Source organism: Achroia grisella, unplaced genomic scaffold (genome assembly GCF_030625045.1).
Source record: "Achroia grisella isolate CSIRO2021 unplaced genomic scaffold, CSIRO_AGI_Agris_v1 utg544, whole genome shotgun sequence".
Classification (NCBI taxonomy): Eukaryota; Metazoa; Arthropoda; class Insecta; order Lepidoptera; family Pyralidae; genus Achroia; species Achroia grisella.
Window position 1 is genome coordinate 233,846 of NW_026712929.1, and position 72,089 is coordinate 305,934.

The 72,089-nt window shown below is 29.7% G+C and overlaps 1 protein-coding gene across 1 annotated transcript; it reads right to left on the bottom strand.

Moving 5' to 3' along the window:
• Positions 1–7,018: 7,018 nt before the first annotated feature.
• On the bottom strand, positions 7,019–41,448 carry LOC131847947 (lachesin-like). The gene is made up of 8 exons (XM_059197676.1): positions 41,261–41,448; positions 23,924–24,021; positions 21,060–21,267; positions 18,625–18,789; positions 17,935–18,063; positions 9,352–9,486; positions 8,857–9,009; positions 7,019–7,170 (listed from the first exon to the last, which is right to left on the bottom strand). The coding sequence occupies exons 1-8, from the start codon at positions 41,340–41,342 to the stop codon at positions 7,019–7,021; spliced, it is 1,122 nt and encodes a 373-aa protein (XP_059053659.1). The 5' UTR covers positions 41,343–41,448.
• Between the last annotated feature and the right edge of the window lie 30,641 nt (positions 41,449–72,089).

Sequence of the window (72,089 nt, forward strand, 5' to 3'; positions counted from 1 at the left end):
CAAACATAAATAATAGCGGTAACAATATATACGCTAAAGTATTATTAATTGTTATAGGAAGTTATTTAATTTAATTTCACTGTAGTGTTGCAAATATATTAATATAAAATTAGATTATTTTCTTCTTTTACATAGTGGGGTATAAAACTTACAATATTAGTAGAATTTATGTGAACCACCTACATACCTACATATTAACAAGTAAGCACCAGTTATTGAAATTAGTTTTTTTAACAGTTTCATCATTACTTATATTTGTTTACTTACAAATGTAGAGATATGTTAGGTAGCATAGATGTGTATATGACATGTTAGAATGATTACAGAGACAGCGTCCAATAACCAAATAATATAAACCGACGTTATACCTAGTAACGGACCTTCACATTTAACATGACAATGTATAGATCAGTTCTCAGAAATTTCAGTTTATGAAACCGAATATTACGTATTAACATCCGAACAAAGGACAATAAATAGAGCACAAAATTAGACCAACACGAGTAAAGCTAGAATCTATATTTAAATATTACACATATATGTAATGATTCATTTAAATCGAGAGACATGTACATGCAGAAGAGCATGACTTTCATTTTTTATAGTTATATTTATATAAAAATATACCTATTTTTTTTGTAATTGTCAGATAATTTGATGGCCCACCTAATGGTAAGCTATAACCGTTACATATAGATATGAATTGCATTGCGGATATCATGTTATAAGGTGACAGCCGTATACCGCTCATGCGTTGCCATCTCAGAGAACAGAGATGTTATGGCGCTTATCCTGTTAATATTGTAGTTCTTCTAGCAACTACAATATATTGAATAAAAACAAATATAATAAAATGTATTATAATATTGATTATGTAATTAGAAACAACAAACAAGCTCATGTCCTGCCTAATAAAGTGCTAACCGTCACCTAATTACATTGTCCTAGTGAAATGTATATCTAAGTACATATAATCTAATAAAATTTCTAATGCCGAATATAAAGCTTAAATGAATAAAGTCAAGACTTTCTAGTACCTACCAGTGCTGCTTACACTGATGAAATAAATTGTCATAGAACTCGTTGACACTTGACCTTCTCGTGACATAGAGATAAATATAGAACTTAACACAGGGTAAATATTTTAGGATATAAAATCTTGGTTCTTTTGTATTTACGTTTCGTTTGAATTGTATTTTAATAATATAAATTGCTAGAAATTAATAACGATGAATTACCCATAGGTGCAGATATTGATATTTATTCGGTTCTTTGACGAACACCTCGGTCTTACCCGTAGTAAAGCAGTGCTGTCTGTCAGTCTGAGCTTTACTTGTAGTAAGTGTAGTATACATGGGAAAGAGAAGAAGGAATTATGTCGTCTCTAGTGCACAATGCTGGCGTCATGAAGATATTACGCTGCCCGTGAGGCAATTATAGGAAATCAAACAGAACAGTAAGATTGATGACAGAACTGTAAAAATACGGTGATTATTTTTGTAATGTAAGGATTATACCCGTATTAGTCTCATCCTAATATTTTAATGGTTAGAACTTTGTTTTTTGCATACAGTAGGTATTATTAAATAAACAGAAAAACCCTAGAGTACCTATCTATTAAATCTACTCAGTGGTATCAGATAACGATATATATTTGATAACTAAAAAAATGCATTGCATTGCTATAACATTATTACATAGATGATTAATTGAATGCAAGACAGGTTACTGCAATTTGATCGTTTCTAATGTAACTAACCGCTGTTAACTTGATATTTCAGATCACGAACGTGATAATCCTGTATCTGATTCAAAGTGAATAGACGTGCTTGTGCGCGACTGAATGCATCCGGCCCCGTGGGATCGTGACAGAAGTAATACGGGTTACAGACTCGTTAAAATGTTACCACGGTATTCGTCGAGATTTTTCGAAGCGTTCCAATTTGGCACACGCGTGATTTGCTTTTTGATTCGTTCGCCCACTTGAAGTACAGATTTAAATGACGAAAGTAATTGAAAATTGGCCGTACGTATATATATAATGTAGCTCATTGAAAAGGTGTATTTGGTTTTTCCAATTTTTAAAGGAATTAATTAATTTTGATGTACATATTTATTTTAGTTGTAGCATGCACTGAAGTTATATCCGTACTCTTCACTATTTAGGTTGTAGTATGTAGCATGTACTTACTATTACTTCACCACTTACAGTCGATCCGTGATCAAGATGTTTGTGACACCGTCGAAACAATAAAGTAGGGCTCAAAAGAACTGGTATCCGGAGCCGTAAAATATAATATATAAAAAATGGAACTTCATAAATAATATTATCATAGTAAATATCCCCTTTACATAATTATTCGTGGCTTTTCAATTCGTGTAGAATTGAAAAGAGCCACGGAAAAATGTAAAGCTGTGTTTCCGTCAGTATAAATATATATATTTATTTATTTCATTTTATTTTTTGGTCAAAGTTTATTCATTGGATGGTAGTCTGGGTTAATTTGTTTATAAAATGCTTAATTTGATTAATCATTGAAACAAAATAAACTTCATAAGTGTGAGCACTTTTCAATAGTTTTATTTTAAATTCTACCAATCATTTTGAAAGCAGATTTAGCACCAAAATAATAAGAATAAGCAAGACTTACTCCTTGCTATTTTAGGCAAATGTTGTTCAAAATTTTCGTAGATTTTGTGTGAATACAAATTGTCATATAACAAAATTCTGAACAGTAAATAAATAGTTATTTGAGTAACAAAATACTTCAGTCATAGTTATCAGAGCAAGGCGATTTGCTAAACTGCTAGACCACCCGGTCCATCCTGTGTATGTATGTTAACAGTAATTTTCCGCGTGTGTCTATATAATCAATAACATTGATTAATTGTTATTATATGACAAGCTTCACAAATTTGATAAACAACAAGAACTAATTGCTCATGATTAATTTTTGTTATTACTAAAATTATATAACATGTCATAAAATATAATTAATCAATGTTATTTATCAAGAACGCTACTTAATGTTTTATACCTGGCCAAATATTATTGAAATCGCAAGACTGATGACTAGTACCTACTGATATTGGGTAATTATTTAACTAGTATTTTCTTTTAATATTTTTTATGTAGAAAGATGAATATTAAAAAATAGACTTCATATGGAGTTTTTGGATTTATTGCCAATTATTTATCCCTCTTTGAATATACTTAAGGTAAAGACAAATAACCTCAGGCTGAGATAAAAATACGTAGACCAGTATAGAGGAAATAAAGGTTTTCAAAACTGCATTAGTAACTTACCCACTTATAAAATAATATATTTATTTGTAAGTAACAAAAGTGTCTGGACAATCGGGATAATCCTCCCATACATTTCCACCACTGTTACTCGTATAAGCCAGGATCTAACAAAATAAAAGATATAAATAACATTCTGCGTGTTTTATTTAGACATTTTATTTACAAATAAGAGTATTTTTAACCTGCCTTGCTTTGAAGACACAGATGTTATTCAATGAATTTAAATTAAAATATAGATTATAATATAAATCTAATAATAATATGTTAGGTCCTCATAAAACGTAATAAATAACTAGGCCATATTTCGAATACGAAAATATAAAGACTTAAACATTAATTTCATGTATCATAAAAAAAAGTTTTGGCAAGGTAACGGTACAACACTGTTTATTAATATTTTCGTTTCGAATTAAAAATGCTTATCATTACATTTTTTTTTTCATAAAACATTTACACAACTTACGGGTATGCAATAATTGAGAGTATATTTTAAAATAATTCATATTTGAAACCTACTCTGCGATCCCGAAATAGCAATTTACTATATTTAATTTAATTTAAAAGTAATACTGAAATATTATATAGCTTAAATAATTAATTAAGAAGTATTTAAATATTTGTATCCATCTGTAACTGCTTATTTTAATATAATGATACGGTATTGTCTAATAAATATTGATGCTGTTAGGCTAAATATATAAATTAAGAGTCCTAGGTAAAGTCAATCCAAGCTCCGGTTTACGTCTAATTCTATATCACTTTTTTATGTTATAACATATATTAGAAACAGTTAATTTTTTTTTATTTTAATACGTTCCTCCAATGATGTTACATTATACATAAGTCATCATGTCAGTTTAGATGTGCTAAAACCCTAAATATAATTAAGGTAATTACCGTAAGTATAACCAATTTAATGGTTAAAATTGTAGAAAATTGTCATATCATTTCGTATTTCCATGAAAAGTATATTTATATTTCATCCCACAAATAAATGAATACATCACATACACTGATAAATGAACACAGAAATCACGTTTGATAGGGAAAAATGGTAAAGGAAAACATTTTGCATCGACCCCAAATAATGGTATGAGGTCAGGGTCATATTATACATTGAAAAATATTACATTGATAGATCTTTTTATTACATGCTTTGTAGTAAGAATTACAGAGTACATCTGAGATATAAACGGTTAGTCTGAAGTCATTTTTCAGTCTCTTCATATTTTTATGTACTCATTTGATATTCTGATACTCGAATACAGTTGCGAGTGATTGTTATTTTGTTTTTTCCTGTTTTATTTGACTTTGAATGAGAGCATGATACTGACTTATGGAAAGGTAATCGTTACATAATTAAAATATAGTCCTACATATTTTAATTATGTAACGATTACCTTTCCATAAGTCAGTGTATTTCACTGTAAGAGCCATGGTACTTTATAGCTTGACGCCTTGATTTTCGGGAGGACTAAGATATATATGTCTCAGCATGTAGTAATTTCACAAATATGTATATGTAACATATAATAGTGAAATTACTACAGGCTGAGACTATATATGATATATATAATCAATGATAAGTTACTTGGCATCCACTTAGAATTATGAATTTGCCATTTAACTATCTATATATTATTATTTATAATTTACCTGTACCATATAAATCTAGATCGATTTGGATGAAGTTTTGTGTGTATATTTCAGTGGATTTTTGAATGGTTTGAAAATACAATCGGATCCAGTAGGTGACGCTATTGTTCAGGGGAGTTCTCGGCAGACGTCTCTGCCTGGTCCTCTGTATAATAAACAAAGTAACTATAATCCAGCTACATTCTTATTAGATAACTTTGTCATATTACTTTGATATGTATCTACTAATAATAACATGATATAAATATTTTATGTGATCTAGCTGTCATTCATAACATAATATTACATTACTTACGTCTGCGAGATATCGCTCGTCACATGTCTGGACGTATCATGTGACGAATTAGCATTTCAACAAGTCCAACCACTTATAGTTGCGGTTGTTATTTTGTACTAAAAGGATGAGCATGTTAATGATTGGTTACTAATTCTACTGGAATCTGTGCTGAGTGCATAGAATTTAATAGTGAAATGTGTAATATTATCGAGACAATCATAACTGGTGCAATAAACAACGAAACTTATGCTGTAGCACAATGCCTACATGCTTCTAATATATCCGACAATGATATAAAGCTAGTTTTAATAGTAGTTTAAGTATCTGATATAAATTGTATACTAATACTATACAATACTTTTTTTATTATAAATTGTAACTAGGTATCTATTTTCTTTTGATGGTCTCGAGGGTCTAGTGATTAAGCATAACTTTTTACTTTAGGTGGTAGCAGGTTCAATTCCTTGCATGATGCAAGCATTTATATTTTTATGCATATTATACCAGGCGAGTACCTGTCCATAATACAAACTCCTCTTATCTTGGGAGTAGTTGGGGGTGTGTATTATGAATGAATTTATATGGATTGTGAATGAATTTATATTATTGGTTATATTATTATTTGTCTTCATAGAATTTATAGTATACTAGCTATATCCTACGACTTAGTTTGCAGGTTTTTTTGAGATAAAAGATAGCCTATGTCTGTTCTCACAATTTAATCTTGTTTAATATAAAATTTCATTCGTTTTCTTTCAACCGTTTAGTCATAGAAAGCTAAAGATCAAACAAACAGACAGACATATTTTCGTAAACCTTAATATTGGTATGGATATACAACTATACAATTTATTTATATTTTTATTACCTTATTATAATTTACCTACAACAATTTATTTATATTATTTACAAAACATCAATAGGCTAGCCATATTAAATAATAGTGTCCAGTCTTTATAAAAGTTTATCTACTGTATCCCTTGTCAATTAAAGCTATGAATGTTGTATAAATAAAACATTCTGTACGTAATCACTCACCATGTTCCTGTAGATCAACCGTTGCTTTGGGCGCAGGTGCCTAACTTCTTTGGACTGGTAAAAAAGGAATAGAGAATACAGGACACAATCACACGTATCTGATATTGCATAAGAATATATTTATGTAAACCATACTGTAAATATTCTATAATTCTCTATTTATTTTTTTCAATTTTGAACCAGTGTCTAAATTAAGAAGAAATTAATAATAGCATTAGAATTGATAATTTACCTAATATATGTAAAATATGGCAATTTGAGGTTTTTTGAGGAACTTCATTAATATATGCTGACCACAATCATAAGTAATATATTATGAGTCCTAGCAGTATCCTACCCCATGCTCGTGAGATCGAGAGTTCAAATCTAGCCGACAAACAAAAGCAAAAGCTATGAGTAGCTATAGTTCAACTGAAAACGACTAACAATAAACTGGCACTGTTGCTTTGCTCAACGGACTGTCAAGAGTTTCTTGTTACATTCAATAGGGTTTATTCCCGCCGGTTTCATATAAGTATCAGGTATAGTAGACAGGAAATGTCGGTTCGAAACAAAATATTAGTCTATGTTATATAGGTATGTTAAAATAATAATTATATTTTGCCTATGTACACCCATTTATTATTATTTTATATATAAAAAGTAACTATTATTACCTACTCTATGTATTCAGTTTAGGAGAATTATTAAAACAACATCGAAAAGATAATTGTAACAATATATTTTTGTACAAAGTAGCATTATAATGTGGCAATAGGCACCACTATGAGTGCGAGTGACAAACTCGTACGGAATGCTGCGCTGCGTTTTAGCGCCTCTAGTTCACTCACGTCAGGGGTTTCATCCGAGTCAATCTCGTTGTATTGCATCTCCTCGAATTTTCCCGACAATGCTGAAACAAGATACTCGTTGTGAAATGCTGGCAGTTACCCAGTAGGTATTGTCGAAAGTATCAAGTTACACGGTACAGCCATTAACTTGCTGCGTAAAAGGTCAGAAATAGGTATTCCTTATGTTTCGTTTTATAAACTCTCTTAACCATTTGCGAAATCCTACACCGGGAAACGGTTTCTGAATCGATTTTCTTCTATAGTTACTTCGAACACTACTTATTGCCTACACTAGTAAATTGTACATTGCTAAGGGTACTAAAATACCTACTTTATAACATTCTTGCAAATCGTAGACTCGTATGGTAAAGTAGAAAAAACGAATTAACTGGTTTACGCGTGTAATGCAATTTCATGATTTTGCATATTTATACCATTATAATCCAATAACGTATAATAACTAGATATGAGTCACTACTCATGAGCAGATCATAATGACCTACTATTATCATACTGGCCAAATGGCTTGGTATTGTTTTATTTCGAGTTTTCTATCTCGCACTGAGACACATTTTTCTATAGTTAATTTATATAAATATTTAAGTCTTTTTAATATTATCTACTTATTAAAGTTTGGGAGTACTTTCGGTTGTATAACTAGATCTGGATATAAATTTTAATATAAATATAAATTTTAAAATAACATGCACCTTTAGATGTACAATTTCAAAGATTCGAAATTATGTGATACCGACGTATGTTTTCATTATTCATCAAATATGTACCTGAATTTGAACATTAAAACTCTTCAAATGCATCGAGACAAAAATTATACATAATAAATAATTAAATATATATTAAGTTTTAATTAGATACGATTATATCCATTCAAATATTTTGCCCCTATTTTGCATACTGCTTCTTCCGTTGAAAAAGAAAGCAAATACTGAAACATTGAAAATAGGTAATATTTTACACGCCATTTACTTCAGTGCTAGCTTTTATTTTCCGTTTTCATGCTATAAGAGTAATTAGCAAAGTACCTGTACATTGTACGACAACATTTTTTATTATTTTTTTGAATTTATTTTTCAGAATTAATAAAAAGATAATTATGTTATAAGGACATTGTTTAATAGTTTCTGTAATATTTTAAAGGAAAAAGTGGTAAATTTGGTCAACATAATATATCGTTATCTAATATATTTATTGTTCTTGTCTTTTATCAGTAAGGAGTTGTGAAATTATACAGTCTTGGATTTAAGAACATTTAAATAAGTTATACAAAAAGCGGATTATTATTACATTAAATATTTATTAAATATAGACAATATTTTAGTTAATCATAAAAAAAAGTGTAGTTTGTACTGAACTAACAATTCAATACTGAAGTAACAATGTGTTTATAAATCGCATGCGCTTGCCTCAAAGCCTTTGATTAGTGTAAACCCAACAGTAGGGACAATTCAAATAAAACAATCCAGTGGTAAATAAAGCCTCCAAAAAATTTCTAACATTTCATTTTTCCGAATCAGATGAGCATTTATTGAGTTATATTATATACCTTGAGAACTAGAATAGTAAAAAATAGTTTAATAAATATTGTATAATCTAAGCTCGTCTTCTGCTGAATCGAATTCAAATTCCATTATTCGGAATTTTACATTAATTAATATTTAAAAAATTCTATAGAAATAAAAATGAAAAGAAAATCTATGCTTAAATTACTACTACTCTATAATACTTACAATACAATTTGATGGTACCATCGGTGTCACCGAGAGAATTTTTCGATATACAGCTGTAGGTGCCGAAAGTTGTTCGGCCAACTTTCTTTATTTTTAGCTTCATGTCTACTTCGTAACCCCTTTCAATAGCTGCTATCTCGAACCTTTTGTCCGCTACATGAAAAGAACATAATTAAATATAAAATGAATTTTATCTTCATCACTATTTAACAAGTTTATTTATATATATAAACTTATACTCCAATTTCTATAATAAATATACTTTGGGCTATCTGGATGCACGGCAATATTAAGAAACACAGCGTAGTTAAGGAAGTTGCATGACATATACATTTTGTTGTCGTCGAAGTTAGTAAAGGATACCAGTAATAAGGATTACTATGTTGGTACATATTGTATTTAATGATGCCAAAATATTTGAGGCATTAATTATCGTTTGCTTAGCAATAAATTGATTTGGAATTTGGAAACAATAAAAATATATGCGGAACTTACACTGTGATATGATTTGATCATTTATCGTCCAATAATTAATAGATCTAGGAAAAGCTTCAGAATGACAATCGAGATGCACGGTGTCGCCCTCTTTCGCCCCAACAAGTTGGTTCTGTATAGTCATTATTGGGGGAACTGGAACAAAGGAAATCGTGGTTGAATAACGGCAGGAGATTTAATGTAATACCTTTAATAATACAAGTTTCCCTTCATTAACATGTAGAGGGGAATTTATGTCAACGTTGAAGTGGTTTGTTTGTAAAATATAGATAATTAATTGTTTCAATATTTCAAAATAATACAAAACTATTTTTAATTTTCCTAAGTATAATAATGTAATGAACTATTAACACACCCCAGCGTCGCTCGGGTGTTCGTAAATTATGTATAGTTATAATAATAATATCCCTAAAAAATCATTTTGCGCCCTCTAGTCCCAAGTCAAGCAGAACTTCTGTTGTAACTAATATAGATAATTGATATAAATACTTATTTTTTTTTAAATACATAGCAAATACCCAAACTGATACAAACAATAACATACTATTTGCACCGTGCGAAGAATCGAACCCGTGACCGTCGGAAGTAATGCAGAAATAAATGGTTTCTTCGTCAATTAATTATGAAATAAAAATTATACAATAATAATATAATACAACAATAATTTCAGCCTAGACATGGTACGAAAAAGTATCTGGATATTTAATAGCATGTTCACAGTAGCTATGTGTCTTCCCTGCTTACTTTGTGATAGTATTTAGAGGCAAAGATAAGGTAGAGTGGAAAATACTCACTCATTTTGAATAAGCTGACACAAGGACGCAGAATAAATTGTTTTGTATTGTTTTTATAATTTTTCTTATTGAATTAAGCAAACAAAGGAAATTAATTTATGTTTCCTATATATTATGCAATACACATAGAATGTTTAGTATATATACCTACACATTTCTTATAGAAATTATAATAATTTAACCTTTATCTATTCGTTTTATATGTTTGACCTGTCTGGATATAAAAATAGTTTAAGTATCTAATCTGTATCAGGATTATTTTCAATTGATTTTCTCTGCGATAGATTCATATTAAGTTAATTATAATTATTTATGTATAGACATAATAAACGCCGAGATAAATTGATTTCTGAAATGAGTCAAAAATAATTGCAATGTACGTGAAATTTTATTGTACAGAAAACACTTGAACTACGTAATTGGACGATGGACAACAAAGGAAATAATTGGAGGCTCAAATGAATAAATTATTGAATATAATTGGTGTTAGATACATGTTATTATACAATGTCTAGTGTTGCTTAAAAATTAACTAAATATCTATGTATAGATGTCTGATCGTCATACGACGGCGTAACGACTATTATAATTAAGTTAGAACTATAGTGTAGAGGACTTTATATTCCAAAATAAATTAGTATATGGTTGAATACTCGTAACTACCTATACCATTATTTATTGGAGAGGCCCACAATATTTTTTAATATCGTAAAAATTATTCTAATGAAGTTATGTTACAAAAATTTTAAATTATATTGAATTGTAAATTCTTCTGTAAAGCAGGCATGAATTTAAAATTTTATCATCAATATCATCAAAATTCGACATGTAGGAGATAGTGTTATAAATTTTGCACAGCATTACTGGTAAAAATATGAATTAATGATTTTAATTCTGACTTTAACTTTGATATTGTGATAGAAAGAAAGAATTGTTAGAGAGAGATAAAGAATAAACAAGAATATATGTTTAGCTGGATGTAAAAAGATGTACAAGTGGAGTAAAATAGTTAACTAAGATAAACTTAATATGGGTCGGTGAATTCTTGATACAGTGTACAGCGTGGCTGTAGTGAACTACAAGAGCGCTGGCACTACGTTAGCCCCAATATCAGATGTTATAGTGTGTTTATGTTTCTTGTTAATGTTTCGAGTATATAATAACTAAATATCGTTAGTCTTAAAGCAAAACAAAGAAAGACAGGGATAATATTCATAAATAATACCAAAGAAGTAAATTACATAATTTTATCATATGTTTTAAGACCTTCATTAATTTAATGTCAAAATTTGAATAATATTTTAGAATTCAACTATGTTTCTTTGTGTATGTGGTTTAGTTTACTGAGTATCAGAATATCTGCTAAGTAGCCTTTTTATGATTAACACTACATTAATGTTACTTTTAATGTACCATAAAAAGATTTCGTACACGTTCAGTATTATAATATCATGACTTCTACGTCTTACTTTCTTAATACGAATTGAAGAGTTTTGGCCTGGATATAGAGTAGAAGCGAGGTACGCCGCAATCTCTGACTTAATTACATAGCTTCTCTTAGTCATGACACTAATCGTCAGGTGTTTGTTAATTAGTTTGGCCTTTTCATAAAAACTGAATTACTGTTTCAGCATAAACGACAAGAAGCATTTGAAACGTAAGACAGTTACCTAAAAGTAATTTATTTAAGTAAGATTTATACAGTTTCCGACCAGTTGAAACATTTGCAAGATAAACTTTGAAGATAAAAAAACTTTTCGTACTTGTAAGTAGCTTTTGGGTTTGTAACTGGATGGATGCCAGAGATGGATATTTCTATAATATATTAAGTGCATCATTTCCGAATAATTTGAAATAGTCATATACTTTAAATAGTCAGTATACTTTAAATTTTAAATTCACATTATTTACAACTGTTTACATAGATAATATTAGTTAAAACACAACTTTAATGCTTGAAACGTAGTTATAAATGTCATAATATGTTTTTAAAATAAAAGTCGATACTACGTATGGCAGGGTTTATTGTTGCCCTTAACAAACCTGCTAAGCAGTAAATATGAACAATGATCATTGCTATATATAATTTTTATAATTTTAATGGTAGTCGTAATTGCTTAAGTCTATAATTAATAATTTTGAAAATTCTAACTTACTTTAGACGAGATTTGAATATGTCAAGAATCTCTAAGGATTAAAAAACTCTACAATGCTACACAGAAAAAGTCTTCCGCCGTTATCGTTAGTTAAAAGTTAAGTCAAAATATCTCAGCAACTCCTAATAATTACATAAGATTCTATAATATAGATAAACAAATAGATACTAAAATAATAATTAAGTCTTTACGTTAAATCTCTTTGAAAAATGTGAATAACTTTATATTAAAATCTCATAGTAGGTTTCTAGTACAGGGTTAATAGTAATTGGACTAGAAATTCGAGATTTGAATTAGAGTTAGTAATTAATATAAATTTGTAATAACATTACACAGTTTGGAGAGACTGAGAAGTTTACTTTGTAGAACTTAGGTACTAAAACGGTATCAAATAGTTCCTATATACTTGTTATACCTCAAATTCTAACGGTCTTATTACAAAAAATCTATTAAAACTCGGACGAAACGTGGTCTAAATGGTCGAGGTTTAAACCATTCCTAAAGTTAATACTTGGAATAAACCTAACATTATTACGAATCCAGATCTAACAGAGGACTACTTAGTACTACAGTTAAATCGTTCATTATGTATTCCATACAGAAATCAGTCACTCATGTCTGTCAGCGTACAATTACGTTCCGTTTTACCAGAAAACTGAAAAGATCAAAAATAATATTACTTCAAAGAAAAATGTATAAACTAAAAATAAATTTATTTATATTTATCTATGTCTTCATTATAACTATTTCATTAATATATAATATTTATTAATGTACTATTAGGCTGAAAATCAGTTTTAAATTACAAGTAGGAGTCCTATACGGAGAAAAGGAACGGCGAGATATTTTTATTGGATCGATTCGAATGGTGACTATTTCAAAGTCAAATGAGTGAAAAAATAACAAATAACGTCTTTTATATATTTTTATTGTCGTAAAATTTGCTTTAAATATTTTTAGTTAATATATTTTTAATTTAGTTAAAATATTTTTCCAAAAACTACAACTTACAATAGAATTTGTAAAATGGAGTTTGACTTTTTGCATTTAGACCACTGTTAAACTAGGGGCATCGCAGGTCTAACTTTAGACCATAGACGAATCACGATTTAGAGATAAACTTCATTTTGTAATAAGGAATACATTGGTGAATGGTTTATTACTAGTGCTAAACCAGGTTTATCTTTTTGTAATAAGGCCGTAAGGGTTTACATTATAGTTTCAGTCATAACGTAGAAAGAAAAGAAATTTCTTATGAATGTATGAATGTATATACACATACATAGCAAGGTCTATAATGTCTGTAACGAACGAGACCGAAATTGAGATTAGTTAGAGTGTATTCTGTGGTGTGGTCAGTTTATTTTATTTTGTTTGTTCTGGCAAAAGATTATTTTAAACTTTTTGTACAAAACATTAATATATCGATTTCTACGCAATATACCTACGTAGCTGATACGATGAGGTATGAGGTGGCTACATTTATAATGCTGGATGACTTGTGAGATTAATTCTGAGAAGGATACTAATTACATGTATGTTTAATTTAGTAAGTAATTTCCACACAGTAGGTAAATGCAACAAGCAGTAAAGTAACTTCATAGCGCTTGGAGCAACACGAGCGGCTTCGGCACAGAGGACTACATATACACATGTATATTGAGCACTGCCTGATAAGCTTTTACTCTGTCTATATGTAATATACTGGGGTTCCGTGTTTGTCTGCGTAGGAACGGTTGAGCCTGTTGATTCAAACGATTGAGCAAATAAATTGAAATCGGCGTTTAGACTATAGTATAAAATCATAAAAAAAATATTACATAAGAAATTCTAAGGTCCATTCAGTAGTTAAGTACGTTAGTACTTTGTTTATTTATTTACTGTATTGGTACGTTCATATATTTTATATTACTAGTAATGTAAGAAGCTAATTATGTATTTAATCACAATACTGGATGTATTGTGTTTAAATGCATGTATTATAATCGTGTGCATGTATTACATATATTTAGTATGTATTATAACCCGTAATTTTAACTTGTTAAACAAACGTAATATATCTTGTAATGTAAATGTAAAACCGATATCCATGTCCATAGATGAAGGTAAGTATGAGACGACTTAGTATTGTATGAGTTCACGGGTGCCGAGTCCATCGTGTGGCAGAGAGAGTAACTCCGAGTAGTTCCCGGGTCTTATGACACTCGCTCGTTCTCTCTTTCTGCCCAGCGTATCTGATAGGAGCCTGCTCTAATGCAGCTTAGATACACCTTGTAGTATAAAACCCACTGCAGTTTACGAAGCTCTAGTTCATTTAACAGATTGTAGAGAGATTTCGCTGGTATACCTCTCGCTTCTACTTATCCCACTGGATGTAAATTATCCACATAGCCATTACTCATTAATTCGTTTATTAATTCGTAATATATATTTGCTTTTATTTCTTGGTCTTTAGGTATATTTATTTCCCATGGTATAGTGAGCTCTACCAGTATTACACATTTAGTTTTTTTAATATAGGAATATGTCTGGTGTGCATGATAAAACATCTACGTCCATTGGGATTTTATCATGCCTTTGATACGTACCTAGGATCGAGATTGACTTGTTTTGAGTAGAGCTGTATTTTATAAACTTAATTTGTCTTTTACTTGTCAATCCTATTTGGGCTCTAGGTACTGAAAAATAGCCTTTCTCGATTCTAGGTAGTATTATAATATATAAACTTAAATGAGGAAAATAAAAGAAAGCCTTTGTTACTGAAACTATGTAACTACTAAATAGTTGAAAAACTATCATATCCATCATTGATAACAACTGAAACCAATAAAAAGCAGAGCAGATTTCACTTTGTAAACTGAACCAATATTTGATGTGGAAATTGAACAAGCAACATTTGTATGCGAATATTTAGGTCCGGCTTATATAGGCATACATACTTAAAAATAGCTTCAAAAAAGGATAATACAAATCTAGTAGCGCTCAAATGTATAAATATCACATTACGACTATATGTTTTTAAACACGTGTTATATCGTAATTGAGTGCAATAAATGTTACCATACCAACAGAAATAACGAGAGAAAATAGAATTTCCTTATTTATTTACCAAGAAGCGTTAAACTTTTTAAATACATAAGTTACTTGAATGCACTTTAATTATTTCGAATTAAGTAATGATTAGTAAATTTACACATACAACAACTAGAATAATACATACATTCATTAAATATAGAAATAAAAATTATTGTTAATATAAAACAATTGTCTGGTAAACGTTTAATTTAGTTATGCATTATTCTGTAATCTATATTTTATTTATTGTCTTTGCATATACTTACTGCATGTTCTTTATATCTTTTAAAAAAATTGATATTAGGAAAAGCACTTTTAACTAATTGCAGTAGAGTTTTTATTAAAATATAGTAGTAAATAGCAATCGAGCGGTAATACTAAAAACCTTGCCATAACACATTTTCTATTAGCACGGGAGGTAAGTTTCTTGTTTTTACTATTGATTTGTTCAATATACCAAATTCTGATATATATATATATATATTTTAATGAATATATTTTATTATTTTATATTGTAGAGCTGTATTTCGTTTTGAAAGATGTGGTACGATAATGAAAATAAATTGACTCATGAGCGGCACAGCATCCGGTACGTTGTGTGATTTTTAATATAATTAAGAAGAATTTGTTGAAAGGTGTTCAATTCAATTCAGCCTTCGCCGACTCAGGTGTCAGCGAAGGCTTAATTGAGATACAATTGTTGTAAGTAACCATTAGGAACTGGAATATACCAACCAATCATAAATTTACCATCAAGAGAGGTAAATTTTCTTTGACAATCTCCACAAAAGAATGTTCTTAAGTACTGTAATAAATTTTGAATACTTCTGTATTCGCTCCATAAGATGTGGGCAGATACGGGTAGATGTACTTTGAAGTTCGGTTCACTAAACTTAGCATCTGAAATATTGCCTCAAGCAAGCTGCTTGAACTATGATACGACCAGAGCCGTTCCGGAATTGATTATTAGCGTAAAAGCTACCGGATAAAATACGTTGTCTAATCAAAGCGGAAAAAAGTTATTAAAATTAAATTTGGAAGAAAAGAAATTATGTATTATTTATTATGGTCTTAATGGCGGAAATACTGGATCGCTTGGAGTCTGTCAGCCTGGGGTTGGGCCTTACTATTAACAAAAGTAAGACCAAGCTTATGGTAATCGATCGTTTTTCATCAATCCAGCGCACTGACCTACTAGGAGACTATGACACCGTTGACCAATTCCAGTACCTTGGCTCCGTGATCACAAACCGAGGCGGCTGCGAAACTGAGATACGTCGACGAATCGCCATGGCTAAGACAGCAATGACCCAATTGAGCAAAGTATGGAGAAACAGAAACATTACTAACAAAACCAAAATACACCTGATAAGATCACTGGTTTTCTCCATCGCGCTATATGGTGCAGAGACATGGACCCTCAAAGCCGCTGATAGGCAAAGAGTTGATGCCTTTGAAATGTGGTGCTGGCGTCGACTATTGAGGATACCGTGGACAGCCCACCGTACAAACGTCTCTGTACTAATAGAGCTTAAATTGGAAGATACACAGCGGCTGTCTACTACTTGTCTGCAGCGCATTGTGCGATACTTCGGACACATCGCGCGGAGGGATGTAGACAATATGGAGAGACTGATGGTAACAGGGAAGATAGAAGGTAAAAGACCTCGAGGCCGAAGTCCCATCCGATGGTCAGATCAAATATCACGTCAACTGAACATTACTGTCAGCGCCGCAATACATCAGGCATCTGAGCGCAGCAGATGGCGCCGGCTAGTCGACAAGATAGTATAGAGTCACGATCCTCAGCAGTGAGGGAACGATTAAGAAGAAGATTATGGTCTTACATTAACATTGAATGTACTAAAAATATTTTATACTAGCTGTACCCGCGACTTCGTCCGCGTAAAATAGTGACCTTGACCAAAATATTTAATGACCTAACTCAATAAAACCCAAGTATTAATAAAAAAGTTTTATCGTTTTAGCTTCAAAAATGACGACACTTTCATACAATCTTTTATAACTCTTTCAACCCCTTATAAATCAATTTCGTAATATATATTTAAAAATTAGGCTAAACATTTAAATTCAAGCTTCTAGCTTCAAAAATAACGTTTCTTCCATACAATCTTTCATCCCCAATTTCAACCCCTTACAACCCTTTTTCGCTTTAAAAAGTAGCCTATGTCCCTTCTCAGGGTCTAGACTATTTGTGTACTAAATTTCATTTAAATCGGTTTAGTAGTTTTGGCATGAAAGCGAGACAGACAGACAGAGTTACTTTCGCATTTATAATATTAGTAAGGATTTCTATTGAAAAATATTACTTATTATAATTTGATCAATAAACATAAGTTATGCATTTTAATACATAATATTAGTAATATATATCATCGTCATCATTCATCATCAATATAATCCTATATAATTTGTATTCCGCGTAATTTTGTTTTTTGTTTTTGTCATTTATTTCCTTTCGCAGTTATCTCGCCATATTCATTCTTTTCTTGCTATATACATACATCATAATAACCAGGAATATTTTTTTTACTTACAATGCACGACAAGCATAACTCGTTTGCTGACCGAAGGTGGTACTCCATTGCTGGCTATGCAGAGATATGGCCCCATGTGTAATCGAGACACCTTCACTAAGTGTAATACAGCTCCATTTACTGATGAATCTATAAACAAAAAACTTAATACTTGACATTTTCTTATAATAGTTGACACTTAATTTCATGAAGGTCGAACATTTTAAAAATGTTGTCTGTGCGATAATGTTCTGTAAAAGTGGACTTGTCAATTTCACCGAGCGCCTAAGTATATTCGGATTCAACTTTGCAAGTAGCAATACACAAGCCAATTCTCAGATTATCTTTATGAGGAGAGTTTGTCGGAGCTTTTATATTAAAAAGATCTGATTTCGAAGCTACATTCTTTGAGCTAAAACACTTCTTAATTTAGAGTTATAACAAGATATGGTGTCCTAATGACCTCACTATGGGCATCATATAAACCTATTTCTATTACCACTAGGTGACATTGCGATTCTGCGATTCCGACAATAGGCGCTTCGTCGAGATAGTGATAGAGTTTTTAGTGCGTAGGAGTATCATAGTACCCGCTTGTCTCCCCCGGGGCGGACGGCTCTCCATTACGGATTTTCTCCAAGTAAATAAATTGTCTTATGGACAGAAAGAATGGCTATAATGATAAAGAATTATATATATAAAGCGTCTTACTATGAGTATCGCTAAAATTGGTGGTAGGGAGTATATCCCCAAACTCCTTGCGCCACACCACAGAAGGCGTGGGAACACCATGCGCGGCACACCGCAACGTTACATTGGCACCTTCACGAGCCACCTGGTCACTACTCGTCGGGTAGTCCAGAATGTCTGGTGGCACTAACAAACAGAAATTATTTTTCACAGTTACAGTTAAAGTATATTTATGGTGTATGATAAGAATAATGAGTAGTTTTTTTAAATTGATTATGGCAAGCAATATGATATTCTATCTGATGTAGGATCAACTATAGTCTAGACGTTCGTAGCACCGCTTATACATTACTATCCGAGTAGACTTAAGTGTCATGGCTCAATACCCTATAAATTAATTGCCCTATTTCAGCCTTCTAATAAAAGCATAGCTTGTATTGATAACTGTAGCAGCAGCAGTCATGCTCAAAATATAATCTATGGCCTGAGCATGTTTGCTGCTTTCTACAGTTACAGATTAGATTTAGGGTATAGATACAAATAATGAACAACTTTTGGCCTCAAAAGACATGATACTTATAACATTGGAAATTAGGAATAGGTACTTGCTATTAAATAGCGTTTTGAAAGCAGCAGTTTTAATGCAGCGAGTACACGCTAAAATCCGTTCTACTAAGTCGCCAAAGTGCAGTACTAGGTCGTGGCCACCATTGAAGCGAACGATTTCAAAATTGCTAGTCGCCTATACTAAAAGCATTGCACATGCTTAGGAGCTTGTGTAAAATTCAAGTCCTTCTACGTACTTATAGGTTTAAAAAGTGGTGAAAATTTAAATGTCTACTAAATAGTTCCTTTGTTTTCTTATTTCAATAGATATGTACTGATATATTTTCAAATTTCAATATAAGTAATCACAGTCACATTTGTAACCAAAATGCTAATGAAGAGGTAGTTCTGTGGTTACAAACATTTTGTTGATATTAATTGCTTAACAAGCAGAACGTTACTGATTGGATTTAAATTATTCGTCGTTGTCTCAAAGCCAAGACCCTTTCATAATTATATTGAAATCGGAATTAACTTATGACTACAGTACCCTTGAAAATAGAATTGAATTTGATTACGTAAATATAATTTGGGTACTGAGAGTTTAGACAAACAACTATGAAACAACGTCCAAATAAGCAAACGTAATTAAAAATTATGCTTTGTTCAAAAAATAGGTAGCACGCAGAACAAATTTAAAATATACCCCATTCGGAGTAATGAATTGATTATGAAAATTACAAACGGTAAATGTACGGTTTGGTGCACAAATTAGTTAAACTACACGCTCGAGTTGGTAGGTATAGCATACCTACTCACGTAGTTAATAAACTAACAAAGTGAATGTAATTGAACTGAAGGCTTTCAGCGTCTTCATCTGTGTTGATTTCCACGAAACACCCTCTTGTTTATAGCCATATTAGGTATGGCTATAGAACTAAGATTCGGTTCACAGAGCGGTTACTTAGATACTGAAATAAAATATTAAATCTTGGTAATAATTATTGTTTTAATAATATTTAAATGTGATAAATTCTATTTGTATGAATAATAATAATGTCGCGATATTTTGTTTAATTTTTATAGTTCAATCTATTACAGGTACATTTGAATTGATGTCCATATAGTTACACGTATTAAATAAACTAATATTGCAATAGGCATGTCAGAATGACAGATTTAAGTTTTCATAAAGGTGTTGAAAACTTATGTACGTGACAATTCTGTGTTTATCAGAGTGTAGTAACAGTAACAGCCTATTGTTATCAGTTACAAATAAATTCTAATATTACCTATCTACAATTCTATACAGCTTAAAATCAACATATTCTATTTTGAGAAAGGTTTACCTGTGACGGCTCTAAGAATATCTAATATTATAAATGTGAAACTTATAATATTTGTATGTGTATATTTTTAGATGTGTTGATGACTACTCTCAATACAGATTATATGGTTGATATTTGTACACATATGAAACATATCTTGGTCAATATAAATAAATTGCTTTGAGTAATTCACACATCTTTATTTATTCTCGGAGGAAGGTGGACTGTGAATTGGGTGAACTACAACACAATAAGTACCATATAACTGAGAGACGCATTTATAGATCATTATTTGCTATATTTTTTATGATTTCCACAATCTTTTTTATATATATTATCATAATAGTTTGCATATATTTTTTTATCTTTATTGTTCTTCAAATAGTAAAAAAAATAACAAAGTACCCTATTATACACTTATAGTTCAGTCAGTTTTAATATTTGGTTTTAGACATATTGATACATGATATTTTTATATCATTTAACATGGACAAAGTTTTCAGACACATGTTAATATTGGGATAATAGCAGCATAATATCAATATCGAGCTATTTCTATATTATACTTGTATGAGCACAAACCTACGACATCTAAATATGCTGTCTGACTCTTCATGGGGTCAGTGTTCAGCTGGCACATGTACCAGCCACGATCCGACTGCCTGACATCGTGTATGTGTAGAAACCACACACGTCTGTCACTGTGATTCACAGCAATGCGGTGATTCTTCGTTATCACGTGGGTTGCAATTGTCAGGATAGTCTGCGTGTCCACACGTAGCCACGCCACCTATGGGTAAACGAAAAAATATGGCTATAAATCAAATTCAATTTAAACATATTTTATAATTAAAATGATTAATTTTTCATATAGTTCCAAGAAAGACAGAGTTTGTGTCCCATATGACTTACACTGTGCTTTATTTGGCACTATATGACGTTACAAGAGAATAGAATAGAATAGAAATAATCCTTATTCATATAAACTTAATATAAGCACTTTTGAATAGTCACATTTTGTTTATTTTACCACTCATACGGAACATAGCTTCATCACAAGAAGAATGATAAGGAACTTGCGTTGCTCTTTTAAATAATTATTGTTTTAAGTAGTCCAGCACCTCTTGATGGAATGTCATAGGAAACGAGTAAAGAGGGAACTATTTATTAAAAATTTTAAAATCAACAAATTTGATGTGGGTACTATTCAGAGCATACTACATGGTCCTACTATTGATTTTGCTCTGTGTTTGTGTGCGCTGATAAAAGCAATTTAATAAATAGAGCCCTCGCAGTTGGTAATTATTTGATTGTTTATTATTTTTAAGAATTGTTCCGATTAGTTTGTAATAATGGGGTTAACATGTTTGAAAACAAAAACCCCAAAATGAATTAATATTAAAAAAAAAGTAGATTTACATTAACAAGGATTAGGCATGAAATATATTAGATTATTGTTTAATAATATCATATAATATCATATTCATAGAAATACCTAGACTACTATAAAGAAGTCTCCACAGTTTATGGATGAGCTTTTACAATACATTCTACACTTTTTAAAATTTTTAAAGTTATTTATATAATTGTATAAATTACAGTACAAAGTTGTTATAAAAATATAAGTGACTAAGTCGCTAGTATAAATACCTACGTTATTATTTATTAGGTCAAGGTTTCGATCGACTTACGAGACAGTAAGTGAAAAACAAACATTAGACATGGATGGATTTATCGTGATTTAATCTTTGATAGCTTGTCATGGAGTCGAATTAAGTAAGAAAATCAATTGAATCAGTTGCTTTAGGAAAATAAAACTAAAATTATTCATGAAATGGAGGATTAAATCGCGGCCTTTGTTAGTAATAGTAGAATCTTATCTACAACAAAATCTTAATTTGGGCATAGTAACATTTAAACCTATACCTTGAGTTGTTACCATACGTGATTCAGAACATAATAAATGATATGTATAATTGTATATACCTAAAAAATATATGTATATGATATATAAGTTTAACTCTATATAGAATTTACATGTTACTTAGTAACTACCCGCTAAAGTAGTATATACTATACATGTTATAAGTATTTGTCTTTATTTATTAACATTTGAAGGAGAAACAAACAAAGTCAGAGATCGTAAAAACTTGTAACTAATATCAGTTATCTGTGCTAATATTAAGAAGATAATTATAAGTATTAAGAGATTCTGGATTAAAATCTTAGCGACGAATCTTACATCACACAGTTTTAAATATATAAACATTTTTATTGTTGTCTAAAACATACAATATACCGTTACGACTGTTATTATACTAGGGATAGTCACAGAGTACTGCTGTTAAATAAAACAATGACTCTTATTTTCACTGAAATGGCAATTTAATAGAAGGTCATCACAAGATACATTGGGATTTTATTACTATTACTCGTAAAGATATGGTTTAGATTGGATAATAGGTAGGTTGGAAAATCGGTATATTTTATTTCACAAAAACAGTGTACCAATCTATATTTTTTATAGACTCTTCTATCCCCATCAATTGAACTTCGGTCTCATTTAACGGGCAATTGAAATCACAACTGGTTGAGCCGAGGTTTGAACTCCTAGCAGTGCCCTCAGACTGAAGTAATATCCATCAGGTCTAAAGTTGCTATTCAGTTCATAAGTTGTTTTCAGTTTCATAAAGATTGCAGTATACAGCCCTTGTATATAAAGTGTAGTAGTGTAGTATTGTAATTAATAATATAAAAATATATGAAATAAATAAAAAAATATGCATGGGAGGGAATCCAAGTAAAAAAAAGTATCGTCAAAATCAGTTCAATATAATTTCACGTACAACAATACAGTAAAGTTCCACCGAATTCAGAATTTGCTTCTTCTGGCAGTTAGTTAATATAAATCTATTATTTAAGTCGAGCTGTTGTATGATCGATTTAGTACGAAAGGTTAAAATTTATTATTTCAAGAAATATCGCTTGGAGAGCGTTGAGTCAGTACAGTCACAAATTATTTAATTGAGATTATTGTAATTTATCCTTCTTTAACTAAGTTTTTCTAACAAAAATAAAAGACATGGCTATTCTAATATATTGAACTTAAGGAAAGTAAGCCTTATTATAAAGTAAAATGGTATTTTGTCCATAATTATGAAATATTAATTTTATTCAACCAGTTTTCATTAAACAAATGTTTTTCTTGTATACATATATTATAAAATTATTTTTGTATCTGTATAAAAGTAATTTATGTAATTAGGCTATTTAAATTCTTATAAATCATATTACAAATTATATGTTATAATAGCATATAAGAAAATCTATTTTGTTTCATCCAAATTATTGTTATAAAAATACATATACATATGTTATGATATTATTTAATTATTAAATTATCAACTTGACTAACTTTGATGTAATATAAATAATAATATACTAACCCTGTAAGAGCCGAGGTCATTGACGACGCAAGTGAAGACTGCTTCCCTCCCCAATGAGACTGTTAAGTTGTTCAGGCTATCTTCAAAACGTGGAACTTCTGGAACAATCATCATATTTTATGCCACGGTCTGTATAAGTTAATTTGAATATTATGAATATTTTTTGCTAGAGTTAGAATTCTCAATTTTATGAGTCATAATATTACAAAGGGCTGTCCGTTGATATAATAAGGTCCTTATTATTTAGAGTGTTCATTGCGGTTCTACTCCTAAGTATAAAGTAACATTATCTGTGGGGTAAGTACTAAATAGAAAGACACTGAATTTTATTATTCAATAATGAAAATATATTTTACAACAGACTATACGTTTGTTGATTTATATTCACACGTTTAGACTTAAAAATGAAAAGTAACAACGATTATTTCAAAGAATAAGATGAGCGGATACGTTTCCCAGGCACGGCACCTACTAAGTTTACAAAGTTTTATCGCAACATCAACAAAGAATCGACATAGAGACATTTTTTTCTATATACTATATATATTCATGAAAGACTTGCAAATTTTGATACAATAAATCTATATCTATATATATATATCTATACGTAATGTTGATCGTAGTTACTGTATTGTGAAAGTAAACAAACTTGCGATTTGTTATTGATGTACTAATTAGGAACCGACGGCAGAGGTTTACATTGCATTGAAGTTTTATTTTGTTCCATCGTAGTTGTTATATTGAGGCGCAGCAAATTGTTACTATTAACATAACATATTACATTGAATAAAATGAAATTTATTATTAATAGAAGTGATAAATAGTCGATGGTTATCTTATTTAAGTTATATAGCACTTACTTTTAGTCTAACACTCGTACGTATGTTATTGATGAATTATTTTATTTCTATTCTTTATATAATTTAATAATATATTTACGAGGCGCCATAGGGCATAGGAATATCATATAAGAATCTATACCAAGCTACCTGGCCAACATAATAATAAAATACATTTTCCATGTGGTGACACCTACATACACTTAGCAGTGCGTAATGAAGTGTTGTCTTGGAATGTTTGGTAAAGTAACTGTAGGTTTTTAATGAGAAAAATTGTTGTTAGAATAGAATGGAATAGAAAATTATTTATTCAAATAAACTTACATTGAAGTACTTTTGAATATTGCTTATTTTTTTTATTTATCGCTAATTCAGACAGTTGTGTCGTTAAAAAAAGAACAAGAAACATGCGTGTTGCACTTTTTGATAATAAAGAATATTAAGTGTGATCACTAGTTAACATCCCCAGGATGCTATAAGAGGTGATCAGGGTCAAAACACAATACAAATACAATTGTGTGAAAAAGGAAAATGGTTATATATTTTACATATTTACGATGTAACAGTAGCATGCTTAGTTGTCTTCCTGTCATTATAATAATAGATTTTATTTATCACTTGAAGGAACCATGCCAAACCAACCAACCAACTTACATGGAAGTTGTGAGGTGGCAATGGTTTATCATGAGAATGATTATAATAATATATGTATACTTATTAGATTTTAGATAACTAAAATATTAATCTGGAACTTGTGTTGGTAGGAGTCAACGATTTGTCGTACGTTGGTATGTTTAAATTCAATATGTCAAGTCGGTTTGTAGACCATTAGAGAGTTAGTCGAAAATGTGAACCGATACACAAACATCTCGGCATTAATGACCATTGGGGCCTTAAGAGTCGGCCATAGCAGTTAACTACTAATATAGTCTAGTCTAGTATCGTACTAAAGCAAGTATTATGGCCTATAGTTGCCCATAGTGTTTTCATTAGCGGGAATGAACTATTGTTATTACTATTATATTTGTTATTTTCAAAGACACATTAACAGAAACTTGAAAGTGACTTAGTGATTTCTTTTGGACTTAATAATGGTATTATTGCATTTATTCTAAATAATATATTTACAATTTGAAAGGTACATTAGGTACAGACCAGACCCAGTCAGGATAGCACACTAGTGAAAATATTAATATCTATTACTAACATTTCTGTTATATACGCCATCATGGAATAAAATAAAAAAGGAAAGTTCATTCGTTGGCATGTAGCCATAACTCACGAAACTTTATTAAGAAAGTTTTGATTCACTTAATACACTTTATATATTGAAAGTTTACTTTATTACTCACGTTACACATTTAATAATGGGAACTGTATCAATTTTATTAGTAGGTTCTATTTCTAATGTTAGCCAATAAATGTTATCGTAGCCGAGGCGGATGTTCGCACGTATCGTTCCTGCATTTATTGTGCCTAGAGCAAATTTGCTTGTGGGTCGCAATATCCAAGAGAGCGGGCCCAGGGGATCAATCGTGTTTTATTTGCGCACCAGAGTCGATAATGAACGTTTTTTTCTGTGTATCCACTCGTACAATATACTGAAGTGTAATAAAGGCTAACGTCTTAGTAGACCCGTTCTGGCCTCAACTTGCCACTGAAATTTTATTGTCGCATAATGTAATGAAATCGTGCATGTACACTGTCCTTGGTTGCAGTAAAGTCAATCTACTTCCATAGATTTAAGGTTCACATTTCAGAGTTTGTAAATAAATACGGATTAGGAAAAATAAACAATAGATAAAGATATTGATTGCCAATAAAATGTTAGGAAATTTTATGATAGTAGCCGTGAGGTTACTTACACATACAAACTTATATAAAGAAGTATGTACAATAGAACACTCGTATGACTGACGATAGATACTATCTCTATCTATATCCTTGAATATACGTCACCATCAAACGTTTGAAGTATATCACTTAATATCTTTTTTATAGAATATATAAAACATTTTTGACTGAGAACAAAACGGATGTTTAAAAAAAATAATTCATACACATATTTCTTCATTCTTAAAAATTGATTTGATTTTTGATTTGACTTAATGAAAGTACGTAGAGTATATTTTTTTACTTCTCATTTGAGCATTATTAGTCCTATTTATATATACCAAGCTCACTAATTAGATTTTAGATATTACCTACTGATTATAATTTTATACATAGACCTTTTCATTGGTCGTCACTCTATGTTCCATTAATCCGCCATTAAATTCAAAATCTTCAGCTCTTTGCTAAAAATATATCTATCACGTCATAAATATATAAAATACAAACTACAATTTAATATACCAAATATAAACTTTAAACATGGTTCTAACTACTATTTATCTATAAAAGTCGAGAGAATATTATGAAATATTCATGGTAAATGTTATCTACGTTTAACTTCTTCAAAATACTACATTTTCTATAGATAATAAAGTAGTCAAGTAGATATTTAGATATGCATACAGTAATCGGATTGTATAAATATTATTATATTTATAATGTACATTACAAAGGATTCTTAAAGATTTTACATTTAACTCTGAAAATGACAGCGAGTTTGTTTGAAGCCTACCTACAAAGTTCTCATTCGCATAACTTCCCATTTAACATAATTCAAAACAAACCTTAAAATCAGCATGATAATGAGTGAATTGTTAAACATGAACACCTAAAGGTTTGCTGGAGAAGCAACAAAAGATGATCCTTATCGTTTTATGGCTTGAATAGCGAGTAAGCTCTCCGGAGAATTTATGTCACGGTATACCCTCTTCTGAGAGACTCTAAAAGAAAGTTTTAAATGCTTTTATGCCGGCACTTGTATGTGCCGCGGACATAATTTCTTTAATGCGATATTTTTGTTATACCATCATTTTGTTATCGGTCGTATGAACTTCAAATACCATTATATTTATTACCCGCAGTTTGCAACTTTGTAGGTCGGCATCATTATTATTGACATTTACGATTTATGCCTATATGAAACGTTAGTCACTTATATTAGAGATAGAATAAAAACATATTTAATTTTGAGATAACTGGTAGCGATATTTTTTTTTAATATGTAATACTAATATATATATTATAATTGCGAAGGTGTGTCTATCATCAGACAATAAATATACATATTTATTGCTTTTACAGGATTAAACAGGTAAACGGATTTCAATGAAATTTAACAAGAATATTGATTATCTAAAAAAGAAAATACGCTATTTTTTATTTTAAAAAATGCAGACAATAAATGGTGTTATAAATACGAGTAGTGTTATAAATACCTACATTTACCTACTAACTAATGAAACTAACCAAAATAACTAAATTACGAAAGATTTAAGGACTTTTAAAAGTAGAACAATATATCGTCTAAATTTTTACATAATATAATTTAATTTTGCATATACAACTACTTCCAGATGGTTTAAGATTTTCTTTCACAAAAATTGCTGATATCAATTGTAACAGTGGTTACAATTAATATCAACAATTTTGAAGAAGATAATTCTATAATACAAAGTTTTCAAAGTCGATATTAGTTAGGTATTACTTAACGTAACATGCATTTAAAATATTCTTATATAAAACATCGTAATTTATGAGTGGATTGAAAAGTAATACATGACATCGTATACTCGTTATATTAGCTGAAATCGCACTTGACAGGTTTCTTTTAACCATAATATTGTTCTTAACTCAAAAGTCGGACTTGATATAATAATAAAATTATGTATAATATTTAAACAATATCATTTCCTTACTGACAATTCTAAGCAAAAAACTATAATAACATACAACTGAATTTTACACAATACATTACGAGTAAGGTCAAGTCATCATAAAAAGGGACATTTATTTCAATTAAGAATATTTTTGCTATACTCTATTTACAGTTAGAATTAGTGGCATCCTTCTAATTATTCCTAAAATATGTGGATTGATATTTCCATACCCTTGTCATCTCTACAAAAAAAGGATTAGATATTAATAGAAAATAATTTCTCCATTCCACGTACGTAATGTATAGTTTTATAGCGAGTTACCCCACATATAATTATTTCTCCACAAAATTAGTAATTATATAAATTACGGGGCCTGTAGTAAAATTAGATCGCACTTTCAAATTTGATTCACTTCGCTAACCACATCGTGATTAGATGCAACAAGCAAAGCAACGAATCGCGTGACAAGACGGAAAATACTCGCCGACTTGACTTACCTACAAAACATGAATAATTATTGTACGACTGATGATTTCAGTCAGCACTATGGAATTCTTCAATCCCGATTAAGGATATTCATAAAGCAAAATGATATTGTTTGAAAGTAAATAAATGCTTTAAGTAACTAATTATTGGATACGATATATATCTTCTGAGACTTTCTCTACCTTTTTTTAAAGACAATATAAGTATATCCTAAATCCGTTCTCGTGACTTTACAATTTCAATCTTTACGCTAAAGAATAGAATAGAATAGAATAGAATAGAAAATCATTTATTCAAATAAACTTAATTTAAGCACTTTTGAATAGTCAACATTTTTTTAAATCTACCGCTTATTCGGAAAGCTGTCTCATCACAAGAAGAATAAGCAAGAAACTTGTGTGTTGCTCTTTTAAACAATCCTTGTAAGTTCACATTTTACAAGTCGAAACGTGTGAATACAAAACTACCAACCAGCACTAATTTATTTAGGCTCAAATATAAAAACACAATAAGATTAAATCAGTCGTAGTGATAAGAGCAGACCAGTCCCTACAAGCAGGACTCGTTCACGAGTATGACGGATGAGCCAGCCATCACTGCGCTCGACCATATTTTAGGGAGCCCAATGACCCGGCCCAACTCTAAATTTAACTATGATCCATTTAGTAATGAAAAGATAATAAAATAGATAGACACACTTTCGCGTTTATAATATTAGTATAGATTTATTTACTTTTTTTAACGACCGACTGTTTAGGAAAATATGATATAAATTATACGATACTATATAAAACGACGCTAAAAGAATTCAAGTTATGAAGTAATTTCTATAAATAGAAATGGGATAAGTTTCTCTAAAGTCGACTCGAAGACGAAGCGGTGTCTATATAGTTTAGAAATGATGTCGGATTTGACTTGGTTTTGCCGCAGTACCGTAATATGCAGATTCTCTTATCAGACAAGAAGATTTATTCATAAAATAGCTAATTAATTTCAGATTCGTTGAATTTCTTATTCAGTACTATTCAAATTCTTCACTAAGATATCAATACATTTAAGCTAATCGTGAATTTGCATGCAAGAGGATTAAGCTGTCTTATATTGATCGCGTTGGTCTACATAATTTGCGTTTTTATGTTTGTTTTAAACTCTTATTATGTGCCAAAGTAAACTCATTTGATTGTTGTTCGGTGTAAGATTGACGGGCAAGATTATTTTTCGAGAATAACACTAAATTATATTGTACAGAGTTACACTGTGCCTATTTAGTTATTTGTTGGCACCATTATAATCGCAGTAAATTTTAAAGCACCCTATCTTCCATATTTAAATAATTGTATATTATTATTATACCAACATTGACGTACACTAACAAATGTGTTAAAAAGAACAGCAATAAATTATGTCTCGAATACAATGCCTCACTTAATCTCAATTTAGGTGATTGTCCCCATCGAAGCGTGCAATGCAATTCGCACAATTTATTTTGTGGTGGCACCCTCTGTAAATCAAATCGGCGGGCAATATTTTCTTTTTACAATAGAGGAGTACAAGACAACGCTTTCAGGCGATGACTTGTGCCATGGTGTATAGGTATAAATATTTGCGTATCGCACCAGTTTGCGCGCCGCCTCGCCTGGCTCTTCCAAAAGTCGTCACGCGACCTCCGGGCTCGATATAAGAAGTTTATTCCGCTTTAAATACCCTTCGTACGATCGATGCTTTTTCTGCAAATTAAGGGTATACAATGCCCCAGATACAATGTATAATTTGGTACGATAAAATTGGACGGAATCTACTGAAAGTCAAAGAAAACTCATTTACTCGATGTGTGTAAATCGCTTGATTTAAATTGAATACTATGCTATTATTATATTATACCTGATAAATAGGCAATAGTTGTGTATTGAAATCACAGTTTTTCTTATTTAATTTATTTATTCCCCTATTGACAGAAATATTGTTTATATAAAAAGTTTCAATTACTAATGTTTGCAGGAATTACTGCGAATTTCTACAGAATATATTGTTAAATATGAGTCAATATGTATGTCATGGCAGTGTGTTAAATATGAGTAAGTCAATATAGAAAAAAACTTTTGAGAAAAAATACGCCTCAAAGGGGGCAATAATATATATATATATATATTTTAATTTAAATAACCCAGTTACAAATCAATTAATTGACACATTAATCGGATAAGAGCCGTGTCTTATCCGCCCTATTGAGTGTTTTCATTTGACACCAAAAATAGATGGCGACATATCTATACTATATATACCAAGTCGCCGGCACTACTAGTTTATCATCTATTCTTTGAAATCAAAATATTAGATGGATAAAATTATAAGTGTTGAGGAGTTTAGTATAGGCAATAGCCTATATTTTATTTGTATACATATGTGTACATCAACTTCAACACAGATGAAAAATTGTATATAAAATGCTTTGATATGTTAACTCTAGATATATTTCGCAAGATGTATAAAATAGTTATCAACGATAAAATAGACCTTTTTCTATATATAAAAATTTCTCCAGAACGTGTTTGTAAATACGTGACAGTTTGTTCCCATTTTACATGATAAATGGAGTAAACACACAAACTAACTGTCAGGTAATATGAAGGCGCTGCAGAAAGTAGCAAATTTAATTTTCGTATCTGTCGTCATGATTTCTTTTCCCGCGAAAATGTGAGAAAATTATTTGTCACCTCCTTTTTATCACATCACGACTATAACAAAACCAATATAAGGATAATTATACACTGTTGTATATATGGACTATGTTATATATGGTTTTTTTTTATTAAAAATATAGTAAAACTGTAATTAGAAGTTTAATATATGTACATAAATAAAATAATATTATAACCATGAAATCGTGGTATCTGCATTCCTGTGTTTATCTCTACGTAGAGGGATTAACAGTATTTATAGATACTGTATTGTGGTACATGTACCACAATACAGTAACCCTACTCGTAATGTAGTATTAATAAGACATCTTAATCAAAATGACTGCAGTATCTAAGGGTATATAGAATGAATAAAATATAGACGACAACCCTTCGCAAGCTTTATGTCCATAGTAGTTTAGCATTTTAGAGAGTTTATGTGGCTAAAATAGGCAAGACTATAGGTAAAAAAAGACAGGCACGTTATAGTACTCGTAATAAAAATATAAATGCAAAAGGTAAGAGTATCTATTTGTGTATTATCTTTATTAAGTTAAACCTCGATGTTATACGACGATAGACGATATCCCTAAAATTCCTATAGGTATTCTATAGGAATTTTAGGAAAATTATTAATTAACCGACAAAGCCGCATTACACAAATAATAGCTAATTATATACACCATTAAAAAGGAGTATTTAATATTATATATTAAATTAAAGGAGTTTAATATTTCCACTTTATTCTTGTCTTTTACAAATAAAGGAAAAGTTTGTCAATAAGTTTATATTAGGCTATTCAGATTAAAAGACGAGAAAATTGGAATTAATCGTGTTGAGAAAACAAGAATGAAAACCGCATCAAGTTACCATTAAAATGCTATCAGTGTAATAGCTAAAGCCGCATAAAACTTTCCCAGATAAGAAGTGACGCAAAGATTATTTTAAATATTGGGCGAGTAACAAATTCTCGCGATCGCCGTGATTCGACAAGTTCACTGAAGTTAGCGATAAGTTCTTTGAAGTTACGTAGCAGCCGTGTTTCTGAACCTTATCGTCTGAGAAGTAACAAGCCGAGATAAATGAAGTTTAGTTGCTCTTAATTTAATGGCTGGCCGGAAGTTTGGGCGACGTGACCGGACGGAGGGGCATCTAGTTCCGGACAATATTGTACCATAATTATTAATATTGACTTGTTACATTGCTAATTTTTATTATTACCTATATTAAAGGTTTAAATGCTATTATTATTATAATAAAAGATATTTTTTAAATTTCACGTTCGTAAGTTTGATTCTGTAAACTTACTAGAGACTAGGGTCGGAAAACTATGTCAATTGGTACCAATTACTTTAGTCTATAAAGCTAGGTTCTTGAAAAATTTGAATATAATTATACCAACAAATATTCACTGAAAACGTGATATAGAAAGTATCTATTATTAACAGTTAATTGATATCTCTGCTAATGCCAAAACAGGGGTTTAAAATTCTATAATCCTATCTATATATATAATAAAATTGTAAACAACTAACGTCTGTATTTTAAGTACGCTTTAAAAGGAAATATTAAATAAACGATACAAACAAAATATTATAGCCTATTGTTATTACGAAAACCACGAGTATGATCTGGCTCAGTTAGTAATTCTAGCCATCTCACAGGTCCATGTAGTCCTAAACTAAGCTAAATTTGTATTATATACACCTACTAGATAAACTTTTACTTAGACGTATTTAAGTATATTTTATCTAATAATATATAGACAAACAGCCAAACAAAAACAAAAAACATATTCATGAATATATTTTTTGTTTATAAAGGTTTGTATTATGTAAGAACGAAATCGAAAAAGTATGGAAAAGTACACCAGTGTGCTAAAATATCTTACAAAAGAAATTTAATCAGACATTATTACTGTGCCGTGTGTGAACATAAATAAGACTAAATAATTATGTCTTAATTAATAGACGTCTAAGGCGTAGTATAGTATATATATATATGTCTCTCTATAGCAGTGTTAATTCCAATAATTGTTTTTTATAATGTATTATCTGTGGTTGACACTGTTAATTTAGTTGCATTATTACTATTTAGTTTATTTAACATTTTTATGTTCTAAACATAAAAATAATAATAAACTGCAGAACTGTCCGTAAATTCCTAGAAATAGATGATGACATAACACCTGTCACATAAATAACAAGTCTTACAATAAGTAGATATATGTGTGTGTGTGATATGTGTGTATGAGTATGTTATATACATATATAACATACTCTCACACACACACACACACACTTACTTTGTTTCGGCCCGTAATTGTGGTATACGCCAAAAAAGCGTCAATAACCAGCAAACGCAGAGACAACAGTGAAAATAATAATAAAAAATACCTACTGTTATTAATTGACAAAAAACTAATATTCATTTACCATACAATTACTTTAACAACAGATGTATTTAGACTCTGCTCTGTAAGTAAATATCCTGTTACCTAATATTACCGTCTGTAAACTGATCTCAGAGCGAAGTTTCATCAACATTTTGTTTTTATAATTGACTTTGTTAAATTTTGTATCGGGAAGTTTGTAGTATCTCTTAATTGGAATCAAATCAATATTATTATTTACAAATAACAATTTATCGTATAAATAAACTTACAAATGAAACGAGTTTAGTTCACCCACAGTTTAACTCATTGGACTCATTCCACAGAAACAATTTCCAAAGTAAACAATTGTAATAAACAAGTTGGAGGTAACAAGATAAAATTAGAAATAAATAAATAACTTCAGATATTCTCCCTTAGAAAATGGTATTTAATTATGACATCATTACAAAAAGAATAAACTAAATGAGTAAATAGCTATGCAAATAGAACTAAATTGAAAATGTATAGCTTCTGTAAACGTTTAAAAAAAGTAACAACGTCTATTTATTTACGTCCCACTACAATGTACGGCGGAAACAACATCCATTCCATTTAAAAGAACCGCACATACAGTTAATATAATGACAGGATACCTTTTGATCGAATCGGGATCAAATTAAAATTGAGTCCAATAACATATAATTATTAGTATTTCTATATTGTGTCACTATCAATGTATATTTCAAAATATATTGTTTAGTAACATTGCTTTTAATTGTCATTTCATTTGTTTAATTCATTGATGTAAAATTTGATATGAATTTAGTGGTCATTAAGATATATCATGTGAAAAAAATTAAAAAGTTTAAAAAATTTAGGCTTTAAATTAAATTTCGATTGAGTAACTATCCGTACTGTTATTTACCTTACCTATGTATTTAATCCATCAGTTAACAGATTATACAAAAATGTACATATAATATATATGATAATAATGCGCATATGCGCGCACCTAAACAAAGAACAATAAGTACAGTAAAAGAATAGAATAGAACAAGTATAAGGAAAAAAATGTTTTAAAGAAGGCGGTCTTATCGCTATTAGCCATCTCTTACAAACAACCTACATAGTGTTGACAGAGAGCATTTACAGGTAGGAGACGCACTAGGCACTACATATTATACACTTATAAATAAACATACATTTCATAAGCATAACTAAAAAACTTATACATATTACATAAAAACATATACTATGTACATAATACACGAGAACAATTTAGATAAAATTCAATTATAGGGAGAGATAATGAGATTTTAGTAAATTTTGAAAGATGTCAAATGGAATGGAATGGAAAATAGCACAGAGTTTCGAATAGAGACGAATAGCTTCTACAGTGAAAGAATCGGTGTAATATTTAGAAGAATGAAGTGGGAAGATTAAACAGAGGTTTGTTGTGCTACGTAATTCAGGACCCAGATTTTTGATATGGAATATTTATCACAGCACACAGTAACAAAAGAACCAGCAGCGCACGTTCACGCTCGTAACAGTACACGTTTTTCACTTATTTCATATAGCCATCTACTGTTCGCACTGGTTTCATTGAAAATCAGCGTTTGGGCATTACAGGCTATACACAAAGCTGAGCTGAAACCAAATTGATCGCAGCTATATTTATTAAATCATTAATTATAAAACTGCATTTATAACAATTAATACCTCATATACTTATATATTCGGATGTTTGCTTTATAGATTATTTTTAGTTTCTTAATTTCTTAGTTACTTTATTTATACTCTTTATTACATGGTATAATGAAAATAATAAATTTACATAACCTGATACGAAATACAGTTTTATCGCTAAGCAATTTATTTCACAATACCTTTGATTGGAGAAATTGATTATCCGAAAAATGTAGGTAGCGTACATAATGAATATAATATAGAATAAAATAACAACATAGATATACATATTTTTAATAGTGCACATATCTTTAGAAATAATGAAGAGGAAGGGTCCACGATACATACATAAATGAATCCATTCAAAACCAATATACAAAATAATATAAAAAATATTAAAAAAAAAATTAACTCAGACACTTATCTGTTTGTTTATTACGGGGATACACTATAGAAATAAAATAATCTGTACAAAAAAATATATCACAGAAACGACAAAGAGAATACAAAAGATACATATATAATGGAATAATGAGATATTACTGGATTCTATCTGTCTGCAATAATTTTTACCTATTCAGCTCTTTGCGTGATTAAATAAATATAAAAAAGCCATCTCCACAAGCTTTCACATTTATATCACAAAACTCTTGACAGCGACTGACGGACAACGTACCTACAGGTAAAACTAATAAATGTAGGAGTACGAAATTACGCATAAAAGTTATTTTTGTGTAATATAATGTACCTATGTATATAGATACATGGATTTTAAGAATAGCTTAAAATCCATTATTTCATAATTGAATGTCATCAAACTTTTATAAGACTGTAGCAGGCGGCATATAGAATAGATATAAAGAATAAAGTTGTCCCAGAACTACTAAGTTTTACCTACCACATCATCCATTTGATGTGCTTTATATATTATTATATAAATAAATGGAAATGAAGTACTGATACATATATGTGGAAATGATGTTTGGGGATTGAAGGTATGGCGATATTATATACTATGTCTAAATGAAAGAAAGACAGTAAGCCTCTCATCTGTCAAGTAATAGTCATAAAACTGTAGTGTGGTAAGGGATACATGTACTAGCGAAATAACGTAGATATTTGGATAGGATTACACTGATAAGTATATCTTTGTCTATGACATATAAACTTGCAAATGGAAAGAATGTCGGGTGAAAGAATGATGAAAACATATATAAAATGGGAAAAAAGTATTCTGGTATTGGAGCAGGATAAGATCAGTATATTACCAGATAGATTGTACACTGTCTCAGTCATAAGTCAAGAGTCTTCAAACATTATAAGCTTCAATTAGACAAGTTATTAAATTGAAGAGGCGAGAGATGTAAGAATTCAAGAAATAATTTGATAAGAAATTAAAAAAAAAATAGCTTATTTATGAGAACGTTACTTTAGCGTTTGATTAATCGAGAATAGGAAATCATAACGCATTTGAAAACGTAACATATAATTTTTATAATAAGTATGTTTTATATTTGTTTTCACGCAATAAAATTTGTATACACCAATCCTGAACTACTATTACGGAAATTTATTTAAATATCATTACTTTGTTTATTAGTATTATTGATATCGGCAATTATATTAAATAGAATTATTGATGCTACGCCATTACTTCAAAGGTGTAAATTTGTGCTCACTTTGGTTTTTAAAACTAAAGAATAAATAAAATAAATATATTTATAAATGGCATTTCTTTTATGCTATTTTTTACAATCTTCTACTTGCCATAAATGTCATTTTTATTTCTTTAAACTGTCAAACTAGTTAATAATGTGGGCATGATAATTGGTATACATTACTGTATATATATTAAAAAAAACGGGAAATATATTGTTTTGTGGCTTGTTATGAAATGATATCTAAATATAATTCGATTTCTGAGTAGATGTATTGTAAAAAATATGTATATTACGGTTCTGGTATTCAATATGTCTTAATACATACCATATCATATTTCTGTATGTCATCGCTTTGTAGGTTATTGAATCAGCGAATGTAACATGCGATATGATATAAAATCATAATACCTATACGTAGTTATACTATATCATGAAAAGTATTTACCTTTATGTTACTTTCTGAATGCTCCATTTCAAAAACAGATATACTCTATTACAGTTTGTTAGTAACTCAGATTCAGTTAGTTTTCCTTTTTAATTTTAGCAAAATAAAAAATGTTATGCTCTCTAGTACAATATATTGAATGAGTTTATATTTAAACGACCTTGGTAGTCTTGTAGTTTAGTAAACTTCAGATGTTTTTTTCAAGTGGTACCTAAAAAAAAGTGTGTTCGATTTCAGTACAGTAGAAAACATTGTATTTATAAGTACATTGCTACTATTATTACTTTTGCTCCTTTTGCTTGTATTAGTCTAGATTTTTTCTATGTATATTATGTAAATATTTAAATAATATGTATTTCAGAATAGTAGTATAAAAACAAGTTTCTTGCTGTGTCAGATAGCCAGGGTTATATGTGTATTATTTGATTATTTATGAAGACAAGTATTTGGAAACTATGATCAACGTTAAAGTACTTAACGTAAGGTGAGAGCTGTGCATCAAATGGGATGTTGTTAATCCGGCTTACTCGGGTCCTGCAACAACAACCCGCTCGGATGGCGGTATAACAACTTGTACATACGGCTGTTCGACGTTTCCACTAAGTACACATTCCATATGGATGTTTGTAGTTTAAATAACACTTTTATTAATCCTTATTAAGTAAGATAATTCATGCAAAGGGAAGTTAAACAACGAATGTTGTTAGAGAGAAAATTGATTGAGTGTTAATTAAATTTATGGTTTTAATCTGGGAATGAGTTAGGTAAGCGTGTTTTAGGTAACATGTTTGACAATCAGGTAGTTGAATATCCTCATATAAATAATCCATTCACCAATAAATTATATTAGATCGAAACATGTATTATATTACAATAAGTTGCCATTGATTTTTTTTCTAAACTAGATTAATGAAAATTTTGATTCAGTGATCCTAGACAATAGGCCTACAAAAAAATTATTGCATGAGAGGATTTGAATTAAATTATACTTAGTTTTGATAGCAAAGTAAGTATTTACATTGTCAAAGTAAATACTTAATGTGTTTTTCATATAAATTCATACATAATTATATTGTGTATTTATTTAATGCTATAATATCTAAATAGAAATTTCATTCTACGAATTTAACATCTCGCCATGAGAGTTCTGGACGGAAAATACATATGTACGCATATAAGTTTTTAAACAATATTTATACAATTTCTCAGAAACATGATAAGCAAAAATAAAAGTAAATATTAAAACTTCTGACAATGTTAACGAAGTATATTAGGTACGAATAGAAGTTCCCATATTTTATTATTTAACCTTGTGTTAAATTGGCCACGCGAGTATACTAAGCTATAAAGGAACGAAACTACTTATCAATTAGTTTAGTAACTTAGTGAGCTATTTCCGTCAATTTCGAAGTTTCGTCTTTAAGAATAGAAATTTAGAAAATCTCTTAATATTATTAGAATAAAAACGGTACTGCTTTTGGAATTAAGTTTTCATTTTAATTTATTGTATAACAATGTTTAAGTTATTAAACTGTGTAGATAAGTAATTTTACTAATACATATGTATATAATATGTGTGATTTCTTGTTACTTTTTTGTGTTAATTTTAATTAAGTACAATATTCGTATAATTCCGTTTAATTATTAGACCTAATAATATTGCGGTGTCTTTTAACATTTTCATATTTGAACTTTGGATACATTAGAGCCAATTTTTATATAATGGGTGCTGAACAACACAAAGGCTATTCAAACAACATAATGCGTACGTTCCAAGGATTTGAATAACATACGCCAACGTAACCCCGTATTCAAGTCGCTGCTTACTTCATAACGGTAACTAAGTAAACCATCAGTACTGTATACTTTGCTTTTTGTATTTTTGAATGTATTTAAACGTATCGTATTGCAGAATACGTAATGTAATTTGTTCTGCTATCTAATTCTTGGAAATGGCAATGGCCCGGAACTGTATGGTAAAATTCTTTGTGTTGGCGATGTAGTCGTCCCAATTTATTTAAATAAAAATTAAAGTCTATTCTATATTTAAAAGTAAAAGGATTCATTAACAAATAAAAAATAGTTACAAAATACGTGTAAATATTCACAAGATATTAAGTATGCCATACAGAAGACGCAATTTAGTTAAATACAATAGGTCATATGCTAATTCAATGATGGATATGTCAACCATCATACTCGAATATCTATTACATACTTGAAACTATTGACTATAACCTATTTTAATATTATAACTATTAGATAAAACCGCATCGAGTATTTGTTGATAATAAAATGTTACAATTGTAATCATTCAAATTTTGTTTGAAAAGAGTAACTAGTTTTTGTGACTTCATTTTATATGTATACTCGTGTATTCTTTTATATGAATAAATGACTTTTTAATTGTCTTGATTGATTAGTTGACAATACATAGCAATTATGATGATGGACAAATTAGGAGAAGACAATTCGGAACACATTTAGTAATTAAAATAATTATGTTTTGGCTATTAATTATATGCAGAACTAAAATTAAAATTTCTTTGTATAAATAATATGTTATAGTTTGTTAAATTAGCTTGTAAGAAACCAAACCATGAAGATCTAGCAAAGACAAAGTCTATTTTATGGAAACAAGAATCAAAATAAAATCACCAGGTCAATAACAGATATTGTCCTATTCTATATTTAATAGACTATTTTTCTTTCTCAATGTTTTATCATTTCAGAATATTTTATGATTTTTCGTAAAAGCCCTTTAAATGTTTGTTTGGTACTTCAAAACAAATCGCATTACGTTAGTACATTTTTAGGTTTCTTTATTTAAAAATTTACTTCGAAACCAGAAAAACTTTCCTTGGACTACAACAATCTCGCAAATAAATTTAAATAAATTAATCTTTCATCATAATATATGACTGATGGGTTGACCGATATGAACTTACTTCATTCTTAATCTGACGGGTGTATGAAAATATACAAAATAAATAGATTACAATCAAAATGAAAGAAAAAAAATCACATAATTATTTTAAAAAATATCTTTATTTCTTACATTGCTAATAACTTTTGTATTTTTAGTTCCCAAAATCCTGTTTCCGGACTATAGAGAAAATTGAAATAAATAGTGAAATGAATTTAATTTATATCAATTTTATTTATTTTTATGCATAGGAAAATATTATTGACTGTAACTCTGTTATTCATAAAATGTAATGCTCTCTAATATAAAAAACAAAGAAAAACATTTTGATATAAAAATTATACTAACAACACACGATGAAAGTTAAATTATTTATGAAATGTGTACATTATTTCCTTTTTCCTTATAAAACAATCTTCCTTATTACAAATGGTTGTGTACTAATTAAAATTTATCTCAATTATCTTACCCACAGTGTCCTTAAAACAAATCACAACATGGAAGACAAGTCCGAAGTGTACATAGAACAAAAGTTTTCCCAACGACATCATTCAAGTCACATCGCAACGTCACCGAAACTTCACAGACGCGGCATATTACGCCGAGAACTTCGTAGCTCGGCCGAGTCTACGTGCTACGTCGCGTAGCCGCCGCGGCCCAAACGGTACTGGTTACGCGCGATGGCAATTTCACAGCTACGCTACAACCCGCCGCTTCGTTGCACATGCGCTCACATTTATGCTTTATTCTATTATAGTGGAATGATTCCTTTTACGATAAATATTTGCAGAGAAAAGTAGCTTTCGAGGAACAGACTTCAAGTATTATAAGGTTATTAGCTATGCCCGCAGTTTTATCCGCGTGAAATTTATAGCATATGTGTTATAATGATGTATAAGCCATATTATTGTAGTTTTATTAAAATATATATTCAGAATTTTTTGCCTTAAAGAGTAACAAAGATTCACCTATCCATCTATCTACATTTATATGTTTATAATATTAGTAAGATTTCGATTGTATGTATGCAATAAATTTACCGATTAAGTATGAAGAATTAAACTTCTTTGTTTAGAGGAGTTTCATGGAGTTTAAGAAAAATTAATAACATTAATAGTAATTATAATAACATTAATAGAGAAAAAAAATATATAAATAATATTACATTATGGTCAATTGGTCAAACAAATTCTTTATTTAATGGATTTTTTAATGGATGATAATGGAATGCCGCACTGGACTGCGCTAACACTGCTGTAGACAATTGTATTAGTGTCCGAGTAATAACATAATTAGCTCAAAGTAAGTTATTAACATTATTAATATACTTTCTATTTAGTATGACGTATGTGTGAGTATATAGATAAGTATTAAAATTAACTCCATTTATCACGTAAACACGTAATCAGATTTTTATTATAAACGTTTTTAAATTATTATTCGTGACTTTATAAAGTAAGCTGTACATGTAATGACTGATGTAATGACTATTATTAACAGTAAATTGACAGATTTCAAATATGAAATGAAATAGATGGAATAACACTGTTTTTCCATCGAAATAAAAAAAATATGTTGGTAAATATTACATGTTTCACGACGATAACAAATGTTGCGACATTTACACAGAAGTACATAAATAATATAAATTTTAAATTTTTCTTCGGACTTCGATCCCAAAGGCCGGGAATTCAAATCAGGCTGACAAAAATAATATTATCATCATCGTCAACGACCATTCTTTTTCATCCACGCCAAGTGGCGGCTAGGGTATCAAAGTACAATATGTGTATAGTGTGAATATAAAAAGTAAAAAAAATACAAAATTAAAATAATATCTATACCGATCTTACTACAGTTATAGTAGTAGGATTGTTTTTTCTTATGTAGATATACTTGACTATCCATCAGTAGGGTTGTATGTTTTTATGAAGTATAATGGAAATGCGGGCACCAGTGGAGGACTAGGATATTACATTTCTGGCAGTAGAACCTTTAGTTCCTCTTAGTAACAATTTGCTTCCACCAGAGAAAGGAACAAATAGATATATAAATACACATTCATCTTTTCTCTTACATTTATAACTAACGTAAGCAGGATTAAGGTTAGTTTTCTTTTAACTTATATTCTTATATTAGTAAAAGATAGATTTGTTATATATATTTTCCTTATGGGAGAACTACGTGAACCGTCAACATATAACTCGCTTCTAAACTTCCAATAACCGTTACGTAAATAGAAACTAATAAGTCAGATTAAAGATAAATGTTGTTGGGATAAGCGTGCGGCCGAATTGTTTGTACTTCGGATGTAATTAATTAAAGATTATACATACATATCATGTTAAGGTAACGATGTGTTCATGTAATTGGAATGGTAAACAGCTAACGACACCATCACATTGAACTAAGAAGTCATCCTTTTTATTTTGCAATGTCATTGTCTAATTGTATCCAATAATCGAAAAATAATTGCTTCGCGGCTGAAATACGTAGAATTGCCTGATTGCCACCTATTTAGCAGCACGCAGACTACTTTTTACAGTCTTCCTCTGGTAAAGCTATTGAATTTGTTTGCAAGTATAACCAAACACATCTTTTATATTGTTCACATTCTGCAAAATTTGGTACTAAGTAATGTTATTATGTAATATTATTATATAAACATTCTAAATTGTAATATTAAAATGTTTAAAGTCTGTTTATTTAGAAAATAACTACACTACATTCGGCAACCTAACCGCTTGCAAACGGTATTGCTTAATTGTAATTTAGGAACAGACATATCTGTATAAATTTAACTACCATAATATTAGTTATTGTTTAATGTCCTATATCAAGGAGTATTTTATTATAATATCTTTAATTTTATTTTATTTACTGAAACATTACATTTATGGACAGCAACGCCCCTGTTTGAATAACTTATATTTCAGGTGGATCGCCGAACTACATATAGTATATGTCGCTATGAAATGTTAAATTATATTTATCTAATTGCGCTTGTAGGTCTAAATGAGGATACAAATATAACATGCTGTGCTTTGCGTTTGAATTTTGTTCAGTTAAACTTTGTTAGAAACAGCTGCAGGGATCATTCGAAACGTGCTGACTAGTAGTACGAGTTATACAAGACAGTGTCCACCCTCTCTATGTTCCACATACTATTATTTATTTCGCTCTCATTTAGTACTTGCTCCAATGCATAATATATCTTATTAAACCTTGAATGTTTATTTTGTTTATAGAAACAGCATGGCATTTCATATTTTAATCTTAATTTAATAAACAAACTCTATCAGCTAACCATATCGTCTATAAGTGGTATTATACAAAAAACCTAACATCATCATGTTAATATTGAGAATAAGTGGGTACTTACTAAATTATTGCATTTTGAATCATGAGAATAATTATAAGTGCACCTGTTCATTACCGGTTACATATATGTAGTTTCAAATATAAATATAATGTTTTTTACTAATGTAAGAATATGATATGATACAATTTTATGTCATAATAATGATAACAAAATCATCAATGCCTTGCATTTATCCCATTATTTGTGGCGGTGCAGTATATCATCTTCCAGCGGCCCCATTTTATCAGCTCTCATATATGAGTTTAGTCTACTTTTATGTATATCATCTTTCATACAGTCTATCTATTGTTCCCACTTTCATATAAAATTATTTAAGTCATGGTATATTTAAATAATAACAATAATGACATGGTTGAAATGATTACATTCTCAATGATATCTTAAAAAACAAAATGAACTGAAATACATTTGTATAAGGCAGGGAGGATGTTTACTCTGTATATACATTATTGTATATCTTTTGTGTATCCGAAAACAAACTAAGTCCTTTGTCTGTGTAGCAGCGGCCTACGGCGGTTTTCTTATCAGGTCGTCCCTTTAGCGTTATATCTACTTATGGGAATAAAGGGTAAATATTGTAAAAAAATGATAATATTTTTTTAACTTTAAATGAACACTGATAAAACTCTCTGTTTCTATGTAGAAATATCTAATTTTACATTTAAATTTCATCATCTCATAGGAACTTTTTTCGAATATAATTCCGTAGCAATATGGTACGTAGGTACTCTTTACCCAACGCTTATCTTTGTACTCATATTCAATGCAATCTGCAGTATGAAATTCATTGCGGAGCACTTCAATTCCGTTGAGCACTAGAAATCTGAAAGTTAAAAATAAAACGATAGCTAGTTGAAAACGAGTTTATTTATCTGCCAATATAGCTACTACTTATCACCCTCACCCTTTCAAGAGTGTGGTCCTAAAATAGATCTCCGAAATCATATTTGAAAATATTTTTATGGTATGCCATTCTTTTTACGGAACAAGGGGTCTAATATAAATAAAAACTTAAATAAGTCTATTGTTGAACATTGGAATTTCCTTTTGGATATTGTAAGCTATTAATAGAATACATATAAATACCAAGAATAATTACGAATTTATGTATATCATCATATATCAGGTTATACTGCTGAACATACAGGCGTCGTCGCCCATTACAGATAAAACCTAACCTTATTACTTTTGTTGCCATTTGTGAACTTATTTAAGAAATATTAAAACATCACGTTTCGATGTATACTCGTGTGTGTTTTCATATGTGTTTATCGTCATCCTGTTACATAGTCTGCGGTATAGAAGAAGTTGAACATCGGACTAAAGACGAGGTAGTAGTTACTAACTCTACATGCTTCCACTTAATTTACACTTTTTCTAAGAAGATACAAAGTTTGTTTTCTATTTCACTTCTTCTTTATGTATTTATATAGCACTTTATAGTACTAACACATAAAGCATATGAACAAAGTTGAATTATTAGAAAAAAATACAAAAGGCAGTCTTATCGCTAATGGAATCTCTTCTAGACAATCTTTGGAAAGAGAGTATGTAAAAAACATAAAATATGTGGCACATGAGTGTGATCTTCTATATTAGCTTATTACAAAATCACCAGTTATTATGATATAAATGCATATGAATTATACAACATAATAAATATATTATGATTTTACTTTTTCTTAAAACATATAATATATGTTTTACGAAAAAATAAGATTATATCATTTCAATTTTGAAGATTGAATAATAACAAAGTATTTAGTTAAGTTAACGTCTGTTTCATTAAGATATTCAAATTTAGATACTTGAGACTGATATATCGAAATATCATTGTAATGAATATTAATAAAGTTTATCAGGTATCACATAAATAAGTATATTTTGACGCACGTCAATGATACTTTAAAGAGACAATATTAATTGAATATAAACAAAATAATAGTAACAGTTTTATATTAATATAGTATTGTAAAATAAAAATATTTTTTAATAGGATCTGTAAATTCATATAAAATTTCACGATTCCGCATTATGTATATTTTAGTTTATTATTGTGTAATGCCAGGTAAATATAATTATAAAACAGATATTCGCCCACATCAAAATTATTTTCATAACATTCAACTATTATTTATTTTATGAGTAAGTGAAAATACCAAATGTAAACTGAAATTACTTTAAACTTCATATATGATAATGTTTTTGAATTTTATAGATTTAAATAACTACAGAGTCATTTATAAAAAAAAGAAGTTTTTATTTAGTTTTCCATATCATTATGATTTTATCTACAGCAAAGAGGGAAGGATTTCGATTTATCTAATAATTTTATATACGATCATTACATTGTTATATATATATATTATTATCTTAAGTACAAAGAGGGACAATACAGTTGTTATATTTAGAACAAATTTGTTCATACATAGAATCTAGTAATTTCGACATACTTCAAATATTTTATTAATCTTTGTATCGCCTTAATATCTATTATAACTTTCAGAGTGTGATTTATTCTTTTAAACCATCATATAGAGTAAAACAACATACAACCTTAATCATAATAATATTTTAAACGCGAATTTTTTTTAAATTATGACGTTTGTTACTTTTTCACGCAAAAACTACCGAACGGATTTTAGAAACTATCTTTATTATATTTAGTAATTGATATTTATATATTGAAATTTAGTAATCTAGTAACAAATAAAAATTACAATATCGTTATATCTGCCGATGTATTTATCAAAATATAATAACAAAGATCTTCGGCTCCATAATCTTCGCCAATCAATATCTGTCAACTACCTACTCATCAAGACAAGTAAAACTAGCACAAACTCCATGGAATTACATTGTTTTAAAATGAAATTTATGTCCACCTTCCGGTTCCTTTATCAGACCACAAATCCGTGGTAATATAATATTGTCAAAGTTACATAATGTATACCAAATGTCAGCTCAATCGATTGGAGAAATTGGCCTAGTATAACTTTATTAGGGCAATTTCTTCTACCAATTCAAATTTTGTCTAATCTTAGAATTAGTACGTACATTCTATCTATACATCTGAAATATTTAACTAGATACCTCCTATATTATAGGGCCGTTCCCTATGATAGCACCTCCATGGTACTTATTGTATTATGTCCATAATACACAATAGCAAACATTAACTATTCCAGGTACATAGGTAATTGTTAGTAACAATTATTTGTATCATTTGCATGGAATTCAAGGCATAAGTATTTAACATATGCTATCTTTTATCAAAATAAGCAAACAAAGAAGTAGGACGAATAATTTAAGGGTTTTCAATGTATGTAATTGAAAATTTTAGTTCGTTATTCCGTTATTTACCTTCTACAACGTTCCATTTTAATTACATCGTCAGAAGATTTTGGTGCAGTAATATCTAATAAGAACCGAGTGACTGCAAGTGGTAACAATATGCTGTTAGCGTTTATGATAACGGATGCCAAATATTAATTTAATTATGTGACGGCGCGGCGGACCGCTGTAATTACAGAAATGTGTTTTCCGAGAATAGAACTAGATTTCGAAATATGACAGATTGTCGTTACTAATGAAATGTTTTAGATTTTTTTCTTTTTCCCGTTTATATTCACCTTTTTTGTTTTTGTATTCAAGTCATTGATCAATCGTACACATGTGAGAAATGACATTCAAACTCATTTTAAACGTTTAACCGTAAATCTTTGATAATTATAAACTACTAAATCAAAGAAATGTCTTTAATTAGTACAGTTACCGAATCATTTATAATAAATATGTTTCAATTTAATATTTTGTTTCTTTTTCAAATCCGCTGCTTTTTCCCAGGTTAGAACAGTAAAGTAAAGTACTTGGGTATTCTATAACTAATCGCATGGTTAAGTAAATAATTGAAAATGTTTAAATTATTACTGGACTGTGACTATAACTATAATAATGTTCAAATTTAGATTCCACGAATTCAGATTCTCTATTTTGTTATATATTTATTAGGTATGGTACCAATAAGGTAATGAAAAATATAAGATTTTTGTATTTCATAAATAAACCGTTAAAATATTTTTACAGTATAAAGGTATACTACAGATAAAATCTAATAAGCGAAATAGATTTTAGGTCAGAGCAGATATCGAAAATAAACTTGACTATCTCGCCCGACAGTGGACACGGCAGTTTTGTTTGCGTTTAATTATTCTGTGTGATGGAAACTCCAACACAACCCGCACACTTCGATTCCTATTATATGTATGTTATATAGATACCTGCGTACATAGTTATAATGAAATATTTGTGCTGTTGAGAATTTCTCATAATCGGCACGTATATTAAACACATGTACTACTTAAAATATACTACTCACATTTGAAACGTTTAGCGAATTGATGAAAACAACATTAAAGAGGCAATATAGTGCTATACATTATATCAAAAAATATGTGTAGTTTAGAAGCCATATAGATACCTGAACAAAATCCACGTTTACTTGATGCAAATAAAATGCAGTTCAATGAAATATTTCATTTTTTTGAAACGTTATATAGTGCAATATTTTTTGTGATATTGGAAGTGATATTCAATATTCATCGAAAATGTGAATGTGTATGCAAAATGTGAAAATATCTGAAGTAGTAATAAGTTTGTATTGTTGTAGGTGAATATACAATTTAGATGCCCAGATATGCCGAATGATAATTGATCTGTTATTGGTGTTTATCCTAATACTATGGTAAGTTAGAAATTTAAATTACAAAAACACAATATATTTAATAACGGCAACATTTGATCTGATGATCTTTCTTTATATGTAAGTCACAGGAATTACACACATATATACATTACATTATGTAATATGAAACAAGATATTAAATAAGAATTTATAGGTAAGTGTCTACATATTTTAGTTTTAGGGACGAATCCAACTTCAACTTAGGCCGATGTTTGATGACACAATTTTAGAGCGAAGATTGTAATGCTAGCAAAATATAATCCTAAATGGAAATTATAAATAGAGCCTTATTATCATAAATACTTTGTGACCGTTTTAAATTAAAATTTCATGAAATGATTTGTTCATATATAATTATGTCAGCAACAAGAAAATTTGTAAGCGGTCTCGTTTAATTAAAAGTTTATGTTTGTGTAATTAAAAGTAGGTATCCTTAAGCTATTATTATTGAAAGTACTTAATACATATTTAATATATGTAATACATATATAATGTACAACACATATATTGTGTAAATAATCCTGTGAGTACTTACTATAGGTTTAGATATCTAATAATAACAGTATGTCATTATTAGCTTTTCTGGCTATGTATAGTATTATATCCATAAAGGGTGAAGGGTACTCTTGATGAAGTACATTCACAGGTGAGGCTATATATATGACTATAAAGCAAAGCAAAGATTTTTCGTCTTCAATTCTCTATATAACCCATAACTAAAAATAACAGATTCTTTCCTCTTCGTCTAAAAACAATCAATATTACGATAGATCCGTTGCGTCAAGTCGCTCAAATATTATCAACAATATAAAAAAACTTTTTATATTCCATTCATAATTATATATTTATGGATAGGCATTGTTAGAATCGAAAATTATTAACAACAAGGAATGCCATAAGCATTTGCAAGTATGAAGTATATTCCAACAGATGTTGCCTAATATACCTTTCTGGTATTAAATATAATTTGCTACCAGTTGCTTGGCCTTCCTTGGAGGGAAAGTTATAATATTACTACTGATAAGGGTATAGGATTTAATAACACCTAAACTATTGGATAGAATTTATCTAACAATTTATTCTGTTTGGATTTACTCTATTTCATTAATTTTATGGAAGACAAATGTCATTCCTTACTTCCATTTGGGTGTCGCCTTTAATTTGGAGTCGGAATTAAAGCAATAGATTAGAAAGAGTATAGCAATCTCGTGTGTTCCCATATTAGACTAGCCCAAGTAAATTTGCTCCGTGTCCAAATAAGACCATCCCATGGGACAGGCGCCGGCTTTGAGCTTTTAGCTTTCATTAAAAAGAAAGGAATGCATATCGTATTCGAATTTCTACTTTTTAGGTGTCATTGCTGCGCGAAGTTGTTTTTTATTTTCTCTTTTGCACTAGAGTGGAGTATAGTTGAACGAGTTTCAGCCATAAAACCGTCCGAATTTTATGGTTTCACTGCTTCGCGCTTCCTAAAGCACAAAGACCTTTTCTATGCTCATATAACGGTTTTTATTGAAAACGTTATGTAAAATTTTGGGACAATATTAAAAACGAAAGAAGGTAGATATACCTAAATGGAATAGAGTACATAGCACAGAATACTGGATACTTATAAATTATAAACAAACAATTTAAACAAGCGGCAGAAGTATGAGTGTAATATGTAACAGAAATAATAAGGTAATACGGAATTTTATTAGAAATATTTTAACTAACGCAAAATCGTTATCAGTTTTTTATATTTCATATAAAACTAGAAATAATAATATAATAATAATAATAATTTTATAAAACATTTTTATATTTATTGAGTGTAGATTATATTATGAAGCTCTTATCTTAATTCGAAAAAACTGGTTTTAGTTTTTAGCGTAGATAAATTATGTTCCCATATATTAGTAATAAGCTCTCTATTTGAATAATAGAAAATGTAGTCCCTATTACTTTAATGTTTTGGGTATCGTCATACTGAACTATAATCAGATACGTACAATGTCTATACTTTTATGGCAAACGTTTAGGGCATATAGATACCAAAACGAGTAAAAGATAAGCCTAATTACTAAGTTGATCGAAAATTGCTCATTCAGATAGCTTTGTATGACATGCAACTAAGTAACGTCCATAAATCCAGTTCGTGACATGTCCTGTCTGCTCAATTGTTGCGTGTCCATGTCATATGCGAGCTGTGTCACTTTAAACCTTCCCCTCTGTTTTTTTATATATTTTTTATTCATCATTTATGGCGCTTAATTACTATCGAGATTTATTGTCAATATTTCCATAAAATTGAATGAAATAAAATAAATTGTGAAACCTCAACACATCTTTAAACTAATACTTTAAAGTTTTAATATAGCAACAGCAACTCTCTATCTACTAATAATTATCAATAAAATTTTATTTGGATCTAAAATGTCTTAAAGTTATAAGACTACAATAGCTGTTAACTTAGGAAATCTAAACTATCGTATGATACTTGTGTTGTTAGGAAACTGAATGGGATAGGTGACTGTGTTGACGGTTACACTCGGAGTTTTGCTGCGTAACAGAATTCTCAAGAAGTCATAACACAATAAAAAATCATTATAAATGTCAGTCTATCTGTTTTTTTCCAGGACTAAACGTCTAAACAGATAAAATCTATATTCACTTCTAATTTCGTATTAGAAGGTAGATTATACTATAACTGAGACGAACCACAACTATCATCTAGCTAATACGATATAACAACAATAAATAAACAAAAATAATTGATCACTATGAATATGAACAACACCTAATTTGATATTGTATTATTAATATCCATAATTTCACGCTAGTACATCGAAATCCGATTATAATTAAGCTCAACACCGGTGAAATTCGCCTACAGAATGACACCCATCGAACGTTGGTGCCATAAATTCGTCTCTTATTGTCAACCGCTTCACTATCAGCAAAATATCGAATATCCGCGTAGCACGCCTCGCGCATGCAAATATGTGCTTAAATCGTATTATCACGAACTTTAATGATGGTGGTTATATTTTATGTAAACTATTGATTCGCGTAATCCACTAACAATTGCTTCAATACAAAAGGTCTAAATTGGACATCGGCAATTTAATAGCCAACGATGGGAATGTTTTGATTAAATACATCAATACTGCTAGTAAAGTTAATATGAATGGGATATTATATGTATATGTTACAAAGTTATGTAGTACATTTGTGTTTAGAATGAAAATATAAGTAATTGCTGTAACTAACTTACCTATTGTGGGTTATTGTCTCTTTGATACTTATCCACATATAACTAATAATATGTTATTTTTTATTCCTAAATTCACATTAAAATATAGCAATATTTAGGAATAAAAAATATTTTGACAGAATTGACAACATTTAAAATATATATAAAAAATAATTGTGAACATTTTTTTAACTATGAAGTGGACATATTCACATAACAGTTAATTATACGAGTATATAAGTATATTAGCACGATTTATTAATATAACATTTCAGTTTTATGTTTGATTATATTTGATTAATCAAACAAAACACAACTCAACATGCATATAGCACCATATTCTTGTAAATGTGTAATTGTTTCAGCGATATAATTGTAAGGGCTTTGAATTATTTCTCCTTCTTGTTATGACAGTTATATGGCTTTTAGCATTCAATTTCAACGATGCAAAACACGATGTTGTTAGAATAATTGGCTAATAATGATTAAATTTAATTCTAAGAAGCATATGAAAATCAATTTATTTGTAAATATAATAATGACATAATATATATCAACATTTATTGATTTCAAATATGAAAACATTAAACTTTTTCTGAAGAACAACGAAAACTAGTCGAAAATTTGTATAAACTAGTTTTTTTACCGCCAAGCAGTTTAAATTTCGCCAAGCAGTATTGTGATTAGAAAGGTGACATTTCTACAAACCTAGTTAGTCTTAGTTCTCGCGAATGGCAACGTGCCAAGAGTTCCAAAGGGGAAACTGTAAATGTTGCGTTTTTTATTTCATTATCAGGTGGATATCATTCGTTTACAGCATTATATTTGGCGTCTTTAAAATCACTATTAATAAAGTGCTTTAGAAGTAGTATATTTTAGAAAATAATAACAATACAATTTTTTACAAGAAACAAACAATTATATAATTAAGATGACCAAGAAGCTGATGAGTCACTTGATGAAGAGTGGTAATTAGCGTATTATTAGCCTATATACGTAAGTAGACTACTGCATTGCCGTTACGGAGGAACAGGTCATGTCTCTTATTCTGTAATTTCTCTACATCGTATTGCCCTTTAACCGCAACATAGAGTATAAAGCAAGCTTCATGAAAACGCTGATATGGATGAGACTGAGGCAGACTGACCCATGCAGATAACTTTTTACAAAGGCAACCTTGGTTGACGAAAGGATCTTAGAAATAGTAAAGTGCATCCTTCCTACAATGTGCATGAAAATATTATAGATTTTTATCGCACGTGTAAAACATGTTCGTGACAACATAATCAGAAATAAACAATTAATAGAAATGAGTAATAAACTCTATTTATACCTTATTCATTAGGTAAATTCAAATTTAATATTCACTGAGACGATTCCGTAAATGGGCCGTCGTACGAAATTAATTATAAATTCATAAACGGTACGATGTAAACAATAGACCAACGCTGGGTACAGTCCTTTTTGCAAATTCAAATTAAAATCAACCAAGATAAGTAAATTCTGAATTTCAATAAAAAACCATTGATTTTATATTATTAACAAAAACTTCCACCTTGATGAGTAAGGACAAATATCAGTTTTATAACTTCAAATCCTCAAGAGATTATTGTTCTAATAATAATATCCTTCTTGTATAATATACTTTTAACTAATTCAACAGAAATTTAAGGTGGTCCAGTTTCCAGAAAAACCTGACTAAAACTAAAGTTCTAAAATAAAAGTAGACATATAATAAAATATAACTGATCGCTGTCTGTATATGAAAGATACTTGAAAGAAAACATTAGGGACTTTGTCAACAGTAGCAGAATACAAAATAATAACTGCCAGTTTTAGTTAATTTTTGTCTGTTTGTGCTCGTGAGTTTCAGAAACGGTTTAACCATATTGAATTGCTACACTCATAAATATTATTATTACCTATATAATTATTGTGACTTCACCTAATTTCATCTAATTTGTTTTAATCCAATTAGGTTTTATTTTATACAATATCTATTTATTATTGATAAAGGATAAGAAACAGTGATGGCATGAAAATATACGTATTGACTTTGAATATTAGAACCATGACTGTGTCTGTATATGAAAGAAGTAAAATATAAAGAATATCAAAAAGTTGAGATACAATATATATAAACATTACGGTCTACGGAACCCTAACTGTACTGAACTTATCGAATTAGAATACAACAGCACCGTGTCGATAGACGATATAAAGTTTCATTTCCGAATTAACATTATATCTAACAGTTGTGTAATTATAGATAAAACATCGATACTTATTCCACTATCAAATTCATTATTTTAAATTGCTGCACTACCCGTAGTAATTTGTTCAAGTTATATATTTATCTAATAGAAAGTAAAATCGAATTACGCCCATTTACATTAATATGGAATATAATAATTTAAAATTAAAATGATTAAAATAATCACATTTTCTTTCTTTTAATGTGGCAAAACTAATTACGGAATTAGTAAGGAAAAATAATAACTAAAACGGAAGTAAATAATTTTGTTAATGTAGACGAATACATCTGCCCATAATTTATTATCTACTTGCTGCTCCTTAGCTTACTCGTGATGATGACAGTTGTAACTTGTACTGAAATATTGGGAACTAAAAAAAAGTGGAAAATGTGGTAAAATCACATGATTTCCTGAATAGGGTGTCAATTTAAAAAATAATTACTTTTTTTTAAATCTATCATAATTATCAAATTCTTGGATATGAATAAAAACAAAAATTAGTTAATTAATTTCAATTTCGTTTACAAACTGAATTATTTAAATACTTTTTCGAATCAACTGGTCTAATCGCCTGCGCTGGGATAACAAGTAAGGTAAGTTAGCCCATCGTGGCGAATTCATCAAAGGAGTTCGTTGATTTGGACCACACTGCAACAATAACTTAGAGGAAAAAGTGGTGATTAATAATTGTTTAAAATGCAAAAATTTGCATCATTTACACCTGAACGGTAAATTATTTAGATTTATTCATGAGTAGCGGGAGTAGGTAATCGTCTCTGCAGCATGAATAAATAGGAAATGGTGTACAAATCACGGCGCCGACTACTTGCGATATAGCTGTGTCGAGATTGTTTCATAAGGGGCTCCTACGCCTTACAGATCGTCGGTTATGATTTGATACACGAAACTTTGTGTTATGGATTATGTAAGTACATGACTTCAAGTATTTATTCACTTCTACGTACTATCTTCATGAAGTCATGAATTAAGCTGCAAGATATTTGTATATATAGTTATAAATTTAACAGATTAACCGATTATTCTTTCTACAGTCTATATAAATGATGCCATATTACTTTTAATATGTTGTTTAAATTGAAGTTGTTTGATTTTTTTATGGAACAATAATAAAAACAGTATGAATTGAATTTTGAAAAACTCGCTATAAATGGGAGATAAAGATCTACTTTTTAGTAATATTTTTTTGTGAATATTATAATATACGAAACTCTCTTTAAAAATGCAGTGGGATTGAGAATTTTCTTCTTTATTATCAGTTAAACTATAACTATATATTGACTTCGAAATAAATGGAAGTAAGCACTCAAAGTAATGAATTAACCTAATTACCCAATATAATTGTATTATAGCATTATCGTTATACGTACACTTTATGATATTCATTTCTTTCAATGAAATTAAATAGAAAATACAGGGGCTTTTTAAAGGTTCCGTAGCGAATACTATACAAACAAACATGTCACTAATATTCGAAATTCAATAAAAGTCTATTTTCACAATGTCCGACTAATCATAACTGCTGCTTTACTACTAATAGTCCCTAATTTAATGTTAAAGTAAATTCTACAAATATTATACATTTCTTTGTTATAATATACACCATGCTCTATTAAGACCGGCTTAGGTATATTTAAAATTATTACCTAAACGTACAAAATTATTTGGTTAAAATATATATTTGTTAAAAAAGCTAGAGCAATCTTATTGTAAGCCTAATAACATGAGGAGGTTTCCTCCGTCTCAAAAGCGACCAACTTTGTCAATTAAATTACGCAAACAAAGCCACCAAAACCCAAAGAACCTACCGTTTTCCAACCTAAATGGTAAATGAAAAATATACCTACTTAAGCAACGTAGGTAGTATCTATGTAGATAATAAAATTATTTCCAATCCGCGAGAATTATCAATTTATATTACAGTAGTGGGCACGGGTTCCACCCCATAAAAGGATGATATTAGCCTGCTATTAACACGATGGTGAAAGGTTTTGGTATATTATGGGATTTTATTTCCCGTTTTACTTCACTGACATCAGATTACTTGTTTCCTTATTATTTAAAATTTCACGGCATAGACATATGTATATAGGTATACACCTATATATAATTAATTGTAAAAAAAACATATACTGTGTAATTATTTAGCTTATTATGTAATTATTGTAGGAACGCAAAAAAGCTGAAGGGGAACTAAAAGTGTACTCGTGGGAAGTGATTCCTGACCATAGAGTGAACATACTATAGTGGAGTCATATTTTCTAAGCAAGCCTAAATTGAGTACAGATTATATTTATTTTAATGTGGCCATATAGAGTTTTCGAAATACATTTGGTCCCATGTTTATGAGTTATGTAAGTAGTAGGCATTAATATTTTATTTTGTCTAATCTACTATAAAAACAATATCGTCATCGTAAGTATAAATAAACGCAAAAAAACATCTAACATCTAAAAACTTACTTTGGGATTGTTGTATGTAGTGTTTAAATATAATCCCACGGGACCATCGGAAACTTTTTACCCACATTATGACAATTGCAGGACATCAAAAATTATTTCGATAACCTTTTTATTTTGGTTTGCCCGCAGCCTTGGGCGAAATAGCGGTCATATAGGGTAACAACACTGCCCTGTGGAACGCATTAACCCTTTCCTGGTCCCACGAGTATCAGAGAGCTCTGTGTCTAAATCATGAGTGCAGTAATAAATAGATATATTCTATTCCTTTTATGTATAGGTACATACAAAAACGTAGTCCGATGAGCTCTGTTGTAAGGACTGATTTGCTTTAATCAATACGACTAATTTAATTTTATTGTGTAATTAATCCTAAGAAATGAGTACTAGTTGGTAGTTTTTATTCACACGTATCGACTTAAAAATGTAAAGTTACAACATTTATTTAAAAGAGCAACACGCATGCTTCTTTCTCGATCTTTTCGTGATGAAACAGCATTCAGACAGGTTATTTGAATAAAGAATTTTCTATTCTGTTCTGTCAAAATGTAATAATTTTTCTAGAAATATATTTTTCTTTCAGGCATTCATAATTTATCTAGAAAGTATTAATAGATAGATATTCAACAGAGATTATCCAAATTGAACAATACAAAGCTGCTTTCAGCAAGATACCGTGGTGGGTGGCGCATCTCGTCGACTCCGCAATCTCATAAAATCGGCTAATTTCACCATTCTTTCCTATTCGCCGGCTGGCACTCATTTTGCGTCTGTAAGCAAATTTTAATAACGCTTACTGCGCGCGCAAATATTTCGCGCCATTGAGTCTTAAACACTTTTTATTTTTTTACATTCTAGGTTTTAATCTGTAGATGTGATGGATGGCTTCACATTATAATTTATTTTTACATTCATAACCTTTGAAGCTGTACTCGGTGCATGTTAGCTGTATGTGTTGCAACATTATATAAAATTACATTTATTTAAATTATTTGTGACATATAATATTATAAAACAAGTCCCCTAAAAACTCGATTTTTTAAAAAAATCATAATCTGATTAGTGGTTTAGGAGTGCAAAGAGGACAAACATACATATATTTATATTTGTAAAGATGGATAATTACTTATAGTATATCTACAACATTTAAAGTAGTAATTTTATTTTATATTTTTTATTGGGTTCATTTAAGTATATATCATCATTTTAGAATCATTTAAGAATTATATCGAAAGCATTGTAGATTCGAGTGAGTATGACTAAACTGATTTTGACTGTAAAAACTATAGTGTCGTAAAATGAATGAATTATATTAATATTATAATCTAAACCATCAAGGATTAAGATTATTATATGTTCCATTTAGGTGTATGTTCGTATATTTCTAATATATTACCAAATATATATGTCCATATATTATAAGTACATATTATTACAAAAGTTCATTTTGTGTAATATTTCTATCATATATATTTATCTTATTTCTGCATTTGGTATAGAAAGTTTCGAGTTTTCGATAAGGCTTTACAGACTCCAGTGTGAGACTAAAATGTTTTCCTTGTTCCTACCCAAAATAGGCTGAGATTTTGCTCCCGATCGACTTTGATATTTGTAAGCTAATATCGAACGGGTTCCACGACGAACTTAGATAACAGACAATCATGTACATAAAGATATGGTATTGCGAGACTTGCTTTGTATTATGATATAGTTTGTACTACTCTAGTTTTACTTCTACTACACAATATAAATCATGATAGAAACCATATACAATACTGTAAATTTAATATGTAAACATATTCTTTTAACATTTATAAATAATCATTTCAATTTATCACAGTCTAAGACTATTTACTTACATGGTGTCATTGTCTCTATGACAAAATAAAAAGTTATGAACTTTAGAAGGTAGAAGCAATTTAAAATGATGTAAAGTTTTAAATTACTTCTAATTCACCTATAACGTTGTAGAGATGCAATATATAGGTATAATCCAATGATTATGTAGATAAAAGTATAATAAACTATAATATAAATAAATTATTTAATCAAAATAAAAATTCAAGCACAGCTTTTTATAAGAGGAAAAGAATCCTCCTATCAGATTGTAACCCGCAAGTTTATAAAGGTATATCTACGACCAAACCATTCCAGTCCGAGTAGCCTACGGGCTAATATAACTAGATATTCTCTCTTTTGCCCTCTAATAGCCTTTACAGCTTCACCGAACATTATGCGCATGAGGTTAAGTTTCATTAGAGCATGCAAACTCCTGGTTTACATTTATTTAAATGCAAAATAAAAGGCTCTAACCATACTAATACAAGGCAAACAAAACTGTGTCTGTCTGTCACATTTAAAAACTTCATACCATTTTTTATATCTAGACAAAATATACCATCTGTCCATGGTGTCGTATCGTGAAGTCACTAAATCTATAATAATAATACTATATTTACCATTAGATGTATAATGGAATAATTATAATATTTCACAAATAGATTTTTTCGTAGAACGATCGGAGGGCGTTGATAAAGTAACCAAAAATTGTCACGCAAAGTCGAAACTTATTATTATCGAAATCCTTATCAATATTCGTAAATTGACAATACTTTATGGACTATTAATGCCAAATTATGGACAACTTCATATTTATTACGAGGCAATAAAATTATTCTGATTATTCGTAGAATAGAATTTGTAATAAACCTCAAGATATAAAAGAATTTAAGTCCAAACAATGGAGTTCGTTCTTAAGATTCGGATTATTATGCTCTAGAGTATTATTACTTTGTAAAAAGTTTATTTTGTTCACAGTGTGGGTCGCCCCGCAAATTCCAATAATGTAGACAGCACTCGTAGTTTCGAATATAGCGTTCACTGCAAATATTGTTCTTGCTACACTTGGCCGACCAAGTAAAAATGGTTTTGACTAAATTGATTCTCACAGGCACAATAAACGCCAGAATCCCGTTTTTCTTTATTAATAAAGTTCTTTATGTAAGTGGAAATGCAGATACTTGATAGTATATGGTAACCTTCACCGATATACATGAACTTCACCATATACTTACACGTTGTCACTCTGGAAGACTAACATGTCGTACCTTCCTAGCTACATTTTTCTTTTAGCATGCCATTTAGCAAAACAGATAAAACAAATAAGCAGGTTTTGTATAAAGTCTGTCTCGTATAAAGTTACTGCCATTCTAAAAAAATCAAGTCACTATTAAGAAACTATTCATCAAATTTATAGTCCCTAAATTTCAGTTGGATGGAAAAGTGCTTTTGGACATGCGACGATAAACTGACTGGATGGTGACACGGCGACAATGAAAGACAATCTAATGTTTGCACCGTAACGAAAAGAAGCGACGATTCTACTTTTAATTAATTGATTTAGGTTAGGTGTTTAATGTATTTTATTAAACAAATTAAATAAAAAAAATATTCAAAAAATTTATACATGTAGGACATTTTTGCCGCTTTCGAACGTCACATTTTTTGTATTAATATTTTTTCCCAACCGTCCAGATCAGTATATAGATTCAATTGAAAGAACTGACAAGAAACTCAACTAATTTTCTCTAATTAAGTTTATTTACACTGTGTACTATATTGACATACATGTTTATCATATTTCGATATATAAATAATATAACCTGAATAAGCGAGAAATCTTCAAATTCTGACAAGATATACTTAATAATTCCGTATGGTGTATAGTTGCTTTGTTGTATATTATTTTGTTGTATAATTATTGTTATAATTTTTTTGTTGTATATTGTTTTTCCTCTTGTCCTATAATATATTATTGCCTGTAACTAAAAAATAAATAATTTTCTAATATAAAATATTTATTTCGCCATCCTTCTATACAATTCTTCACACTAAATCTATCATTATTTGTAAGAAGTAATATAGGTGTATATAATAACATGCGCGTGTTTATAAATGTCTTATAATATTCTAAACTTTTATGCTACAACATTAACCATTTACTACTGTCTGGTATGGCAGTTATAGAGTATATAGAGAGTGGTGCAGTGCCGATAATAACCTGCCATTTGCGAAAATCCTTAGTTAATAATAGAGAAGCATTTGTCTGCTTCAATAAACAATAATGCTATTTTTAACTTGCCAACAAAATGTAATATTATATTCACAATGTCCTTATGGCTCAAAGCAAAAGATTTCAACTTTGATGTGAACCTTTTTCTCGGTGATTGTTAGAAAGTTCGAATAACAATGGGTCATTCATTGAAATCTTAACAAAACGTTCACCTCGTTGACCTATTCTTATGGTAATTCGACTCCACTGTCACGCTAGCTTCTGTCCACACCCTGATAATATGCAAATTGGGGCCCTCTATAAACTGACCTCAAAAACTTCCTCATTACGTTTATTTGGTCTTAACAAATCTTCCGACCTTCGCACAATAATCTAAGATCAACATTTTTCAGTGATTTTAATTAATGTAATTTTTATTCCAGAAATACAAAGTATATGCTTGTAGTCTAGTATAGAATGACAATTATAGTAATTTACAATATCATTACAGAAATTTTGCCAAAAAAACTTGCTTTTAATGGGAGAAACTTCAAGGGCCATTAGTGTAAAGCCTCGCGTCATTCTCCCGGTACAAACTCGAGCTTTTTACTGCAATAAACTTTCTGACAAGCCATTTGTGGCCGGAAAGTGTTCGGTGAAATTAATCACATGACCCACAACAGGCCTTGTTTACTCCTGCCCCAGCGACTCTTGATAACTTCTTTATTTCACTTCTGAATTAATGATGTTCCGCTTTAGCTTGCCATAATAATGTTAACATCTTTAAACGAGAAGTATTTAATCATTAAATGTATTAATTAAGATATTTACATTGTTACTTTGTTGCACAATCTGGCAGTTAATTCAACGAAACGTAAAATTAGTTGAATCAAAGCTACTTGTGTCAAGCACACAGCGTTCCAACTTAACGGCCGGACATTTACTAGAACAAACACCAAGAATTTCTTCTTTTTGTGAAATACAAACCCGGGTTGGTATTTTACTTAACAGTAGAATAGGATGTTACGTAATTGTCTTTGTGTATATATGTATGTATAATACCTATTATTTATTATATTTAAATTACTAATAAAATGATTTAATCAATTTTAATGAATGACTTGTCATTACTTTGAATCTTAATTGTGGGAGTGCCAAAAGACACGATAAAATAATAAGGCAGTCGTAAACTGAAAATTTTTTATAATTCGAAAGATAAGGAAAACTTCAGCAAAGAAAACAGAGTTGAATAGCTGTCGATATCTTGTTACAAAATGCTACATGCCCTTAAGGTAACAATTTAAAAGTTTTCTTTATATTTCGCTAAGATTCATTTATTACTCAATATGAAGTGAGAGATAGATTTATCAATTTTAATACTTAATCATACCTTTAAAGTTGAAATTTACTAGGTAATTTTTTTGTCGCGTAACAGTTATTATACCTGTTCCAATATCTTATATTAATTTAGAACTTAACTAAACCAATTAGAGACGTGCCTCAGTTTTCATTAGGTACGCTCTACCAATGAAGTTACGTAGGTTTTTTGTTACATTATGCACATTACACGAAAGACAAAGGAAGTTATTATTAGTTTTAATCAAAGGCAGACTGTAAAAAGTCATCTGCGTGGGTACCTCAGTCTCACCTACATATTTTACAGCCGCCAAGCAGCTTGCTTTGTAAGCTATGTTACGATTGTAGATTGCAGATTAGGCAGTGAAATTACAGGATAGACGGCATTTATTATTCATTCCAATTACATAAAAAAGGAGTAGAAAATTAAAATAATTAGAGAGACAATTTAGATATATACATAATTAATTACAGCCAAAATAACAATATTACATCACTTCCTATATGTATACTCGTACGTGACATCTAAAATGCCTATGTACAATTTCAAATATGTATATGTTTATATGTATGAGAATATTAATAGGAAAATCAATATGGTTTAATTAATATGTATGGTTTTAAAATTAATAGCAAAACCAATAATAGAATTAGTTATAGTATTGGATATAGTTTTAGTGATTAATCATTAGAGTATTGTGATTACTGATGGACTAGGTAATAAAACGGATTTATTAAACTAATTGTGTTGATTGTAAATGTCAATATTTGGAACAGTAATGTGCTTATAATATATTACTATATTCTTGGGAATATTTAAAGAAGTTAGTGTTTTTAATATTAGTAAATATTTAAAATAAATTAATTCTAAAATGATTAGTAACAATTATCAGTTTGTTTACTTATTTAGGTGTAATATATTTGAAATTGAAAATACGTCTACATTTAATATCACTCTAACAAATTGGTAAAGAAGGCTGAAGTCAGGCACCCAAATCAAATAAACCGGATTAGGTCATCGTTTTACGACGAGTAGAAGTGGCGGGTCATCTTGGAGGAAGCAATTCTCGTGGTCGTAGATTGAATGCAAAATTGGATGAGATCCCACTGTTTTACTGTATGGATCTGCGAAATTGTTACCAACTTTCCTCAGTTTTATTTTGTCGGGGGCACGCGATGTTTCAATGGTTTGATTGAATGTGACAATAGTCATTGTAACCGAGGCTTCGACCGCGTTCCGTTTTCTTATTTGACCGATTTCTCTCGAGAGAAATTATTTTTTTATATGCTGAATATACTATTGTATGTCAAGAATTAAAAAGAAATATACAATAAATTAAAGAATATTAGCATTTGTAGATTACGATATTGAAAATCTTATATGATAGTTTGTTATCCCAATTTAAAGATCCCAAAAGTCGTACAACATCGGCCTATGCCGAAAATTTGTATCAATTTATGACTTGACTAATTCTTCGTTTATGAAAAAACTGTTTCACCCTTATCACCGTTGCCGTCACTACTACAACTTTACGGAAGTATAAATAGATGTGAGTCAGTATGCACACATGTTACAGTCTCCATTTTTTTTGGTCGCTTGAAATTTAATATTAATGCAAAATATATATCTATGTTTTCCACGAATTATTTTTTTTCTCTATTATTAGCTTTCATTTTGTCAGGTTTGCCTTAGGCTTGTCGTAGGCGCACTACTGATAATTATTAGAAGTGTAATAGTATCTGAAGTAAGCTTAAAATAGATAAGTATCTACATTACTTAGTAAAAATTTACTTATTCCTCTTTAAAAGGCTGACATTTAAACAAAAATCCGTCTCACTATACTTGTAAGTACATAACGAGCCAATCATGACATGCTTGGTATACTGGGGTCAAGTGGTTGCTTGTAGGCTAGATTGCTACTTACTTCGCCGTGTATTCATTTGAAATTCAATTCAGTTGTTTTGAGTTAGTATCGACGTAATAACTGGGGTGTAAGTGGCTGACTGGAGTTCAAAGAAGTGAATAAACGCCAACCAAGCTTTGTTTATCGTGTTTTACTCATATAAATGTAAGGTGTTACGAAATTATATGCTTTCACTACTACAGAGTGTGGTGTTCGTAATATGTATTACGATAATAAAGGAATTTCATATCACATTTTTTTTTTATATAATCTAATGTTACAATTAAATTAGTAATAAAATATTTTGCTACCTAAATATACTATAATTAAATCGGAAAATTTTAATGGTCAACAAATGTAAAATTAAGTATTTTCATTTAATTACGATATTATTTTATATTAAAATAATTATTAATATTCGGTATTGGAAATTCCATTATTTTATGTATATGTAAGTAGGTATACTAATATCGTAAATACAAAAATTCTGTTTGTTTATCGCTTTTTCACTACAAGACGGGTGAATAGATCTTTATGAAAGACGTAAACATAGATGTTATCACAAGGACGGACCAGGCTAGCTATTTAAAAGAACAGCAATTTATTTACAAATGAAATTACGTTTTTAAAGAAACTTTTCGTTATAAACAATGGAACAATTTCTCAGAATACTCTGCGGCAGAAAATGCATAGAGATGCAATTTTTCGTCGTAAACCCAATGGGTCATGTATGTCACAAAGATGTTGATAACCAATGATCCTGACTGCTCGGTTCTGAATGCGATCTTACATATTAGATTATCATATATGAATTTAATAGTAGATATTCACAAAATATTGAATTTTAATCTCTCGGGTAATAATGTGATCGCTGTTGTCTGTCTCTCAAGTCCCTCGCATTATTTTAATTCCTTTACGAAGCCAAATAGTCTCACATTTAATTCTATGTCATATATTTTTGATAAGGGGATGACAGTATTTAAAAATAGATTGTAGGATCCGAAAATAGTAATTCATACAGATAGCACAATAAATTCACATGGAGAATTGTCCACAAAGGTAGATGCTGTTGAAAAGCGCTATGCAAACTACAACGACTAATGCTTCTTACAACACGACATCTATACAAGACTTGTCACGTTACAAGTATTTGTTAGAAGTCTAATATATTTATGTATACAACGTGTTACAATTCCTTTGTGAATTATGAATTGGTATTTATATAAAGCTACGTGTAATAAACAAGCGACAACTACTCTTGTATGAATTAAATTTAATCATTGTGCAGAATTGTTTTTAATTAACCGTCGGGACCTATAACATTTTGCAGGATGTGAATGTTTTATACATAATAATTAATAATTCTTACAATACATTGAATATTTCTTTTAATTAGTCGCCGTTTAGATTAAATCGCTGTTGACGTCACATCATAATATTTATTAAATGATAATTTTACCGAAAATATTTCAAATAATAATATTAAGAATATATTTTATACCATAAGTGCTTAGTAATTGCTTAGTATTGCATATAATTTTAGTGGCTTTGGATTAAAGAATTCTGTGACAAAAATAGTAATTAAAAAATTACAACTTGCATAAAAGTGGATGACAGTGTCCGATATAAATAAATAATTATGAATGTGAATAATTTAAAATTTTCCTCTTACATCTAATGGATTCAACTTTACCGATTGTATGAACTTTGTAATGCCATTAAAATGTCAGATATACATAATTTAATAGCATCTAAAAAAATATTTTGGGTCCTTGGTTATTTGTGGAATGTTAAAAAAGTTAAAGTTAAAATATCTATGCTAATAAATTTTATCGTCATCCTTAAATTTATATATTATCATAATAAAGCCTAGTACATTTATACAAAAGATATATATATTAACATTATTATATATTAATCTATCCCATTTAATTATATGCCGAATTATATTCAATATTTCGGCAGGGAGATATATAATTCAGTGTAATAAATGCTATTTATGAATACCGTTTCAAATATTTCAATTAGATTTAGCAAGCTCACTGAAAGTAGGTCTTGTATTAATATCCGCTTGGTAGAGTTCTATTTGAAAGTTTGCAGTGGAAATAATTTTTCCAGGAGTGTACTAGCCGTGTTTGCTCAGTTTATTTTCCCGAGTATGAGTGCCCTACACTTGAACACACAGTCTGTGTTCGACTGAGCTGCTTCGTTGCACAGTCTTCACACACCAAAGCTAATATAAAATTGTGTGACGTACCGTGATCCTTGTTCTGTGAACCATAACTCCGGAACGTAGATACATCTCATGCAGTGTCAACTCATTCAAAAATGTTTCACGAAATATGAACGTGAAGTGGCAATTTAATTTTGAATAGTGTTTAATTAAAGGTTGTTAGTAATTGCACTCAATGCCTGGTCACATTCAGTGTAATTGTTATTCTTATCTATTAATTCAATATAATATGGTAAAATTAAGGTATCACATTTTTTATCAATTACCTACATAATTAATATCAACAGTATTTATACCATTTTTGAGGACTTCTACTAAACAACGAAAAGTTATTTAGTTTCACATTTTCATATTACACTATCAATCTATGTAAATTTCCGACTATAAAATACCGCCGTCTATAATAATAAAATTTAAGTATTACAAGTGCAATCCGCCTGTAAACAGAATTTAATGTAAAAGATTATTAATTTTAATGTAATAGAAAAATAAATACATGTCTAGGTAACGTAGGTTTCTTTTCTTAAAAATGGTACCATTTACAGCTATATGCCAAAGAATTATCGTAAACTAGTTTGATGAAAAATATATAATTCTACTAATGATGAAAATACTATATAAAAAAGTGGGAAAACAAAATAGTAAAAAAATATATCAATATACATAACCCACGTTTAAACTTAATTGCACTGAAGTCAGTATTGATTATTATAATTAAGGAAAAAAAAGTTACAAAGTTTCAGCTATTAATCATATCACATCTACTGATAAGAGGAGAATAAATATAAGTTTTCACATAATGTCATCCCAACGAGTTTCAACCACAAAAGCCTCCGTAAGTTACCGATTTCATAATTCCGTCAGACCGCGGCACGCTGTTATTTTTTCATAAAAACATCATGACGCATAGCCGCCATAAGTTTGCCGAGAAAGGAACCGAGGAAGCTCGATCCCGTAATTAGACACAGCTAAGATTTATGTCGCGAAAATTTCCAAATTCTTCTAATTTTTTGACAATCAGGTGCTTCTCGTTTGTGTGTCAACAAGTTACTTGTAATGCAGTAAATCTTTTTTAGACAAATAATTGAAATAAAATTAATTATATACTGATTTGAAATAATTTCAGTATATTAAATGCTACCTGCACGCTATACATACTAATAATAGAAAAAAGTAAGTTAAAAAAAAAACAAAGCAACAGAAAAATCAGAACATTAGAGAACGGAATCAAATGACACATGGAATCGAAACCTTACGAATAAGCACGAACGGGGAAAATCGGAGTTAAGAAAAATATAAAGGCCGTGTTTATTTGGGTCCGCTTTATTTTCCACTCTCCGGGGGCCGGTTCATGTATCATTGCAGACGTCAGCCCTGGGTTAATTGTCTACGTGCGTTTTCAGTTGAATTCGTCACGTTCATCCCCTTCCACTTTAGCTTCCTACTAACAAACGTTTATGCGATCGATCTATACCCTTCAAGACTTCTAATTTTATCCAATTTTTCACATATGAATTTTGAATACGGAATCTCATTACGAATGAAAATATTATTTACATTCACTTTGTTATTAAATGACAAATGTTGTTGACTGAGTTTGTTTGCTAGTACGTATAATAAACTTCTTATTTGTTCTAGAACGTAAATTAGTTTGCATTACTGAATAGCGACGTACCTGTATAATGTAATTAAAGACTTCGTTCCTTCGTTATAGACATAATTAAAAACAAAGTTATCTGTACAACAGGGTACTGGGGTTCTTTGATAAGCTACAATAGAATCTTTGTTGTATCTTCTTCTTCACTGCACTACTTCGCAATATGTAAACCAATGCATTGGTATAGGATAATAGCTATATTAGTTTACATTTTAATTCTCTTTAATATTAAAGTGAATATGTATGGAGTGGGAGGACAAAATAGGCGATGGATATACATTGTGCATGAGATTGCTTTTCTTCATGAAGTTGAGTTGTTTTAACAAAGCCATTTACTTCTTGTCTAATCTACTCATATATTAGTAGGTATATATTATGTAAAGAAACTAGAATGGTTTTATTTAATATCCGTGTCTGTACTTGATTAAATATGAAATAAATAAATAAAATTTAATCAAATTCTTTAATAACAACCATAATTGGATAAAATTGTATTTCGGTCAATTTTCTATGCCCGTACAAGACGCTTTGAAATTGAACATAATCCAAGCGAATTTGGATTATGTTCAATTTCAAAATTTTTACGGAACTCTACCATAATGTGGATGCCAAGTCGAAAAAAAAAATATTTAGTCTTAAGGCAAAACGTCTTGTCAGGAATTGAGCAACACAGTGATCAATCTTGAGTGATGTTTTTTTGTATTGTGTTGCGAAGTGAAAGTAAAAGTGTATATATACGAGTGGTTCTGTCAGAAAGCTACTTGTAATTTTATATATATAAAACTTCTTATCTTAGGGACCTTTTAGTAGGAACTTTTAATTGTAATAGTTTCGTGTAGCTTAATTATATAACAAAGTTGTTATTGTTTCTTATTTAAAAAAATAGAAATAGAAATTGAAAATAAGCATTAATAATAACCACTAAGTACTTACTTTGTTAAATTATTTACGAATTACTAGACGTGCCCGCGGTTTCACCCGCGTTAAATTTCAGTAGGTATTTAAATTTCAATAAAAAATGTACTCTACATGTTATTCTGATGCATATGCTATATCATTGTAAAGTTTTATCAAAATCCGTTCAGTAGTTTTTGCGTGAAAGAGTAACAATCATCCATATTTACTTACTTTCGCGTTTATAATATTATATATTAAGATTTAACAATTTCATTTGCTATTTGCTATCTGTAATTACAAGATGGTTTCATTCTCACTATTATAAAATTTGTAATGGCAAAACTTCTAATTTCGATCTTTTTCAAATAAGAAATTTTCGCATTAGCGTTACACAATTGAGTTCCATTTGTTGCAGCCTCTTTTTCAATTGGCCGCTTCTATACGGTGTACCTACTAACAGTGTGGGACTTTTCTTGTTATACATTTGCCACTATTGTTCTTGTATATTTTTATGTCCAAATACGAAATTTTTACAGAAAAAACAGTGAAATGTACACAAGATAAATAGCAATAAATAATATTAAATAAAGTATAAAAATGTGGAAATGATACTTAGAAAATTTACAATATTTTTTATTATTTCTATGGGTCGATAAATCAAAGAATAATATATAACAAATAAGCAATCTCCCTGACTCCTATATCCATTTACCAAATAGAGACGGGTTCGCAAACGTCAACAAACCATCTTACATGTATAGAAATGTGGGACGCGTAAATACACACTTTGTTCACAGTTTCAATGTGTATGTATGAATTGGGAACTGTAATTCCCCTCGCACTAATTTGTGGTGCACTACGACCTAATCCAATAAACGATTTATTCATTCAATGGAAGTTGTCTGAATCACAAAACATTTTGTACTATTTTCTACATTCGCATATTGTAGAAAATTACATCCTAGTCCTTTCGTATGGCAAAACATGAGTAGTAGGATTTCACATAATAACGTGATCGGCACCGTCGCATATACATGATGTATCGCCCACACATGAACCGCAATCCGTACATGCTGTTCACATGAACAGCATATGCGGATTGTTCTTCATGTATGTGCGATAGTTGCCGTTTACCATCAGGTATGCCGTCAGTTTAAATGCCATACCAATTACATAAAATATATACAAACGACAGTTGGCTTTGGACTTATGAAACTTATGAAATAAACAACTGATTTAATTGGAACTTATATTTCTCCGTACCTATCTAATTGTATTTAAAAAAATATTTCTTATATAAGTTTAGCTGCCAGCCACGGCATTGCGTACGGGAACTTTCTTTCATTCCTAAAAAAACTGTTAATACATAAATACTTTTTGAGGTATAAGAAAATGTCCAAAAGAATATTTTTATGTAGTCTGTTTTTTTTAAAGATTTATTTATATAATTATAAACTAGACACTCATGTGATGGTAAGAGGTAACCGTTGCCTACTTGTATATATTCGAAATGCACGACGGGCATCATGCCATCATGAAGTAAACTGCGTACACTGTGTTTTCATTGGCATATTTCATCATTTAATCCCAAAAACAACTTCCAAAACATGTTGCTTGGCTATTGAATTAGGTGAGATAGAAGTATTTACGTATAAAATCTATATCGATAAAGTATAGATTAACACTGAGTTTACAAGTTTATTATAACATTTAAATCCAATCAAATTTAATCATTGATATCGAGGCTAAGAGATTTATTTCAGTTTCTTCATCTGAAAATGAACGAGCGTGAGTTCGTGTAAACGATACGATTATTATGGAGAATTTTTTTATGCAGTAAAGCCCGGATTGTTTTCGTATTGTAGAAACGTGACATTTTTCGCTGTTATAAGAAAAATCGTGAGCATTTACCTGGAGAGAAATTTACGGTTATATATATTCTCAGTCTACAGTCACATATAAATATTAATTCAGATAATACGAGAACATAACATCACGACCTGATCTCAAAAAGCTATGCAAATAAGATATGTATAATCAATATATCAAACACAATGTAAATACATAGCTCATTGATTTGTTTGATATGTTTTCGTTGAAACGTTTCTGCGATTTCTTTGAAATAGTATGTGAATAAAACATTTGTGGTTAAAACAAAGAGGTGTATTAATATTTATATTTAGTTGTTCATTCAAATACCCGCTGGCATTGAATAATTATGGTCATTCTTATATTTTGTAGTAAAACTAGATTTGGAATTGAAATGCATGAAGTAATTAAATAAAGTAAATTAAGTTACAGTTGCTTATCTACTATCTAAATAAAATAATTATGTTCGTATTTATTTATTCAAATTTGGCAATAGTAGCCGCATATCAAAAAGAGAAAATGCTCTAACTAAATTATACGTAGTTAGTAGTTAGTAAAACGTAAAATGAAAAATGTACATATAATATAGAATGATGTACTCCATATTTTTACAAAGTCAAAGGAGAACTGTTTTAACAGTACGATTAGATATGTATATACATTAGATAAGTATAACAAAACAGTATCTATGAAGATCAAGGAAATATTAAAAAAATTAAAACATGAGAAATTTGTGTTGTTAACTCATAGTCAAGTTTTCCTTCAACTGAGCTATTAGTGAAAACAGATTTTGTTTTTATACAATATTTTCTTTGTTCTTACCTACCTGGCAAGGCTGATGAATATATCTACTCAGATATTCACCAAAGTTTATTGCTGTCTCGTAACATTGCTACCGTGACAGATGGTAATCCTATAGATATACATAGAGAAACATAAAAACCAAACCAATGCGTCGATCTATGGCATATTGACATGGGACATTGACATTTCAGGGATATATATATCGGTATAATGTATGAAACATTCACGAAATGATGACATTCGATATATTTATCACGACCAACGGAACCGTCCGCACAGTCCGTACAGTCCGCACCTATCAATATGTGATGTATAATAAAAAAAAATATACACGAATTTCCTCTTAATTGTATTGGAAATATACCTACATGTATGAGATAATATATAAAAAATAATATGAGTAACAGATATGATATACATAGTCCTGAGTCTTA

Bases quoted from the DNA above. Each gene is read 5' to 3' on its own strand.
- LOC131847947 (XM_059197676.1), bottom strand. From the start codon at position 41,342: ATGATGTCGTTGGGAAAACTTTTGTTCTATGTACACTTCGGACTTGTC. The intron at 21,268-23,923 runs GTTAGTATATTA...GTTTACCCATAG, and splicing joins ATGACCTCGGCTCTTACAGG to GTGGCGTGGCTACGTGTGGA. The intron at 9,487-17,934 runs GTAAGTAAAAAA...CCTTTGTTCCAG, and splicing joins AGTTATGCTTGTCGTGCATT to TTCCCCCAATAATGACTATA.